At 53.3% G+C, this 69,826-nt stretch overlaps 2 protein-coding genes across 6 annotated transcripts; one reads left to right on the forward strand and one right to left on the reverse strand.

The window, feature by feature from the left end:
- Positions 1 to 10,755: 10,755 nt before the first annotated feature.
- FAM181A (family with sequence similarity 181 member A) lies at positions 10,756 to 12,978 on the forward strand. The gene is made up of 2 exons (XM_032624735.1): positions 10,756 to 10,861; positions 11,575 to 12,978. The coding sequence occupies exon 2, from the start codon at positions 11,661 to 11,663 to the stop codon at positions 12,537 to 12,539; it is 879 nt and encodes a 292-aa protein (XP_032480626.1). The 5' UTR covers positions 10,756 to 10,861; positions 11,575 to 11,660; the 3' UTR covers positions 12,540 to 12,978.
- Positions 12,979 to 17,264: 4,286 nt separating this feature from the next.
- Positions 17,265 to 60,399, reverse strand: ASB2 (ankyrin repeat and SOCS box containing 2). 5 transcript variants are annotated; one of them, XM_032624926.1, is made up of 10 exons: positions 60,288 to 60,399; positions 46,457 to 46,733; positions 39,409 to 39,507; positions 35,939 to 36,105; positions 34,931 to 35,086; positions 32,655 to 32,900; positions 29,482 to 29,653; positions 21,801 to 22,365; positions 20,702 to 20,855; positions 17,265 to 17,968 (listed from the first exon to the last, which is right to left on the reverse strand). In XM_032624926.1, exons 2-10 carry the CDS (start codon positions 46,660 to 46,662, stop codon positions 17,832 to 17,834), a joined length of 1,902 nt encoding a protein of 633 aa, XP_032480817.1. In that variant the 5' UTR covers positions 46,663 to 46,733; positions 60,288 to 60,399; the 3' UTR covers positions 17,265 to 17,831. The 5 variants fall into 5 exon arrangements, with proteins under 5 accessions (XP_032480817.1, XP_032480818.1, XP_032480820.1 ...); XM_032624927.1 differs by lacking the exon at positions 60,288 to 60,399 and adding an exon at positions 52,389 to 52,634 and having other exon boundaries at positions 17,294 to 17,968; XM_032624929.1 differs by lacking the exons at positions 46,457 to 46,733; positions 60,288 to 60,399 and adding an exon at positions 44,631 to 44,707 and having other exon boundaries at positions 17,294 to 17,968.
- Between the last annotated feature and the right edge of the window lie 9,427 nt (positions 60,400 to 69,826).

Raw genomic sequence — 69,826 nt, forward strand, 5'->3', positions numbered from 1 at the left:
TATAGACACAGACTGAGGTCAAACCCAGCTCTTCTGCTGCTCAGCTCAGTTATAAGAAATAGTTCTTCTACCTCCCCAAGCCTCAGTTTCCTAATCTGTTGAATGGGAAGGACAATGCCCACCTCAGAAAGTTTCATTCATTCATTCATTCACTCACTCATTCATTCATCGAGGATTAAACAAGATGGCAGATATAAAACTCTGAGCACACTGCAGTATTCAAGGGGAGTCAGACCCCTGCCCCACCATCTTTCTCTTGGGAAATCCCATTCCCAGGGAGCAAATGCTCCTCTTGGGAAATCCCATCCCTAGGGGGCAAGGGCTCCTCTCTGATGATGAGAGTGTGTTGTTCGTGCAAAGAGGCCGAGAGGGAGAGCTGTGGCTGGGAAGGCTGAGCACTGAAGAGGCACCTGCTGTTTACAGGTTGTTAGGTGACTATCTGTTGAGTTTCCAAGATGACTCAGAAACCAACCAATCATTTTGCTCCATGTTCAAGTTTGTTCATTAAATCATATACTCAGCACGCTTTATTATGTGCCTACTGTATGCAAATATACATGGAGGACAACTTTCCTTTCTAGCCTTTTCCTGCCCCACTCCCTGTGGCAACCTCTCCTCTCCATTGCACTAAACTTCTCACTGTCTTCATTCTCCAGCACGCCTAACACCCCAGTTTCAGTTTGGTGAACTCAACTGATGAACTCTGGCCTGGGAAGTGCGAGCACTTGAGTCCTCGGGGAGTCGCTTCCCTTCTCTGGGGCCCTGATCCCTTGATGAAAACCCCAGAGGCTGGGTTACCAGAATGCCAAGCTTCATACCCCTAGCTTTGCATCCTGTGATATCAGACAAGATTCAGGGACACCTAGCCCATCTTTATCCAGGCCCACAGAAGACACCACTAGCCAATCAGGGCATTCTAACTGCTGAGTCCTGCGGGGCCCTCAGAATCTTTCCAGAGGGCACCTGCCAGCCATTACCAATCAAATCCGAGTTGGCAGTTGAGATTAAACAGACTTTCATTCCCGGCTGGTGCCCTGGATGAGGTGAAGAGACACATCAGAAAGGCACCAGATACAGTCAAGGTGACGGGCATGTGGAAGGTGGCAGGGACCAGTATGGGGCAGTGGCGAGAATGTGGGGGCAGCGGTCCATTGGGGGCACCCAACAGGGGTACTAAGACACTACTTCTGTGTCATTCCTGTCACATCAGCCCCTTTATGTGTGAGACATGCCCAAGGTGGGCTTCACCTGCCAGTTTTGGACCCAGCTCAGAGGGGAGGAAAAAGTGAGGGGAGGGCATTAACTATGAGCCAGGCACCATGTTAGTCTTTTTCAAAGATGATCTTTCCTATTTCCCATCATCCACCCTGCCTGGGAACTACTGTTAGCTCCATTTAAAGATGAAGAACCTGAGTCTCAGAGCTTATTGAACAAGATGATTAACCATAAAACCGTAATAATCTGCTGGGGTTGGACTCCAGCTTCACCTCTTCTGGCTGTGGGCTCTTAGACAAGTCGCCTAGTCAGCCTGTGCCTCAGTCTCCTCATCTGTAGAGTGGGGACAATAGCAACAGCCAGCTCATTATGAAGGAGTTAATATAGATGACGTTTCGGGAACATCCTCTAGCATAGAGTAAGAGGTCTATTTGCTAGGCTGTTTGCCCGGGTGTCTTATTTAGTTTGTTATCTCCAGCACCTCACAGAATGCCTTGCACATAGTAGGTGCTCATTAAATGCTTTGGAACTGAGCCATTGAGCTCTGACTATCCTTAGAAGAGTCTCGCATAGCTCTCCTTGTCCCCGTTTCACAGAAAGAAAAACTGAAGCTTGGTGTGATAAGGTGACCTGCCCGAAGTCCCAAAGCTAAGAAATGGTGGAGCGAACTTCCACTCCAGCTGTGTGTGAGCCCAGAGTGCTTCCCTTGCCCCTGCCTCCCTCAGGGGCTTCGCCCTTCGCTTTTTCCTTAAAATGTTCCAAAGACTCACCTGCTGTTGAGCCCCTGAATGTAACCACGTGTCATAGGAAGACGTGAGTGGACAGTGATTCTGACCAGAAGGAATTCATTAACCAATGAAGTCCGAAAGCTAGATCTATAAAGTAACTGAGATATGTGATAAGTGTCTTCCGAGCTAACCTTGATTCGAGGCAGTGGAAGGTGAAGAATGAACATGATATAAAGTGAATTAAGAGAGTTCAAGGTGCCCATAAGCTGGGTAGGGATTGACCATGGATTTTAACTTATTTGGTGGAGGCTGCTGAAAGGTACAGAGCCACTGCAGGGGTCAGCAAGAAAGGGTGCTGACCTGCTGTGATGTCTGCCCAGGGATGGATGTGAACAGTCGGCATCTGTGAAGGAAATGATAAAAGGCTGGTTCTTTGGCTGGGAACTGGCCCCAGGAACGGTGGCGAAGGGATCCTGAGCCTTTCCCCAATCTCCTGACGCTCACTCAGTGACTCAGGCGTTTTGTGAATGGCCAGCCTCTAGAACAATTGGGAGCATTGACTTCTAGAGAAACTGAGCCTGGGCTAAGAGCAGAGCCCTCCTTGGTGAGATGGCCATGTGTCTGTCTCATTCCTACTAACTTCATCCACAGGTTTCCTTCGCTGTACTAAGTGACTTCTAGCCTTGGAATTATAGTGAAGTTTCAGACCTGGACACGTTTCCAGGCTCTGTGAGGACCTACACCTGCCCAAATTATCTGTCCTGGAAGGAGTCTCAGAGAGCATCCAGGCAGTGAACTTCCATCCTGGCTGCACATTAGAATCACCTGGGGGGCTTTTAAAAATACCGGGGTCTGCCTCACCTTCCCCCCCACTGCGCCAGTAAAAAAGATCCTGAATTTGCTGGTCTCAGGAGAAGCCTGGCATTGGATAGAGAAGCACTGATTTAGGACAACAGTAAAATGATGGCAACATGTTGAAACTAATAGACTGTAACAGTTATGTATGTACACTGAAATACGTAGAGCAACCACTAGAAAAACTATGCAGAGCGATATATCCAAAGAAACAGAAAACAAATGACCAAATGGCAGACTTAAGCCCTAACGTATCAACAGTTAATGTAACATAAATGGTGTAAAAATTAAAAGAGATTGGCAGAGTGGATTAAAAAATGACCCAATCACATATTGTCTACAAGAGATTCACTTCAAATATAACTATATAGGCAGGTTGAAAGTTAAGAGATGAGTAAAGATATATCGTGCAAACATTAATTTTTAAAAGCTGGAGTGGCTATATTAATATCAAGTAAAGTAGATTTTAGAGCAAAGAGAATTACCAGGGATAAAGAGAAGCATTACATAATGCTAAAAGCGTCAACCAACCAGGAAAACATAGCAATCTTAAATGTTTGCACATCAAACAATAGAACTGCAGAGTGTATGAAGCAAAACCTGATAAAGCTGAAAGGAGAAGTAGACAAATCCACAATTATAGTTGAATACTTTGACACCCCTCTCTCGGCAACTGACGGAACTACCAGACAGAAAAGCAGCAAAGATGTAGAAGAACTGAACAGCACCATCAGCCAGCAAGATCTAATTGACATTTATAGAACCCTCAAGCTGACAACAGCAGACCATACATTCTTTTCAAGTGCTCGTGGAATATTTGCTAGGATAGACCACACCCTGAGTGATTAAACAAACTTCAACAAATATAAAAGAATTCAAGTTATACTGTGTATGTTCTCTGACCATAATGAAATCAAAGTAGAACTCAATAGCAGAAAGATTACTCCCCAAATCTCTAGGCACCGGAAATTAAACAACGTACCTCTCATGCTTCTCAGTAATCAGTGGGTCTGTAATCATCTGTAATTAGTCAGAGTTCTCCAGAGAAACTATATCTATCTGTCTATCTAATCTATACACACACACACACACATATATACATATGGGAGAGAGAGATTTATTATGAGGAATTGACTCATGTGATTATGGAGGTTAAGAAGTCCTATGATCTGCCATATGCAAGCTAGAGACCTAGGAAGGCTGGTGGGTGTACTTCCAGTCTGAGTCCAAAGGTCTGAGAACCAAGTGAGCTGAATATGTAAATCCCAGTTCAGTTCAAGGGCAGGAGAAGACCAATGTCCCAGCTCAAGCAGGGAGGCAGGAAGAGAAGAAATCTTCCCTTCCTCTGTTTTTTGTTTTATTCAGACCCTCAGCAGATTGGATGATGCCCGCCCACACTGGGAAGGGCAATGCCTTCTTCTCAGTCCACTATTTCAAATGCTTATCTCTTCCAGAAACACCCTCACAGACACACACAGAACTAATGACTAACCAGACATCTGGGCACCTCATAATCCAGTCAAGTTGATACATAAAATTAACCATCACAGGGTCAAAGAGGATATATCAAGAGAAATACCAAAGACGTACTGAACCGATGGAAATTTAAGATAAAAGATGTCAAAATTTGTGAGATGCAGCTAAAATAGCACTGAGAGGAAATTTTATAGCACTAATTTCTTACATTAGAAAAGAAAATCTCAATTATCTAAGTTCATGAAAGTAGAAAAAGAAAAGTAAAACAAACCCAAAGAAGGGGGAAGAAAAGAAATAATAAAGAGTAGAAATCAATGAAATTGAAAACAGAAAGACAATACAGAAAATCAACAAAATGCTTGTTCTTTGAAAAGATCAATAAAATTGATAAACCTCTAGCAAAACTGACCAAAAAAAGAGACACAAATCACCAGTATCAGGAATGAAATGAGATAGCACTACAGATAACATCAGACATCAAGATGATAATAAAGGAATACTATGAACGACTCTTTGCACATAAATTCAACAACTTAGATGAAATGGATCAATTCCTCAAACACTACGAACTACTAAAGCTCATCCAATATGAAGTAGATAGTCTGAATAAGGACTATTCCTTATTACTATTAAGGAAATTGAGTTTGTAGTTGAAAACCTCCCCCAAAGAAACCCTCAGGCCCAGATGTTTTCATGGGAGAATCCTACCAAACATTTGAAGGATTAGCACCAATTTTATACTCTTCTAGGAAAAAAAATTGGAAACACTGCCAAATTCATTTTCTGAGGCCATTGTTACCATGAAGCCAAAACCAGACAAAACCAGTACAAAAAACAAAACTATAGACTAATACACACAATGAACATAGAGAAGAGAAAAAAGAAATCCCCAACGAAATATTAGCAAATTAAATTCGGCAATATATGAAAAGAATTATACACCCTAACTGAGTGGAGTGTTTTTCCCAGGAATGCAAGGCTGGTTCAATATCTGAAAATCTACCAGTATAATTCACCATATCTATAGGTTAAACAAGAAAAATCACATGATCATATAAATTGATGAAAAAAATCATTTGACAATATTCAACACTGATTCATGATTTAAAAAATACTCTCTGCATATTAGGAATAGAGGAGAACTTTCTCAACCAGATAAAGGGCATCTACAAAAATCCTATAGCTAACATCACACTTAATGGTAAAAGACTGAATGCTTTCCCCCAAGACCAAGAACAAGGCACGGATGTCTGCTCTCACCTCATTCAACATAAAATTCTTTCTCTGAACCCTGCCCTTCCTGAGAACCCATGTGATGAATGAAAATTTGAGGCTCTAGCCTCTCTTCTGGAGAGTTGGGTCCTCAGACTCATCTGCTCATTCATATAACTTTCCAGAAAGCACAAGAGAATGCAAAGGAGTTCACCTAATTTTATTACGCTGAATCTGCTCTAATTTATGTTAGGAAAAAGCAGACTTTCTAAGTTTGGAATGTTTGTAAATAACACTGACTTGTGACACACCAATGTCCATGTGTGCAACATGGAGGCTGAGAGCTGCTAATGTAATCCTGCCAGGAAACTGAGGCCCAGAGAGGGTGAGTGACTGGTCCAAGATCACACAGCCAGGTATGGGCAGAGTTCAGAGGTCTTATCTCCAAAGCCAGTCTCCCTTCTGGCTTCATAATAATGCAGTGAAATCACTTCCAATATGGGACTTGATCACATTGACATTTGTCTCTGTCACTGCAGTCGAGCTGTGGCCCAGGACACAGGGACTGTCTGAGCTGGGCTGTGACTTCTCCAGGGCATCGTGAGGTCTCTAGCTGCTCTGAGGGAACAGCCATACTGATGTTCAGCCTCAGTTGTGAGGCAAGGTCGCCAAGGCCAGAAGCCCTCGGCCCAGCAGCCAAATTTCAACCCGACACCTCCCGTTACAAGGAAACAGGAAGCCCGTCTGCCCTAATTACAGTTGACAGCAAGCCTCAGGCTGGTCTTTCATAGAAATACTCCCATTATGTAAGGAGGTTACATAAATCATCTTGTGATGTCCGCGTCATACATCCACAGAGGTGCTGGCTGGACCACTGTGCCCTTGCCCCCAGTGTAGCCTCTGTACGTTTCCTGAGCGGGGGTTGCTGGACAGTACAGCTGATGTCAGAATGTAATCTACAGGCCCTTATTTTCACATTCCCTGTCATCAAAACAGACTCCTTGCTCTAATCCACTGTTTGCAAAATAAGTAGAAAGTATGCATTTGTGTGTGCAAAATCAATCTGTACTCACCACACACTGCTGTCACTGTTTTACATGTTGGACTCCCACACACTATTTCTTAATGGGCTTCTCTGCATAAAAGCAGTTTGAAAGCGCACTGCCCCAGATCACCTCCCTAGGTTCCCTCTGGCTGGGCTGGCACAAGACATGGCCCACTGCCTCCTTTAGCTTTTCAGTTTCAGGCTGCACCGGTGTCAGCTAACTCTAGAAGAGGACCATGTCAGATGACATCCAGAGATTCTGGATGGGTGGTCCCTAGTAGTTTGTTTGGGAAACCAAGGAAAGTTAGGGTGTCGTTCGTTTCACCGCTGGATGGCCCCGAAGATGGATGCTTAATCATCAAGACAAAGTTGATCTCTCCCCGCCAGTAAGTTGCCTTGGGAACAGGGAAGCAAGCGAAATGCGCCCATCCTTGCACCCTCTGGTCCTGGCACATAGTAGGTACCGAATGGAGTCCCTCGTGATGAATAGCGTGGATAAACTTGAGGCGGGGTTAACACGACTGGGATGTAGGAGATCCATGGCAATGACAGCAGATGGTTGGGACGGGACCCTCAAGTTCAATTCAGCACAGCTCACTTGCTTTCAACAGAGCTTTCTAGAGCCCCTGCTGTGGCGCGGGGGGATGCAATTGTGAAAAAGAGCTTCCTGCTTTCAAGGCACACACAGTCGAGAAGGAAGGAGCACACAATTTCTCATCGAGTGCAACCATGGCAGCCACAAGGGTCAGTCATGAAGGCCTGCTCTGTGCCAAGGCCATTCTAGGCACCAGAGATACAGAAATGAACGGGCAGACAAGCTCCCTGCTCTCGTGGAGCTTGCCCAGGCAAGGCTGGGAGGGTGGGGCAAGCAATGAACAATAACACTAGACAGGAAGCAGTTGCTTCCAGTCCAAAGGATACATTCTATTCGGCAGGATGGCCAAAGTATTTAATTCATGAAACACTTAATGAGAAGCTACTCTGTGCTGGGCCCCAGTAGGGGTCAGATTCCAAAGGGCCTTTTGTGTTAAGCCAAGGAGGTTAGACTTCATCTTTGAATCTGTAAATGGAGGGATGGGAGACGGTGTCGTATACAACGCTGGCAGGTGGAAGTCTTCCTGGATGTTTGAGCTGGGCCTTGAAGAATGCTGAGGGGACAGGGTTGCCTGAGTTGGGCCCAAGAAGCAGAAGCCTGAGGCTTGTCTTTGGGTGTGTCACCAGCTGTAAACAGGGAGAACAATTCACTCCCTGCACAGGACCGGGACCAATGAGAGAATGACCGTGGAAGGACTCTCTAGAGGGAAGCACGATCATCATTAGTGATGTTTTTCCACCTGTCTTTACGGCCCGTTGGAAAATCACGGAGAAGCCTTCCCTGGCAGGGGTCACCGGCAGCGCCAGAGGCCTGGCCTGAGGCCTGGGGTGCGGCCGCGTCCACGTGGGGCCGTGGACCAGGTTTTCAGGCCACAGTTCAAGCCACAGCTGGCCCCGCTCCCCTCGCCTGGTCACCGATAGCCACGGCTCCCATGTTCCTGAGTCGGAAGTTGAAAGTCACATTCCAACGAAAGGATGCAAGAGCTGAACCCAGGACTTGATGTAGAAAATCTGGTCTGCGAGGCCTCCTGACAGCTCAGGGAATCAGCGAGGGCTGGTGGGACTGACACGGGCTTTGTACACAGACAGTCCTGGCTTCAAGTTCAAGTTCTGCCGGTTAGTAGCTGCGGGGCCTTGGGAAAGTAACTGCACCTCGTGCTCCTCCTCTGTGACGGCCACACGCACACCGTCGGAGCCGTCTCAGGGCCACGTGAGACGGTGCACGTGCATGCATCTCAGTGCGAACCAGATGCCCTACAAGTATCGATTGTCTTCACCCCATGTTTTTCTCCCTCCCTTCCCTCTTTCCTCAAAAAGCATTTGGTGGAAGAACAGCCAGTGTTGAGAGCTCTGGAGAGTTTCAAAGATGCAGACTCAACTCCCACGGAGCTCAGGGACCTGTTGGGGACGAGGGTCCATTACCGGCTGAAAAGCAAGGGGATGCTGTCACAGGCAGGCAGCATCAGGTGGGTTGGAGTGACCGCAGGTGCCCTGGAGTCTAAAAGGAAGCCGAGATCTGAGCAGAGTGGCCCGAGAGCATCTCAATGCTCTTAGAAGGGAGAAGGCGTTCCAGAGAGAGGGGCAGGCGGGAGCAGACACGGAGTGTGCGGGAGGCCAGGCAGGAATGGGGCCAGTGTCCCAGCAGAGAGTAATGGAGAAGGTGTCTCCTGGGCCGGCGCTGGTTCATGGAGGAACTGGAACGCACATCAGACTGGCTGACCCAGCCTCCACCGGGCAGCAGGCAGCGGGGAACCGTGATGAGAGCAGTTCCAGAGCCTAACCTGGTGACCTCAGGCATTAGAGTGTTTTCTCCAGCCGTGTGTGTGCAGGGCATTTTGGAGCAGAAAGGATGTTTCTTGCTTCTCCCAGTCAGGGTGGGCTGGGTTATGCTGCAGAAACAAGTAACCCCTAAATCTCAGGGGTTTACAATGACAGTGGTTTAGCCCTCAGCCACACAGACGCTGCTGCAGATACGGGCCAATAATCCAGGATGCTCCGGTCCAAGGTCACCTTCATCTCAGCAGCAGGGGAAGAGGGCATAGAGAACAGGGCACTGGCTCGTAAATGCCTAAACTGAATTCTCCTCCGAACCTGTCATTCTGCCTGTAGAGACTCTCAGGCCAGAGAGGAGGCGGCTTGGAGCCCAGTGCTGTGGGCAGGCGCCTCGTGCTGGCGGTGGCTGCCTATTGGCCAGCAGGAGGGGGTGGGACCACCACTCCCGGGTGAGTCCTCCTGCCCTGCCAGTGCTCCCAGTCTGGGGGAGTGGGAGCCTTGGAGAGGAGTCCTTGGCATTATAGTTTGTATGTCAAGGTGTGGGTTGGTGTCAGCTGGCTAGGGACAGGAGGAGAAGGTGGCAGAGGAAAGGGGGAAAAGAAAGGAAGAGGAAGGAAAGGAGGAGGGGAGAGAAGAGGCAGAATGTGGGATGGTGGGGGCCCACCCAGCTGGCTGGCATGGAGGCCTCGCCCATCAGCATTTCCCAGGCAGCTTCCCTCCGCCTGCGGCCTCACCTTCCCCCTGGGCCGTCAGTGGGCAGGGCCAGGGGCTGGCTGTAGGCTCCCTTGCCTGCTCAGAGCGGCCCTGCTTGCGGCCCCGCCAGCGTTGGCACGGTGACAGAAGCCAAGTGTGCAAACTTGTGCCATTGTCCCCAGGCCAGGGGGAGCCATGGAGACTGGCTAATATGACACAGGAAAATGTTTGCTGATGGCAATTCTATGGGCTTTGTCCACCTCTTTCTCCATCATGACGACTCGATTTAAGTCCCTAACTGTTTGACTACAAATGCTAGGGGACCGTGCAACGCCAACCTTTTGTCCGGCCGCACTGAATGGGCAATTCAGGCTTTGTGCAGCTCAATTGAGGAAGCAAACATAAAGACAAGATTCCTGAGAGCTCCAGCTCCCTTCCCATGGATATCCCAGCACCTCGTTAGAGAGTCCTGCCCTGGCTACCTCTCCAACATCAGCGTGCTGCCCGCCCTCGCAGGCCTGCCAGCGCCTGATGCCTTGGGAAGGGGGTGGGGAGACAGAGACGACAGAGGAGAGAGGGAAAGAGGGAGACAGAGAACAGAGAGAGCCACTCAACACTCAGGGACAGCGGGGAAAGCAGCCCGCCCCGGCTCACCCCATCCGATTGTCTGTCTGCACTGGAGCATGGCAGCTGTAGGCCTGGAGTCTGGGGGAGCTTTGCCAGCCCATCTCTTCTGGGCCCAGCCCCTCCTCAATCTTGGACTTTTTAAACGTGCGCGCGCGCGCGCGCACACACACACACACATACCCGCGCTCGTGCGCGCACGCGCGCGCGCGCGCACACACACACACACACACACACACACACACACACCGCCCCCTCGAGAAAACAGGGAACCGAGGTCAAGGGGAGGAGGGGCGTGGAGGCCGAGAAGGAGAGCGGGCTGAAGGGTAGAAATTTACCGGGAAATGATTGCATTTGGGAGCTGTCTTTTTTGTGATGGTCCCCATGGTGACAATTTGTGACGGCAAAGAATGTGGGAACGGGGCGCTGCCGCCTGATTGGGATGCTTTGTATCTGGAGAGGCGCTCCTGATTGGCCTGAGGGGCCCCCCAGCTCCGGGGACTCGTCCTCCATTCAGCCCGCTCGAGGGCTGCACAACTGCCTCCAGCCGGACCACGGAGCTCGCCGGCCGCGCCGGGCCTGGTCCAGGTCTGCGGCGGGGAACCTGCCGGGCCGCCTCGGCGGGGCCCGGGGCCCCGCACCCTCGGTCAGTGTGGAGGTGCAGGCGTCTCAGGCCCCACTGCGTGGGGACGTGGGGCAGGCTGGGGTCTGGGGGAGGGGCGAGGTGCTGCGGGCGGCGGCCGAGGAGGCATGAAATTGCTGCAGATGCTCCTACGGGGGAGTCCCTGCTGCCCACAGCCTGCGATCAGCCTGCCAGGCAGGCCTCGGCTTGAGTGCCAGACGGGGGTCCTGCCTGTCCTGCGTGAGAACTGTGGGTGGAGCGTGGGGACTGAGGAGGGGGGTGGATGCTAGCAGGGCTGGGGGCGGGGGTGGGAGGAGGAGGGCACCGCCGGGGAGACAGGGGGCTTGGCCTCGCCTTAAAGTGGAGCGGTTGCCTCGGCTCAGAGAATGAAAACCTTGCTGGCAGGTTGTGGATGCCGGCGGCGTGGTATGTGGGAGACACAGTGGGCTCCAGCCCCAGCAATGCCACTTGTGGCTGGGTCGCCTTGGGCAAGTCGCCCGACCTCTCTGAGCCTCGGCTGCGTGTGCAGGGCAACAGACCCAAGAAGACGAAACGTGTTTGTGCATCGCAGATGTGCTGGGAATGCTTAGAGGCCTGAATGAGCGTCCCACGACCCAGGACTCTGTCCAGGGCTGAGGGGTGTTGCGGTGAGCACCACTGTCTGCAAACATGTGGCCTCTGGGGAGGGCTGAGTATGGTTGCTCAGAGAGACTCCAATGGCTGCTGTGTCCCTCCAGGTCAGCTCCGTGCCCTTCCCTGGAGCCGCCAGCTGCCTGCAGAGCTGCCCTCTTCATGGAAAGCCCCGTGCAGCGGTCCCCTGGTGATGGCATCCGACAGCGACGTGAAGATGCTGCTGAACTTTGTGAACCTGGCATCCAGTGACATCAAGGCAGCCCTGGACAAGTCTGCACCCTGCCGCCGCTCGGTGGACCACCGCAAGTACCTGCAGAAGCAGCTCAAACGCTTCTCCCAGAAGTATTCCCGGCTCCCGCGGGGCCTCCCCGGCAGAGGGGCCGAGCCTCACCTGAAAAGGGGGTCCGAGGACCGGCCTGGGAGGCTGCCCCTCGATTCTGGCCACAGTTCCAGCCCCGGCGGGGGTGGGTGCTGCAAGGAGAAGGCGTTGGGGAACCCCTACAGGGAGGAATGTCTCTCTAAGGAGCAGACCTTACACGGGCCGGATCCAGAAGCTGCCAGGCCTGGCCAGGTGCCCATGAGGAAAAGACAGCTGCCGGCTTCCTTCTGGGAAGAGCCACGGCCCACCCAAAGCTACCCCGTGGGGTTGGAGGGGGGACTGGGCCCCAGGGAGGGACCTCCCTATGAGGGTAAGAAACACTGCAAGGGCTTGGAGCCCCTGGGGCCCGAGACAGCCCCAGTGCCCGCATCCCCAAGGGCACCCGCTGAAAAGGAGCCACTCAAGATGCCTGGGGTCTCCCTGGTGGGCCGTGTCAATGCCTGGAGCTGCTGCCCCTTCCAGTACCATGGACAGCCCATCTACCCAGGCCCTCCAGGGGCCTTGCCTCAGAGCCCACTCCCCAGCCTGGGCCTCTGGCGGAAAAGCTCGGCTGCCCCCGGCGAGCTGGCCCACTTCTGCAAGGATGTGGAAGGCCCCGGGCAGAAAGTGTACAGACCCGTGGTTCTGAAGCCTATTCCCACCAAGCCGGCCATGCCCCCGCCCATCTTCAACGTCTTTGGCTACCTCTAGCCGGGCTGGGAGGGCCTTGGTCCCCACCGCTGGCCTGCAGGGGTGTTGGAGACCCCGGGAGCTCTCCTGGTGAGCAGTGGGCTGGGCAGTGGTGTAGCCTCTTGAGAGCCTTCCCTTTGTGTGTGGGGGGGAGGGGGAGGGCAGGATCGGGGCAGGGGCTTCTCAGGCAGTTGCCCAGCCAGCCCTTGCAGCCTTGGGAGCGGTGGAGCCGGGCTCGGCCGGCCCCTCTCCACCCGGGCCAGAGCCCGACAGATCACCTGCAGGCCTGTGCAGACCTCAGTCGGCGGGGCGTCGCTCTGGCCTGCCAGCCGTTCCAAAAGCCAGAGTTACGCACCTGTGCATCTACCACCCACTGTGGAAGCCAATCTCAGTTCTGTTCTTCTTGTTCTTTGTAAATATTAAGACGGCTAAAAGAATAAAGACATTTCTTTTGCAGTTTTCACATCTTGGGTCCATGAAGTTGAATGGTCCCCAGGCCTAGGACATGCTAGCTGGCCCAGATGGAGGGCCACCTACAGAGGCTGTGGGGGAAGCCTGGAGTGGCCTAGAGACCTCTGTGATGTCTGGGGATGGGCACTGGGGCCCAACCGCTCAATTCCAAGGAAGGAGGGTGGAGACAGTTCACGGGAAAGGAGTCTCTGATTCCCCACGCCAGAGAACAGAGCGGGGAAGGTGTGGCTACCCAGAGGGTCCAAACTGCTCTAGAGAATAGGGAGGCTGGGACCAGGGCAGGGGGACCTGTGCTCCTGGCTCTGCCATGCGATGTGGGGCTGGAGCCTTCCTCTTGGGGCCTCTCTGCCCCACCTGCAGGATGAGGGGTGGGATGAGAATGGTTCCCTCTGCAGTACCTTCCACTCCAATCACAGCCTCAGGGCAGAGACTGGGCCAAGACCAAGCAGGAGCAGAGCCCCTTGTGGACAAAACAACTGGCTGTTTGACCAAATTGCTCCTTTTTTCAACATAGTCTTTGGTTCTATGTGCATGGGCAAAACCATCACCATCATGATGTCTAGCTCATTCAAATTCCTAGGTTACCTGCCAATGGCTCTCTTCCCGGGCCCGATGCAGTCCCTGGCACACCCTAGGTGTCCTGCCAATGGAATGATGAGGGCCTCTGCCTGTGACAATGCACAGAGGCGGGCACTGGTGGCGGGGAGTGGCCCTTGGTTTGGCCCCAATAGTGCCCAAACCAGCAGCCTTGGGAGGTGGGGGGCCGGCAGAGCCAGAGCCCGAGGGATCACCCACATGCCTGTGCAGACCTCAGTCGGTGGGGCAGTGCTCTGGCCCGCACCTCACACTGGCCCAGGATCTGTGCTGCTGTGTGTGGCGTGGCTCCGTGGCTGAGAGCGTAGGGGCTGCCATGGGCGCTAAGCGGCTCATTTCATCAAAACACAGTTCTCACGACCGGGACAGGTGCAGGGGACCAGCCTGGTTGGGGACTACGGCTCCCAAATCAACAGCATACTGTTGAACAAGCTAATGCCCGCTCCGTGCCTCAGTTTCCTCCTCTGTAAAGCAGGGACTAGATCAAAGATAGAAAACAGATACACCCACCACTTCTGAGTCCGAGGCAAGTATCATCAACTGGTCACATACTCTCTCTGTTGGGGCCCGGATATGGCCTCAGAATCCTTCCTAACACAAGGTCCCAGGATTAGTGATTGCTAAGGGCCCTTGCTACCCTGCCTGTTTTTACTCCAGGATTCCCCTGGAGAGGGGCGTCCACATGGAGGGGCAGCTTCACCGGGAAGCCGGTGGGTTTCTGGCGGTTTCTGCCTGATGGTCTCAGAGGACGTCAGAGCCATGAGGCCACGTGATGCCGGCAGGGTTGTCCTGAGTTATTCTCTGGCTCATGCGGTGGGGAGTCCTCAGCCAGAGCCCTTGCCTCAGGCCACTCTGGTTTTAAAGAACAGAGAGGGGGCCTGGAGGAGGCATGTCCCCTTCTCTCCCCACCTGCACATCATTACAGAGGCCCTGCAGGACCCACTGTGATGAGGCTCGGCCCCTCCACCTTGTACAGCAGGGTGTTAAAAGCTCTAATCTGGGCCCTGCCACCAGCTAGCTGTGTGACCTTGGGCAAGTTACTTACCCTCTCTGTGCCAGAAGTCCTCATCCAAAAACTGTGATTGAAAATAGACCTGCCACGTGGGTAGCTGTGGGGATGCTGTGAGTGCCGGGCACTCTAGTACTTCACAAAGGATGGAAAGCTGCACCAACCCAAAGTCACCTCTCCTAGTTATCTGACGGTGTCTGTAGGTCCTTCCACACCGACATTTCAGTGTTGTTTATAGAGTGGGCAACCCACGGGGACGGGTGCCCGGGTCATCCAGCCGCCCGCACTCCTTCGGAGAAGGAGCTCAGCTCTGGGAGGCATGTTTTCTTGGGGTGCTGCTCGAGTACACCGGGCCTGGGTCCCCACAGCTCCTCTGGGGCTCAACCTTTCCCAGGAGATACCTGGAAGTGCCTTAATTCAAATTCTGAAAGCCTTGTCTGGAAGCAGAAACCTTTACTAAGGTGCCACTCAACAGAAGCGCCCGACACCGTGATTTTCCACGTCGAAGCAAGTTGGGGAAAAACACAACTTGGAAAACTTCAGTATTAAAAACAAAGAAACAAAAAACAGCCGCTGTAGCAGGAGCAGCTGCTTCCCTAACCAAGAAGTGAATGGTGTTGTCTCAACATGAAACCCAGGAACTCATCTCCTGCTCACAGGCTCAGATCTCCAGCACTGGGTCAAATGTGCCCCTGCTCATGAAATGAAGACACTTGTCAGGACGTTTACTGTTTGGTGATGCTGGCTAGACACCTCTGAGGCTGACGTCTTCCCAGGAGCTGGATAAGCACAGGAGTGGTGTCTGTACAGTCCTCTTGACAGCAGAGATGGTCAAAAAACGGAACCACTGGCTCAGTGTGAGCACTGACCACTCAGAACCGACCCCCCAGGGGGAAGCAGGGCATTTACGCTTTAGCTGCTGGGTGATTCGGAGGTGCGGGGCTGGGCAAGGCACTGGAGTGGAGGGGCTCTGACCAGTGGCTGCGACTGACTGGTATGGACATACATCAATATTCTAAGAACCCAAGGCGACTCCTGTGCCTCCCAAGCCGGGCTCCACATCCTACAAATAAACGGTGCTGATGCTGAATCCAGGGGCTGAGCTCTCCCTTCCCACATCTCCCACCACCTCCTCAAGACTCACCTCCTCCAGGGGAGACCTCCCTCAGACCAGCGTCCCCATCCTGCCCAATGCCTGTGGCCCCTGCCTGTTAGGACCCTCTAGGACATAAGGCGACCTGAGAAGTGCTGTAGGTTTGAGAGTTTTGCCTGATACCCAGCCCCACCCCAAATGCCCCCAAACAGCACCTTTCTTCTCTGTCCCATCATTGACTGCCACCCCCTCTGGCTCCCAGGTCAGCAAAGGCATTCTTCAGTCAGGGCTTTCCGCTGGCTATGCACTGAGCCCGCCTTGGCCCCTTCCCCTGGGACCCTGGGGTTGAACATCCCCAGTCTGGGAGGACGCAGGTTTCCTTCGATATTTCCTCAGGATCTCTGAAGCAAGACAGCATGGGACTCTAGCCAAGCACTGCTGGGCTGGAATCCCGGGGATTTGCTGTGTGTACCCAGGCAAGTCCCTTCCCCTCTCTGGGCCTGTTTTCCCTCCTGTACCAGGAGGGAGTGGGCAAGATGTGGCCTAGTCCCCTCTGACTCCTGGCTGGGAGGTGTCATTTGTCAGACTCATCCTCTTCAGGAAGACACTGGGACTTACTGGTTCCATGGCAAGCCAGCGTGTCAGAGCCAGCAAGGCCACCAGGGGCCACAAGGATGGCAACCTGAGGCCCCAGAGGAGTGAGCCGACAGCAGAGCCAGCCTGGGACCAGTGCTCCCAGAACCTGCCCAGCTGCTTGTTTGCCAAAAGCCAGAAACTCCGTCTGACCTCGCTGAAGCCTCTCCTGGGGCGGGGGCCGGAGCAGACTCTGAGGAAGGTCACCTGCTCTGGTGTCACCTGAGTGGCTTTAACCAGTCAGGGAAGGCAGCGCCTATGAGTCACTGGGACTTCCATGGAAACAAGGCAATCTCCGCGAGCCGAGCGGGACACAGACGGCGAGAAAGCACTATAGCCGGGCCAGACCTCAGCTCTCTCACCTGCACCATCCCAAATGGGCTCGCAGCTCCTGCCGGACTCCTCCCGCACCCACGTGAGGACAGAAGGATGCAATGGGGGGCACGAGGCTTCCTGTCTCTCAAGTGTGGTGCCTTTGCAAGGGCTGACGATGTCCATCCCTCCAGCGTTTGCTCACAGGAGCCGGTATTTGAATGGTTTTTCCCAGTATCTCAGCTTTTGTAGCAAAACGGGTAAGACGTGAAGACAGTGCCAGGGGACACGTGTATAGGACAAGCCCAGGTGTCAGGAGACTTGTAGGATCTGAGACCCTGTTTGTGATGAAGCTCCAGGTTCCGTGACAACTGAACCGGGAGAGAAAAGCCAACCTTGGCTACTCCAACCACAGGGCAGGAAGCTGCCCCCTCTCCTGGGGCTGTCAGGTCTCTTCTGGTGAATGAAGGACACATTCCCTTGGGCCTTTCAGAAGCCCAAACCAAAGTGACATTATCAGGGGTCCATGTGCCCTGTCCCAGCACCTGCTCCTCCCCTACTCCTGCCAGGAGCTGGGCTAAGGACCTGAGGCCCCGGAGGGGTCTGGCAAAAGGGACTTCACCAGGCAGGGCACCATCTGTGCAACATTTATTGTACCTAAGGAAGCCCTCTGGGACCGAGGTCTCCCCGCCCCACTCCCCTGGGCCACACCTTTGGGGAGAGAGCTCAGAGTCAAGTGGAGAGTTTCCCAGAGCAAAGGGGGAGGGGCACAGGGACACTCTGCCGCAAGGCTGTCTGGGAAAGACAGACTCACCCCCGAAAGCTCTCCAGCCACAGCCCAGAGGTGGCGCCAGGGCTTCCCTGCTGGCCCCTGCCTTCCCCAGACCACCCCAAGTTCTGCCCTGGTCCCATCTCCTGGCCCCAGGAATGGAGCCTTCTGCCATCCCTGATGGCAGAGAAGGTCGGGGATCTCCTCGTCCATTTGAAAACAAACATGGTTCTTCTCCTACTTGACACATTCTGTCCTCTGCCCTGGGCAAAGCTCTGGCCCAGAGACCGGTGAGATCACGGCACTACCCCCGCTGAAACGGAGGCAGCCCACAGCCTCGTCTGTCACCAGGTCCCCTCGGATTTGGGGCCACTGCTGTCCTGACACTCAGTGAAGCAGTCTGAGGAACCACTCCTCCTCCACGTGCCCCGGTTACTGGGTGTTCTCATATTTCAGGTATCTAATCAGCCTGCCTGGGAGTGGCAACGTGTCCAAGAGTTTTATACGGTATTTCCCAATGGCTTTTCGAACTTGCAGCCGGCAAAGGTGAGCCAGGGGTCTTGGAGGTTCTGGAAAAAGGAGAGAGAGATGCTGATTCGCCATTTGCAACCGGCAGAGGGTTTGCATCTGTGACCCCTGGTTTGTGGGAAGTAGCCAACCCACGTAGCTGGCTAAGAGAGCGGGTGTCTGGACTACCCCCATGCTCCATAACCCCAACCCCTGCCAACTGAAAAGACGTCACCCCGCATTCGTCTGCACAGCCTAGGGAAGTAGTAGGGCAGGTACCAAACCCATTTTACAGGTGAGGGCTTAGCGGGGATCACACCTGGGACTAGAACTGGCATTTCCTTTGTCCTGTGCCCCCTCCTCTACACACCAGCCCAGAGCCCGCCCCTCCCCACAGCCTTAGCAAATATGACCTCTTAAGTGCCTCCATGCATGGAATTCAGCTCTGGGCTCTGGGGGGTGCAGAGAAGTCAGGGTCAAGGGGCAGGGACTGGGCAGCTTCCAGCAGGTCCCAGAATCCTACCGTGCTACCTCCTCCAGGAGGCCCCCGGGATACCTCATTCAGTGGAGTTTTCTCACCTCGGGGGCAGGGGGAGCGGGAGAGAGAGGTAAGAGCAGGGCCTGATGCATCTAGTAATTCATTTCAGCCCTGGGAACAGGGTAGGTATTTGCTGAATCAAAGAATGCCATTCATTCATTCAACAAACACATGCTGACCCCTTCACTGTGGCTGGCCCCGTGCTCGGGCCAGAGATGCAGGGGTACCCACTCAGGAGCTTTGGGGAAAGGCTTCCGCACCAGATGGCGCAACTGAGCAGGGTCCTGATGGGTGGGTAGGAATCTGCATGGTGAGGGAGGGAGGCAGGGCATTCCAGGCAGGGGAAGTAGCAGTGCCAAGCCAAAGAGGCCACCGCCACTCAGGGAAGATCAGGGTGCAGCAGGAATGAGGGGGGAGTGGGGGGAGGCCAGCCAGCTGCAGGGCTGTCTCACTAGCTGCCCCATCACGGCCCTGCTGACACTTCCGCTGCCCTCTGATCTCAGGACAGAGGCTGCCCTCTGGGGTGCTCAGCCCTGCTCTCGGCTGAATGAAGTCTGAGCTTGTGGGGAGGCAAAAGGCCACTGGGTAGGCAAAGGACACAGGGCCACCAGGGCTGGTATCCTGGCTGGCTTTGGAGTCTCTGATGTCAATGTCACAGCATTAAATGAAAACGCACGTGGGAAAGTGTTTCGCAGATGGAGGGTGGGCTTTAAAGTAACCGGAAGAAGTATTGGTTAAGAACTATTTGTTCTTCCTGTTAATAAATGTTTGTAGCACACTAAAGGGTTCAGCATATTTTTTTCCCATGGACACAGTTTAGTTGGAAATTACCCTTCCCAGGCAGGGCTTGAGGAGGGGACAGTGAGAGGTGGGACGACATCTAAGCAAGGACCGCTCTATTCTCTAGTGGCCTCTAGTGGCCAGTCACGGTGATGGCAACCAATTATTCATTAATTCAAGGAACGTTTGTTTATTGAGCATCTAGAGTTCCCAGTGAGTGGGCAAGTCCATCCCACCCTCCCCCCGTCCTCCGCCCCCTCCTCCTCCCCACTTTCGCCAGCCCAGTAACTTTATTAAGGGCCTCAATTCAAGAGCTCCCAGGCATTTGTGCAAATGGAAAATCCTACGGCAAGTGTGGGTTCAAAGGGGCACAGGGATCAAGGAGAACCTGGCAAGTCAGAGTTGGGGCACTGGGCTGTGGGACAACTGGACAGGTAACGAGGCAGCGTCTGCACCTGGGGACAGCAGCAGCAATGGTGGGATAATAATAACTTTCTGTGGGTCAGCCTCTGTCCTACGTGATTGACAAGCACTTGGGTCAGAGACAGGACTGTGCCCCCTAGCGCCAGAGAAAGCCCTGGGGCAGCTGGATTGCCTCGGGGCAGGCATCTCCTCAGCATCGGCTGCAGCACCCAGTTCAACTGGCTCTGACGCCTCACCTGCCCATAATTTCTGACAGGAATTCTTGGCCTGACTCAGCTAGGCTGCTCCATCTACACTGCAAACAGCTGCTGGACCGTGGCCAAAGCCCACCTCACCGTGCCAGGTACACACCCGGCCCTGCAGACACCCCAAGCTGGCAGAGCTGGATGGGGCTGGACATTGAGCCTGCCAACCTGCTCTGTTCAGACAGGGATACCGAGGTCCAGAGGGAAGTCCTGCCCACGGTCACCCAGCAAGCCCCTGGTTCCAGAGCTCCGGGGGCCTGGCCCCTAGACCGGTGACCTGACAGCACTGGCACCACCCGGGAGCATGCTGAAATGAAGACTTTTAGGCCCCTTCCCAGACCTGCTGAGTCAGACTCTGCATCTTTAAACAAGATGCTCAGGTGCTTCGTGTGCACTTTGCAGTTTGAGATGCCCTAGCCCATAACTCCCTCCTCCACCCCACCACCCTGCTTCCCAGTGGCCCATAATCCTGGGCGACTTACTCTAAAGGTCCTGATACCCCGCGGGGAGCCGGAGTTTTTGTTTAAAGCATCCTAGAGAGATTTAGTGGCGGGATGTTGGGGTCGATCAAACCTGGGTTTGAAGCCCAGCTCTGCCACTAACTAGTGGTGAGACGCTCGCCAAGTGACAGTGTGAGGGTCAGGCTCCTCACTTACAAAACGAGGAATCACGGAGCCACTGGATGTGACACGCAGCACAGAGGCTGGCACGAGAAGGTGCTCATCAAATGTCAGTAACAGTCACAGGCCCCGAGTCCCGGCCTCAGTCAGGCAGGGTGAGCTGCCGGCCGCAGCAGTGACAGCCCCTACCTGCTTTCTCCTTGATGACAGCCCAGTCCTCGAAGCTGTCAATGTGCTCCTTCAGCCGGGAGCAGAGCTGCACGTTGCCCACGTAGTCCAGGAGGACGTCGATGATGGGCCCTGCCCAGCGGCTCACCTCCGGGGCAGACAGGATCTCGCAGAACTGAAAGGGAGCACACACCAGTGCTGGGACACCCAGGACCAAGGGCACTGCCTCGGCAAGCTCATCCTACAGGTGGGAAACTGCGGCCAGTGAGGGCAGGGGACACGTCTGAGGACAGACACTGGGCACGCCCAGGGTAGAATCCAGTTCTCCACATCCACACCCTTCTCTCAACACAGGCCTACTGCTGCCAAAAGCGGGAGGTGGGCAACTTGGGCAAGTCACGTCACCTCCCTAAGCCTCAACGTCCTTGTCTAGAAAATGGGTATATGACACCAACTTCAAGGGTTTTTTTAATGAGAATTAAGGTAATATAAACATAAACTTCTCTGCACACAGAGGATAGCCCATAAGTGATGGCCATTAGCCATTGTTAATATCTCCAAGAGGAGGGTGTTTCTAATTTCCTTTTCATTTTACATTCTGGCTTATTTAAGTCATCACCATGGACAGGTCTTGCCGCTGGGGTCACTGACTTTCTGCACCTCACCTGACCTTGTACCAGCCTGCTCTCACCTCCACCCGGATCCTGGTCAATCAACCTCATATTCCAGGTGTAGGTTTGCTGGGGGCGATGAACCCCTCAGTTTTGCAGTGTTCCTCACCAATCCCCTGCTCCATTGTTCCTTCCCCAAAAACTGCAGACCAAAGAAAGGCCTTAATCGCTCACGTGAACCACTAAGTTCTGCTGCCTCTAAAGCATGCTAACACCGGGTTCTGCTGCCTCCGAAGAGCGCTAAATACTAGCTTACACTCCCTCCAAAGCGCACTGACCGTGAGTTCACGCTGCCTCCAAATCCTGCTGACCATCATCTTCTGCTGCCTCCCTAGTGTACTGCACCCCGCCTCCGGTGCACACAGCCTCGGGAGCGAGTGAACCACTAGTCCCCCCAGCCTCCGGAGCGCACTGGCCCTGGCCGCACTCCCCCACACGCGCCTTCCTACCTGGACCACGCCTGGCGCCTTGTTCGAGCCGGGCGCGTTGTTGAACCTGTTGGAGGACGACGGGGCGGGCGGGTGCGGGCCGTTGCCGTACAGGCACGAGAAGCAGGGCTCGCCGTTGCAGCCGAGGTCCATGAGGAACTTGAGCAGCGACAGGCACTTCATGGAGAACATGATGGTGGCGGGGAAGGCGGTGGGATGCGTGGCGATGTAGGCGTCGATGTTGGCGCCGTGGTCCAGCAGCAGCTGCATGGTGCGCAGGCAGCCGTGGCGGATGGCCACCAGCAGGGGATTGATGACGTCGCGGTTGGGGTCGGCGCCGGCGAGCAGCAGCAGCTCGGTGGCGTACACGTTGTTGTTGACCACCGCGAAGTACAGCGCTGAGCTCCGCCGGTCCTCGTAGAGGCGCGCGCGCTCGGGCGCCAGGGGCGCGTTCACGTCGAAGCGCGCGCTCAGCAGAGCTTCGAGCACCTCGTCGTTGTTGCGCTCGGCGGCCAGGTGCAGCGGGCTGATGCCGCTACGGCGCACGCGCGTGCGGCTGGTCACCGGCAGCAACATCTGCACGATCCTGCGGGCGGGGCGGGCACGCGCGGGTCACGGGGCGGCCCGCACCTCTGGGCCGGACCCGCGCCCGGGGGGAGCGGAGGGGCCAGGCTCGGCCACTCGCAACCACTGAGTGAGGAGGCACGGACCCACCAGCAGGGGGCGCCGCGGAGACAGCCGTTCTCACAATTACCACTTGGGGGAGACTGGGTCTGCTTTACAGATAAGGAAACTTGAGGCTCAGAGAGCTTCCACCACCTTATCAGAATCACAGAGCCAGTAATGAGTGGAGCTGGGCTTCAAACCCACAACCCTTAGCCTCCAAAGCCCGAGTCCTTAAAAACCTCAGCCAGACTGGCCTGTGGTTTGAAGAATCTCTTGCCGACTTATTTCAGGCGAAGGAGTGTTGCCCATTCCCAGCTCAGTTATCTGAAGGAATCCATTAGAAGGCCCCCAAACCTAATGACTGTCTGGGCTACTATCTTCAGGAGGCAGTAGAGCCACATCGTGAAGCATGGAGCTAGACCCTGCCCTGCCTAGGTAGGCTGGGGGTGTGGGTAGGCGTGGGCGGGCAGGGACAGCCATATCCAAGGGCTCACTATGTGCCAGGAGACATCCAAAGGCTTTACAAACACTATTCGGTTTAATCTTTACAACACCCCATAAAGTATGTCTTGTCATTCCCTTTTATCCAGATGAGAAAACTCAATGCTCAGAGCGGTTAGGGGGCTTGCCCAGGCCATACATCGGGAGACACAAACCAGGATTTATACCCTCCTCTGACTCCAGGGCTGAGCTGTCCTGCATCTCTGTCTTGCTGCCCTGAGGCCTTGGTGGAGCCACCAGGTCCTGGGGGACAGGAGGGGACAAGTCTGTCTGGCCCCAGCCTCTCCTGCCCCAGACCCCAGTTAGTCCTCAGTGACCATGAGGTCGCCTCCCTGGTCCTGGGAGTCTCAAAGCCTCTTCCCCTGAAGGCTGACTCTAGCCTCTCCCAGGCTCTCTGCCCTGCCTGTGGCTTGGAGAGGGTTGACCAGCTGTGGCTGAGGCTGGAGATTGCTGCCAGCCCTGACTCTGCTCTCTTCTGGTGAATCAGGGACTATTCTCAGCCCTTAACCTACGCTAATCTGTTACATCCTCCCAACAGCCCTATGAGATGTGTACTAGCATTAACCTCATTTACAGATGAGGAAAGAGAAGCCCAGGGACACACAGCCAGTAGGTGATGGAGCCAGGATTTGAACCCAGCTAGTCTGATTCCCCCTAGAGTGAGGAGCGCACTCTTAACCGCTCCTCTGCTTCTTGTGTGGCAGTCAGGAGACAGCTGCTATGTCACAGGGTTTTACATTCTTCACAACACATTACTTGCCTGCCCCATTTTATCTTCACTGCAGGCTGTGGAGGTAGCCAGAGTGGATCTGTGGCCTTCTTTGTAATAGGCGGGGCTCAGAGGGATGAAGTGACTGATCAAGGGCCATAAAGCAGTTCTAGGGCTTGACCGCAGGAATCCTGACCCCTTGTACTTGCTGTCTTCCCCTAGATCCCTGCCACCTGCCAAGCTCTTGCCACTGATGTGATTACAGACCCTAACCCACACATTCCCGGCTGACAGGTGACCTTGTGTGGGCTCCAAGGAAGTGGCCATGGCAGGGCAAGCAGGTGCCACCAGGCCCATTCCCGCACCTCTTTGCCTCCTGGCTCTTGGGCTCCTGGGGCTTCTGCCTTCTTAGAAATGTGATGCCAGGGACCTCCCGTTAGGATCTCAGTGGAAAGTATTATTATGGTTAGTGACGCTGTGTTTGCTTAAAATCTGCCTCTCAAACCTCAAAAGGAAATTCACACACCCGGGGGGGCTAATTGCCTCCTAATTTCTATTTGTGCAGGCTCAGGAGGCCTGACCTCGCTCTGTTGAGGTGCTGGTCAAAGGCGGGGGCCGGGGCCTCAGCCTGGACCACAGCCATGGCCAACAAATGCTCCCTAACAGCCGTAACATGCCCAAGCACGGGAAAAACAGTGAAAGGGACTGCCTGGGGCCACTGGCCAGATGGGCTGGTATCTCTGGCAGGTCACAGCTGGTCTCCACTGGTCCTTTGCCGAACCAAGGGGAAATGGCAGAAATGTGGGAACGTGACTGGACGTTGCCTAGAGTCCCAGAAAATAACACAGTGAAATTATCTAATTGTCGTGCGCTTCTGGAGGACTTGGCCAAGCTAAGAGTAAAGGTAATGCCGGGCGGGGTCTGGAGATCAGTGTGTCCAGCCTCCCATTTTACAGAGGGTGAAACTGAGACCCGGGTGTGGGGTGGGAGGTGGAGGTTGGACTGGAGGTGGATGGCAAAGCCAGGGCAGAATGCAGGCGTCAGAATGCCCAAAGCCAGGCCTTTCCATGATGCCCCAGTCCCCCTAGGCCTGGGGAGTGTTGGTCGCCCCACTGCATGTCATCACTTCTCTCCCACAGCCCAGCTGGTGGGAGGAGGGCAGGAGGACGAGGGGGAGACCCCACAGGACAGACTGGGACGTTCCCATTTCCCCCACGGGCAGGTCCTGGGACCACAGGTACTCAAAATGCACCTTAAGAAGAGAACAAATGTACCCATTGCCTGGCAGAAACTTTGGTGTCTGGGAGGCCTAGTTCCCTGTCCCTCTCTTCTCCTTTCCCCAGCACGGAGGCTGCACCCACCAGCTCAGCCTCCTGGGTCACCGGGTCACGGTGGAGTGACCTCTGCCAGCATTCAGTATAAATTTGACCATGGACTTGACTTTCACGAGAGAACCAGCTGCCCACAAATGGCTCTGCTCCCAATACCACTGGTAGCATTGTGTCAACCTGGCAGTGTGTGTGTGTGTGTGTGTGTGTGTGTGTGTGTGTGTGTGTGTGTGTGTTGAGGGAGGATTACCTCTTTTCTGAGCCCTTATGGCTCCACCAGTGGAGAATCTGCCTGAGGGTGTTCCCGAGGGCACAGTGGGACTCCTGCCCACGGGGGATCCCTCTGGGGGAAAGTCTGCAGCTCTTCCCCTGGGAGCTGGAGCAGAGGAGCAGGTCCTCCACGAAGGAGGAAAGCAGGCCCACTGCCACTCTGTGCCACCTGCTGGATGAAGCAAGCCTGGGGTCTCTGGGTCCTCGGAGAGAGAGTGGAGCTTGCTGAGGACGCAAACTGCGTGCTCTCAATCCCTGTGCAACTCAGAATCCCTGAGGGAATGATGAAAGTGCAGGTTCCTGGGCCCTGTCATTCAGGGCCCAATTCAGCAGGTCTGGGGAGGGGCCCCGGAATCTGACGTGGGTGATCTATGCATCACGCCTTGAGAAACTTTGCTGCAAACCTTCAGTTTCCTCCAGAAGGTACAAGCAGTAAACCGGTTTCTGGAGGGGATGGGGTTAGAGAAAGGGGCCTGTCCTCTTATTTTCTGGGAGGACTTGAGCGCTGAGCCTCAGTTTCCCTTTTAATTAACAGGCATGCTAACTTGCTTATGAATGTGTTGAAAAATGCATTTTAATTTAATGTATTAAATGTTCTCTATTCTGCCTTTCCCAGAAAGAGTTTTAAGTGGCTTGCAAAGGTAATATAAATTAGAAGTAAAAGAGAAAGGATATTTAAAAACTAGGGAAGGGCCAAAATACAAGTCAGTATTATATGTCAGCCACAAACTACACATTGGTTCTCCCCTGGGATGCCTGGTAAAAGCACCTGAGAGCTTTTAGAAATCCTGCAGCCCTAGCCCCAACCCAGATTGCTTACAGCGATATCTCTAAGAGTGGCGCCCAAGCCTCAGGGTTTTAAGAGTTCCCCAGGGTTCCAGTGTGTAGCCGAGGTTGAGAACCAGTGGTTTCAGTGCTATTCTAAATTCAGTTTAAAGGGATCCTGCGCCATCTGCTCTTGTCTAATACTACTTCTTAATAAGTCTATCTTTGGGGCTGAGTTTTAATCTCATAAGGTGTCTTTGCTAAACTGGAAATGAAAAATAAGAAAAAGTGTGTCTTGGGGCTTCCCTGGTGGCGCAGTGGCTAAGAATCCGCCTGCCAATGCAGGGGACACAGGTTCGAGCCCTGGTCCGGGAAGATCCCACATGCCGCGGAGTAACTAAGCCCATGCGCCACAACTACTGAGCCTGTGTGCCACAACTACTGACCACGTGCGCCTGGAGCCCGTGCTCCGCAACAAGAGAAGCCACCGCAACAAAGAGTGACCCCTACTCGCCACAACTAGAGAAAGCCCGTGTGCAGCAATGAAGACCCAATGCAGCCAAAAATAGAAAAAGATAAATAAATTTATAAAAAAAGAAAGAAAGAAGAAGTGTGTCTTGGAGGTGCCTAAGACTTTGGGGTCTTGGGGTCTCCTTTCTCAGCCACGCCCAAATGTCACGCCCTCCAGTTAAAATTGCTGAAGGCACCATCTGGCGAGCACCGAACTCAGATGCTGGAGCCACTTTCCATGCTACGGACAGGCAGGGCGTCCTGGCAGGTGGTGAGTGCGGAATGCCTAGGGAAATTCACATCAGATCCCCAAGCAGCCGAGGGAGGACAGCGTGAGAGGGCCACATGCCACGTGCCCAGAGAGTGAGTGCAGCACTTGGGGCTTGCCTGGCCGCGGGCCCTGCCAGGTGGCAGGAGCTGCTGGGAGTCGGCTTTACTCCTTTGTAGGGCAGCCGTCAAAAGGTGGCCTGGCCCCCTCAGTCTTGGAGTCGAGAGGGAACTGAGGTCTGAGAATGGAGGGTGAATAACCAGGGAAATGGCTTTGGGAGTCAGCACGAGTCCAAAGCGGGAGACTCCAGGAGAGCATAAGCCATTCACATTGGTGGTTCCAGAGAGGCCCAGCCTTTCTCCCTGGCCATCCTTAGCCACGCCCAGTGCTCTCTCAAACTCCCCACCAGCTGGGGCCAGACTGCTGAACTCTAGTTCCACCTGAAGGCACTGGGCGTGACTGGAGGATGCCAAGTGACAGTCCCAGCTCGGCCACTCTCTGGCAAGCCACTTCCCATCTCTGTCCTCTGGTCTCTCCTCTGCAAAATCAGGCTTGGATTAGATCAATGGTCCCCCCCCAGAGGTCTGGCTGGGCTGTATCTGGTTGACTCAGAGCTTTTCAGTGATAGAGACTTGGGCTCCTTCTCTCCTGGAGATTCTGGTTCCGTGTGTCTGGGATGTGCCATTTAAAAAATAGCCCAGAGTGACTGTGCTGTACAGGCAAGTATGGGGAGCCAGTGTACCAGGAGATTTCAAGGGTCAGTCCTTCTGTCTCTTTCCCTCGGGATCTCTCTGGAGTCAGGTTAAGATAACCCATGTTTGTGGACTGATGCTGGATCTTTCTGGAGCTGAAGAGCAAGATGCTATCTTGCCCACCACCTCTGCCTGACTTAAGTTGCTTTCATCCCTTCATTGGCTTCACTGAAAAATTATGGAATGTACCCTCCCTACGTAAGAGAGAATGCAGACCCAGTGAGCACCTACTGTGTGCCAGGTGCTCTGCTGAGGGCTTTATTTCCATTCTGTAGCCGCGTATATCCATTTCCCTAGTCCCCGCAACAGCCCCTAAGGCAGTGCCACCTACCTCCCATCTTACACAAGAGGGAATTGAGGCTCAGAAATGTTAAGCAAGCTCCCCAGGGCCTCAGGAGGCATTCAAACCCAGATATGTCTGCCTCACGGCCGGCTACTTGGTCCAGAGAAGGCGGGGTCTACCCTGTGCATGTATGGGGCATGGAGCGGGGAGGGCATCCTTGGTTGGTCATTTGTGCGGGTACCTACAGAGCAGGGCCTGGGGCCCCTGAGGGTCAGCTCTGTCTCCTTGTGTCTCCACTCCATTCTCCAGGATGTCACTCTCACCCCCATTTCCCTCTGCCTTAGCGGAGACCACCCACACTCTCCAGCACGCAGGATCTTCTCCCTGCTGAGGACAGGGCTGCATTTCCCAAAGTGTGTCATCTGGAGTACACGAGATGGGATTTTAGGTGAGAAGGTTTTTTTATTAATTGTAACTTGATAATTTTAACAATTTAATAGTGTGATAAATGTTCCCTTTCGAAAATAGATTCATTTAAAATAATAACGTCTTGAAAGGAAAATACTAAGAAGTGAGGGTACGGATATCTAAAATCAGGAAGAATGTCTGTGAATGCTCAAAGTTTGGGGAACACTGGTCGAATGGAAATTACTGGGCCCTGTGCATCCTCCATGGGCAGCTAGAGTTCCACCTCCTAGGCGAGTCTTCCCTGACCCTCCAGCTAGTGGTGGTGCAGGTGGAGGTTTAACAACTTGCTCTCTGGGGGGAGGAGGGGCCTCTGATTTCTAACAATCATTAATTTCCATGGTGTAAGTACTCTTACCATGGCCATTTTCAGACTACCAATGTGATCAATCAGCTCACAGGAGCTGTACAAGCCAGCTCTAGCACTCCTCTGCTTCCAGCCCATGCTAGTCTCTAGGACCACCACGGACCTCAGCTCTTCATGCTCTTTCATTTGTCATGAATGTGTGTGTGTGTGTGTGTGTGTGTGTGTGTGTGCACCTTCCATCCCACCAGATTGCTCCCTGAAAACTTAAGCTTCTCTCATCTCACTCAAAGTACCTAGCACATAGCAAGTGCTTAAGAAAAACTAGCTAGTATCAGTGGTACTATTTGTATTATTGTAGGTATCTCCTGTATGCCTGCTAACTGCCTAAGTGGTTATCTTTGCATCCCCAACAGAAATATCCACTAGTCCAGACTCATATCTGGCTTTCCGTGTGGAATCCAGTAGACGTGACGTTTGGAACAGGTGAGTTCCTGTCATTTGCAAGCTGAGTGACCTTGGGCAAGTCGCTCAACCTCTCTGTCTTAGCTTCCTCATTTGAGAAAAAATGAAGATAATCGTATCTACCTCAGTAGATCTGTTAAAAGAATTATGAAAAGTACAATTGTTAAAAGAATTAAACACATTTCTAATGTAAAGTGCTGGAAAGTGCCATGTAGGTGTTGGCTATTATTATTGTTCCTGGTCTTGTAAGCATTCACTCTAGCTTGCTGACTGCTGAGGGGTCTTCCTCTTTTCCACCTAAAGTGTGGCCTGGGCTCTGACCTCTCCTGGGCCTCCCTACCCCCGTGGGCGGGGCATTCAGAGGAATGGGTGGGGTGGGGGAGGAGCCTCGGGGCGGGGGCGGGGCCTGGGCTGACCTGTAGTTGCCCTTCTTGGAAGCGATGTGCAGCGGGAGTATGCCATCCTTGTTGGCCTTGTTGGCGTCAGCACCCTGCGACAGCAGGAACTCCACCACCTTCTCGTGCTCGTTCTTGCAGGCCTCGTAGAGGGCAGATGCGTGGTCGCTGGCCTGTGTGTTGATCTCAGCACCTGGCAAAGGAGAGGCGGATGGGTGAGTGATCAGGGCGGTCACTGTCCTTGATGTAACGCCCACCTCGGGCTGGCTGCTGCTGCCCTAACCACTGTGATACATTGGATCACCCAGAGGACCTCCAGCTCCTTTCTGCTACATTGAGACCCGCTGTCTGCCATCGTGAGCTGCAACAACGATGCCGGGATTTACTGAGCGCTTGCTCTGTGCCAGACGCTGTGCCTTACCTATGCTATCTCTTTGAGTCCACAACATATTGTAACCCCATGCAATCAGTAACAACTCGATCTCCATGTCACAGACAAGGACGATGAAGCACAGAGAACCTCTGCAACTGGCCCCAGAACCCCCAGCCCATAAGGGAAGAGCCAAAACTTGAACCCCGATGATCCGATGGCAGAAGCCTTGACAGATGGTCAGATGGCAGAGACCATGCTCTCAACACTCATTCCACCTAAAAGGATCCAGATCCTGCCCTGAGGAAGGTCCTCACAGCTCTAGGAGGGCACAGAGCCTCCTCGTAAAGAAAACCCTAATAATTTTATTCATTGGGATTTGCTCTTCCCTGCCTTCCATTTCAAGGAATAAGAGAGGAATTACTTCTTGTCTCCTCTGAAGGAAACACTACACCGTGCTGCAGGAGGGAGGAGTCCAGCCTGGTGACAGTCTCCCGTGAGCCCAGTCCCCTACGCCTTCTCCGTCTCTTGGTGGTGATGGAGAGAATGCAGGGGTTTCTCTGCAAAGAGCGGTGCAGCCTGTTCCCAGTCCCTCCCTATTCCGGAAGGAAATAGAACTGAGACGGCAGTGAAATGTCAGTAAAGGCTGAAATCAAGAGCATCTGTTAACCACAGATCCCCTCTCTCTGGGCATCCAGCTTATCACAAGCTTTCTTGTAATTTAAAATTTTTGATGACTGATTTCTGGTCTAGCGGAAAGAGCACAGGCTTTCATGCCAGACAAGAACCAGTTGAAGTTTCTGTTTCATGCTTTACAAGCTCTGTGGCCTTGGGCAGCCTTTAGGAGCCTCAGTTTTCTCATCTGTTGACCAGGAATAATAGTACCTACTCAACTGCAAGGAGTAAATAAGGCAACGTAAGCAAATATCCGCTATAGACTGAAACACTCATGTCCCCTGAAAACTCTTACGAAACGTAATCCCCGGTGTGATGCTATTAGAAGGCGGAGCCTTTGGGGGGTGATTAGGTTATGAGGGTGGAGCCCTCATGAATGGGATTAGTGCCGTAATAAAAGAGACCACAGAGAACTCCCTCACCCCTCCACCATGTGAGGACACAGAGAGAAGATGGCTGCCTAGGAAGTTGGGACAGGCTCTCATGGGACACTGAATCCACCTTGATCTTGGACTTCCCAGACTCCAAAACTGTGAGAAATAAACCTTGGTTGTCCGTAAGCCACCCAGTCTGTGGTATTCTGTGAACTAAGACAACCTCCCCACCAGGTGGCTGGCACAGAGGGGCTGCTCAGCAAATGCGAGTTCTCCAGGATGGAGGGGCCGGGGCGCTGAGGCTGGTTCTGCCTCCACCCTGAGGGAGACTTAGCCAGCGGCTCTGACACTGCCAAGCTCTCAGTCAGGCTCCCTGGAAGCCTGGACCCCGCCGGCCTCCGGCAAAGCTGCCTGCTCACACAAGAAAAATATTTGCATTTGCAAATGGACTCAGCCCACAACCGGAACAGACCCTGACTCAGGGCTTCAGCGGGAGAGCTGGGCAGAAGTTTAGCGTTAGCCAGTTCCCCTCGCCTGTCCGCTGAGCACCCTGCCCTTTGCCCAGCCTCCTTTCCTGGCTCCCAGGACCCTCCCTGTGCCCGTTTGTCCTCAGGCTGGTCAGCCCAGATACGTCCCCGGCGGCAAGGAACTGCCCTGGGTCTGTTTTCCCAACTGCTCGGGTGCGTGCTGCGTAGGTGGTTGCTTATCCAGGCCAAGCCCCAGGATGGAAATTCTCGAGGCCTGGGGCGGGGTGGCGGGGTGTGAAGCGCATGCAGTTTGGAGTCAGATGGACGCAGTCGGAGTCCAGGCTCTGACTGTGACCAATCATTTAACCTCTGCGAGCCTCGGTCTCCTCATCTACAAAACGGCGTGAGGACACTCCCTACCTCTTAGGGCTGTGGAGGGAACCCCACTGGCTTCTTGTGCTCATGCTTTAGTGCAGTGCCCGGCACACAGTGGGTCCTCAACAAATGATTCCAGCTCAGCCCCAGCGTCTGGCTTACCTCTGGGTTCTCTGTTGCTCAAGTGGAAGGGTCACTTCCCATGGAGAGAGAAAGGAAATCAAAAGTGTTCTTGGGGTAGGTCAGAATATAATACTCTTTAACCAAAAGAATGTCTGCCAAAGTCTTGGAGTCTTCTGTTACTGGGACGTGATATTTCAGGCAATATTATTTTATTTTGTCCCATTAAGTGAACAAAGATTTTTCAGAGGCAAGGAGTGCAGAGACCAGGGTTCAAATCCCAGTTCTAATTTTCCGTGAGACCTTGGACAAATCATTTTCCTATTCTGGTCCTTGGTTTCATCACCTATAAAGTGAGGAGGTGACCTAAATGTTGTCTGAAGTTCCTTCTGGCCATGATAGAAGAGAAGTGGTTAGGGTGTCGGGAGACTAAGATTCTGGCTAGTTCTATCACTAATTTGCTACGTGATTATAGATAGATAAGTCCCTTCCTCTTTCTGGGCCTCAGATTCTTCATTTGTAAAATGAGGTTGTTGGGCTAGGTTAGAGATGGCTAATATGCAGCACGTGTGCCACCCCACTCCAAGTTTGTGCCTAATTGCAGGGATCACTTGTGGAGCTCAACATTTCCGTCTGAGCCTAGACACAGCCTCAGAATCCTTCTCAACACAGTACTCCCGGAAGATAGCATCACTCAGTCAGAGTATATCCATAGAGGACCCCTAAACTTGCCTTTCCCTTAGAGTTTGTCTCTGAGGTCCTTCCCAGCTGTGCCCCTTGGGAACTCCATGACCCAGGGACCCTAGCACTCACCGTGTTTGGTCAGGAACCTCAGTGCCTCCAGCTGCCCACTCTGGGCGGCCACGAACAAGGGGGTGATGCCATAGGCATTCTTGGCTTCCACCTTAGCACCTCTGCTCACCAGGATCTCCATGACCTCCAGGTCATTGCGAGCAACAGACTCGTGCAGAGCCGTCCAGCCTCGGTTACAGCGGTGGTTCGTGTCTGCGTTGTACTGCACCAGAATCCTCACCGCCTCCACGTTCTTGCGCTCACAGGCTGTGCCCAGGGAGAAGCAAGATGGTCAGCAGGGCCCCGGCAGGAGCTGGCCAGCCAAGACTTCATTCATTCGTTTGTCCATCTACCCATTCACTCATCAGCCATAAGTGGATTCACTCAACAAATATCTACTGGATCTGCACTAAGTTTCAGTCTCTGCATAAACCACTAAAAGTAATGGTAATACGAATCAGAATTAATATTTGCTGATATGTATCTGACACTGGTTATGTGCCAGGCACTCTATTCTAAGCACTTCTCACAATTAACTAATTTAGTTCTCCCAACCACCCTTAAAGGATGTAGTGTTTTTCCCTTTCACAGATGAGAGAAGTGAGGCACAGAGAAGTTAAGTGACTTGCCCAAGGTCACACAGATAGTAAGTGGCAGAACTGGGATTCAAATCCAGGTAGTCCGTTCTGGAGTCTCTGTCCCCTGGAAGGTTCCGGAATGCCCCTACCTCATCTCCCTTTCCAGTGTTACCTGCTTCGGTCCTCCACGAGCCAGAAGGGGAGGAGGAGGGCAGTGCCATCGTCCTGATCAAAACACTTCCTCAAAAGCTACTCACTTAATTTGGGCTAAAATCTATCTTCTGAGTCTGCTCAAACGTCCCGTATAAGCCTCACCTTGCAGTAGGCCCTAAATGCAGCCTTAGCACTGGCAGAGCTATTACCAGGGAGGCTGGGCACTTGTCCAAATTAACCATCTCTAGAAGCTTCTCTGAGTCAGTCAGAGGGGGTGGTGAGAAGGAAGGGGGGCTGCCTGTGTAGTGTTTCAAACAGGACCCCAGGCTTGGTTTCCTCACCTGTAAAGCACAGATAATGGAACCTTCCCGAGAGGATGCCGTGGGAGGGTGGAGTGAGGTAGCACACAAAGGCTCTAGGGTGGAGCTTGGCACATAGTGGAGCTCACGCGGGACCAGGGCCCAGGCTTCAGCTGTGAGTCACCCAGCATATTGGGCGCTCTCTCTGGGTCAGCTGAGGCTCCAGGTGATGGCTCCAGTGCCGGGGGGACATGAGTTCTAGGGAAGACACTTCCATCACAGGTCTGCAGTGGACCTGGTTCCTGCTGCCTATGGAATGTTCCAGGTGCTGGATACCAGACACAGGGAAAGTTGGAGATTTCTGTAGTTTTTCAACATGTAAAGGTCCTATCATTTTTGCAAGCCCCAAAGCTGATTGCTTAAGCGTATAGGCATGAACTGAACACTTGATCGTGGAGTAGTTCAGAGTGCGGTGCTGGCATCCAGCTCGCGGAGTTTAGATCCCAGATCTGCCCTTGCTGGCTGTGTGATCCTGGCTGCCTCATGTCAGTTCTCTGTGCCTTAGGGCTTCATCTGTAAAATGGGATACTAGCATCGCCTACCTCGTACGTGGATGGATATGAGGGTTAGAAAAAAGAACAGAGCCTGGTACTTAGTAAGCACTCAGTAAATACCAACCGTCATGAGTATTCGGATTTTGACCCTGGGTACTGCCAGGGCAGCCAGTGAATGTCCTTGGATGATGTATTGGGTAAGCCAGGAGTGTTTCCTTTTCTCGAACATCCTGGAGGTACAAATTCCCTCTCACGCCTCTTTGCTTTTGCCTATGCTGTTCCCCTTGCTTGTCCAGCTGGTAAATCCCTCCTATTCAGGCTCAGCTCTGGGACCCCCTCCTGCGGATGCCCTCTTCCACATCAGGGCCCCTCCCCAATGTTCCCAGGTGCCTTGTGCCAAGCTCTTCAATGCCAGTAGCTAACTATTACATCATCTGCGAATCGACGCCCGCCAGATGGGGAGAGCACATGGACACGGACCGTATCTTTTCATCTCAGGGCTCTCAGCATGCCTGGCCCATGGGAGGACTTGGGAAATGTTGACTGAATATGTACATGAATGGATGGTTCAACTATGTAAGTTATACATCTAAACGAGGCTGTACCATCAAAGTAGACCCCCTTGGGGAGTTGTACAATTTGCAAGCAATCCTCCCCATTGCCCACCTAGTTTCTGGACCCTCCCTCCGGGAAGCCCATCCCAGTGGGCTCACCTTTGTAGAGTGGTGTCTCTCGGGCCTTGTTGGAGATGTCGGGCTCAGCCCCAGCCTGGAGCAGGGATTGGAGGCAGTCCAGGTGTCCCCTGCATGTCGCCAGGTAAAGGGCCGTTTCCTCCTGCAGAGTGCGCTGGTCAATGATTGCCGGGTATGCTGGGGAGGATAGAACAGGAAATTCAAAAGGAGGAAGATACCCACCTCCCCCTCCAACACGGGGGTGGTCCCAATTTCCTCCCAGTTCCAGGGACAGATGGGAGCGGCGTCCACCTGAATTTACCATCCACACTGCCACACTGCCCTGGCCTTGGATTCAGTCACTTTCACAGGGCTGTTTCAGCTTCCCGGTCATATTAATCCAGCTCAGATGCCACCTCCTCTGGGAAGCCTCCCCTGGTTGAACCCCCTCCTTCTCCGAATGACCCTGTCTTTCCCTTACACTCCCACCAGCCACTGCCAGAAGTCTGTCTCATGTAGTCGCTCCTGCCCTGGAGTGTGGTGGGCTGCCTGGGGTCCGTGCTTCTTGAGAGCAGAGGTAACTCCTGCCTGCGGGTGTTACCCATCCACATCTGGCCTGGGGGAGAGCCGAGGCTCAGAGAGGAGACATGATTTGCCCAGAGTGTCACAGCTGCTGGAGACGGCCTTGGCAGGGCACAGGCACAGCTGCGGTATTTTCCACACCAAATCAGCCCCTGGAACATTCTCGAACAAACTGGCAGTGGCTCTCCCACAAGTCAGCCTTCCCTCATTCCTTTTCTAGGAATTAGGCCCTCCTGTCCTGGGAGGCCTGGAGAGGTGGCGGGATGGGCGGGGCAGCGCTGGAGGGATGGCTTGCTTCCCCAAGCACTTCCTTGCTTCCAGCTTGATGACTTTAACTCTGCACGCGGGGTGGTAACTTTGCCTTGCCCCTTTCACTATGGTTGTGGTGAGGCAAAGCTCCGCAAGGAAAGTGCCCTTGTCCGTGCATCCGTCCCTACCCGTGGCTGCGCACAGAGCCCAGCGCCTCACCTTGATGCAGCGCCTTCAGGCAGCTCAGCTGGCCGTAGTAGGCCGCCTCGTGCAGCGGCAGCCAGCCCTCCTTGTTGGGCTCTGCGAGGTTCTTCCCCGCCTTGATCATCGCCTTCAAGGCCTCTTCATCGCCTTCCTTGATGGCCTTTAGCACAGGGTCCACGGGCCTGTGAGAGCAAGGGGCAGGTCATTCCTCTGGACTGGGGCAGGCAGAGGCAGGGCCAGGTGGCCTTTCTCCCAGAAGGAAAGCAGGGCCTGCTGGTGACCAGGAGTGGGGCTGGCTGTGGGATCGCACAGTCCTGCTTGGCCCTGCTGCTCTGGGACAGGTGCTCAGCCCCTGCAGCCGTGTCCTCTCAATAAGGAGAATAATTTTTCCTAACCCACATGGGCGTGCCCTGGGAACTCGGCCCTGACCTCGGCCCTGACCTTGGCCTCTCTGACTCTCAGCCCCGTCACGGCTTCCTCAGCCTGCCTGTGACCGGGTCAGCCTCTCCCTGCCTCCAGTCCTAAGCCCTCAGCTAACCACTGGCTTTTACATGTCTTTGATTGTTTGCCCACTGTCTGTCTCCCCCACTGGACTCTGAGCTCCAAGACCACAGGGCCCGTGTCTTTCTTCTATCCCTTATGATTTGGTTCCCACGGCCCAGCTCAGTGGCTGGTCCATAATAGGTACTTAATAAATACTTGCGGCTTGAAAGAAAGAGAGAGAGAGAAAATATGAAAGGAAGGGAGGGAGAGAGGAAGGATTCAGAATTTAAGAACCCTGACAATTATTTCACTCCTTCATCCCTTCTATTTCCAAAAAGACAGCCTCTTCCCTGTTAGAGGTTTGCTTGCGTCTTTGGGGATTGTATTTATATCTCTTTCAACACAGTCTTTGCAATGGCCTCCTCTGAGCGTTTGGAGGACGCACTGGCCTAAGAAGATAAAGGTGAGGGCTCTGGATCGGGCTTTGCCAGTGTTCCGTCCCCCTGTGAGCATCCCTGGGCCTGGAGTATTCCCATGCCTTTATCTCCAAGTTGGGCACCACATTGGGAAACTCCACTAGAAACGTGGCCGGCTCATTCACTTCCACAGATGGAAACCAAGGGTCCCTTTTTTTTTTTTTTTTTTGTGGTACGCGGGCCTCTCACTGTTGTGGCCTCTCCCGTTGCGGAGCACAGGCTCCGGACGCGCAGGCTCAGTGGCCATGGCTCACGGGCCCAGCCGCTCCGCGACATGTGGGATCTTCCCGGTCCGGGGCACGAACCCGTGTCCCCTGCATCGGCAGGCGGACTCTCAACCACTGCGCCACCAGGGAAGCCCCAAGGGTCCCTTTTAAACAGAGCTCCTTGGTGGCCAAAAGAGAATCAGGGGAACCCTCTGTCCCTGCAGCTTTCAGTGGCTGCATCTGCTATGCCAAGACCATTTCTACCAGGAGGATTCGGGCTTCCAGTGTCGGCCCCCCAAAGGGATGGATAACTGACCCCACTGGAGGTTTTAGTGATAATTAAACTCCGTCCCTGAGCATAGCACTCCAGAGTTTACCAAGCACCTCCACCTTCGGGGCCTGTTTGCACTGAGACAAAGGCGCAGACCCTTCAGAGGGGGAGTCCGTACAGTGAGCACCTCTCTGGGGTCTTCCCAACCCCTTTCCTTTCTCTGGACCCTCCTCCTCACCTCTAGAACTTTAAGCTGCTGAAAGATTTAAGTACCTGAAGGATTAATATGTTTGACACCTTCACGATTTAAAACTTCTGAATATCAAAAAGATTTCGGGGCTAATATGAAAGATAACTTCTTAGCTTGGCTCATCCAAGCCACGTCGTTCGTTCGTTCATTGATTCATTCAGTCATGCACTGAGCTGGCTTCCCCCATCCTTGGAGAGTCAGTGAGGACAACAGACTGCTGTGGGTCCACTCTTGGGGAAAGAGCTGCGTAAGTGGTCCCATTTCCCTGATGGAGGAGGTGAGACCGGAGGCAGGTCTTGTCCCAGGGCCGTCAGCCCTGTCAGTGGCCACGATAGGCCCAGAGTGTCTCCAGGGCCAGCCCCTTTACCCTCCCAGCTGCTCCCCCCTCCAGCATGAGCGGCACTTCCTCCTGACTCTCAGCCTCTCTGGTTATTAATAGCTTCAGAGCACAGATGCCGGTTAAGGACAGACCCAGCAAGGACGATGGGTAACTGACCAGATAAGCCCTGAAGTCCCCATCAACGCCATCACTGCCACCTTGATGAGTTCCGCTTACGAGCGGCCCAGAGCAGCCCCGGTTGGTGTCAGGAAAAGCCCCAGTGGGGTAGGTGTCCTGTCTCTCCCGGAAGGTCTCCTGTGGGACCCGTCTGAAGTGGAAGGGAGGAGGGCTGGCTGTTCTTGTGGCTTTGGCGGGTGTGCGGCGTCATGAGAACATTCTTAGGACGACGCACCGCTCAGCTTGGGCCTCGTCCAGCTGTGGTGCAAGGACCCTGGAGCGCTCAGACACACACACCGCCAGCTTCTGTATGAGCTCGGCCAAAGTGCCCGCCCCAGGGCTGGGGGGAACTGCTGCGGGTATCAGACCATCAGAGACCGAGGAGCTGGACAGGCCACTCTGTCCTCTCCAACCTTCTCTACGGAGAACGGAGACTAAGTGAGGGTCAGCGACTCACAGGCAGTCTCACAGGAAGTGGCAACAGCTCTGAGACCAGAACCTGGTTTCGCTTTTCCAGACTGTCAAAATCCTACCTGCAGCGCCAAGGAAGAGAAGGGTGGCAGGGCTTGAAAAGGGCTGGGAAGAAGAAACAAAACATAGGCCAATTGTCTCCTCCCCACAATGTAACCGATCAAGGAAATAGGGGCTCCAGCGATGAGACTGCTTTTTTGTTTTCAGCTGCTTCTGGGGTCGAGCAGAGAAGGAAACAGCACAGAGCTATTTTCTAAGGACTCACCTAGCCCAGCACCCTGGTGCCAGGCAAACAGAGCCTTTCCTGCATCTCGGATTATCTTTTGGTTTTAGCACCTGGCACTTAATAAATAAAGGCAACAAAGCAAACCAAAACTTGTGGGTGTGGGCGTCGTGGGTGTGCTAAGATAGACCCACGGTGATGACATGCGGGAAAGTGAGGCAGAATGGGGGGCTGGCTCATCGGCCTCAGCTCTGAGCCCCTGGAGTACTAGAGCCGTCTCCCCAGTCCCCCTCTCGCTGGGTCCCCAGGTTCAGAGCCCTACGGGGCTACTCCAGCACGCAGGGCCCATTCTGGGGGAACTGAGGGGTTCATCACAAGCTCGGCCTGGCTGGCAGCTCCTAGAGGATGGAGCCTGCGACCACCAAGCCCAGCTCCGCAGGAGCTGCTGGGTCTCAGGGGGACACACCTGGGAGGGTTGTTCCTTGGAGTCCCTCCAGAGTACCCCTCTTCCTGGGGGCTGTGGGACTGCTTCCCATCCCTGCACCCCAACCCCAGTTTAGAGGAGAATGGGCTTGGATGGTCTGGGGGCCGCGGGGTGGGGGCACTTACGCCAGCTGGAAGGACTTGCTGTGGTTGTATTTCTGCATAACCTCCTGGAACAGGCCCTTGGGGGCTGCGGTCGTGGCGCTCTCAGGAGACACAGCGGACCTGGAGGGTGCAGGGCAGGAGTGAAAGAGGGAAAAATACTCTGCATATGAGAAGCGGGTCATGGCCGGAGGCAGGAACGAGGATGGAGGGAGAGCGAGGGGGAGAGACTGACAGACAGACACAGGGCTCTGAACCAAAGCAGATGGCCGGGTCCTCCCTGTGCGCTGGACACAGCTGCTGTGTCTCCAGATTATTTTTGGCCCTTGGAGGAAGCCCTGGGAGATTTAAATGACCATATAAGACAACAGTGAGGTTAACCTCACCCCACCCCCGAAGGTCCCCCTCCCCAGCCAACCACGCAGGAGGCAGATATGAAGCAAGGTGACATTCTTCACCCAGGAGGATGTGAGGACTAGTCAGCAGCAGATCCCAGGATGAAAGGGGCTCAGTCCCAGGGCGGGCCAGGCTGGGTCCCCACAGGGATGGACAAGAGATTCACCGGGGTGGGGGGCTAGGAGAGCAAAGCTGGGGCGCCAAGCCAGGTCTGTGCTCTCACCCTCACCTCACTGGCTCCTCGTTAGAGGGTCCTGCTGTCCCAGGGTCAGGAACAAGCAGTACAAAGGGTAGAGCAAAAAGACGCATGAAGAATTTCATCGGAGTCAGGGCTTGGAGTCAGAGTGACACGGGTTCAAATCCAGGCTCTGGCACTCCCTGGCTGTGTGACCTCGAACAGGTGCATCTTCTCTGGGACTTAGTCTGGTGAGGCCTGAGTGTGTGAATGGTGTAAAGTGCTTACCAGAGGGCCAGGCACAGGGCTCCACATGTGTCCACCATTCATTGCATCATTATTTCGTCTCTCCGAGTCTCAGTTTTCCCACCCCACTGGGCTGTTGTGAGGACAGGAGGGGTGAAAGGAGGGGAGGTGGCCACTGCACAGATCTGGATTGGTTGGAGCTGGAATGGGAACAGGGCATGCTGGCCCATCTTCCAGCGGGTTGGGGATCCTGGTGCAACAGACACTCCAGCGGACCCGGCCTGGTCTCCTGCGCCCCTCTGCGGAGTCCCCTGAGGGATTGGGAAGGATGCTGCGACAGGTGACCAGCATCCCGTGGGCCACGGAGGTGCTGGAACTGTGACCCTGAGGCCCTGCAGATTTTGTGGACACCCTCAGCCACGCCGGGGCACAGGGAAAGGGAGGGAGCAGAGAGAGACGGGAAGGATGCCAGCCCCCTTCACCTGCTGCACCACGGTCATCACCTCCCACCTTCCTTCTCCCCCACCTGCTCCTGAGCAGCGAGCCCGAGTGTGATGCCATGAATGCTAGAGCGGGTGCCAATGCCACTGCCTTTCCTAGACTCAGAGACTGAGGCTCCTAGAGGCAGGAAACGGCCCCAGGGTCACAGGCAACTGCAGAGTCGACTCCCGTCTGCCGCGGAGCCCCGACACGTGCTCCCTCCTCCAGAGGCTTGGTGTCTCCCGCCCCTTTGTCCCTTCTTTGGCTCTCAGGCCACCACGCTGACAGGCCCTGAAACTGGGAACGAGCCTCCACCCCTCTCTGTGCCTCAGTTTCCTCCTTTGCAAAATGAGGAGGCAGGACCAGACCAGGGGTTTCCTCGCTGCTGTGGTTGCCGTGGAGACTTCACTGCAATGAACTCACATGGAAACTCAGGATGCCATACAGATCTCACACCACATCCTGGGGACAGGGGTGCAGAGACTGGCCCTGCCAGGGCCCCTTTTCCCCAGCCCTGAGAGCTGCTGTTTCAGTGTCATTATCTGCACTTGCTCCCGGCCCTGAGAAGCGGAGGATGCTGGGCAAGACGGAAGCAGCCTGAGGCCAGGCCCACCTGAGCAGTCCCCAGCCCTGTGGTCATGACAACGCCCTGGGCTTCTAGCTCTACATGGCCCTGGGGAGCCGGTCACTCTCATCATTGATCCGTGTGTGGCCTCCCATCACTTTTTGATATTAGAATGCTTTTAGCCAGGTAAAACTCATTGATGAAAACCTACCCACCACCCTAAAATTAGGACACCTCTCTGATGGTATAATAATAACAGCAACAATGGAACGGTGAGGCTGGTGGGGATGGCAGCGAGATGGCGACGGTGACATTCCCTCACGATGGGGCGTGGCTTCGCCTCCTTTCTATGCTTGCACAGCCTGTGCTAGGGCCTGGGGGTGCAGATCGATGGCATATTTCTTTTTGTTGATCCTCAGGTGTTCAGAGGCTCATGGGATCGGGTGGGGTGGGGGGGCGGGGGGCGGGTAGGCGAGGACACATACCACCACAGAGCCGCAAGGGAGGGGCTGGGAGAGAGGCAGGAGGACCCGCTCTGGGTGCTTTGAAACTGAGCGTGCTAACTAGGCTTTAGGGGCAGGACGCATGAGTGCTCAGAGCTGGAAGGGGAGCCAGGCCGCCGACCGGGTTCCGTGATCTTTCTGATCAAGGCGACAGGCCCCATTTCACCTCGAGTCCAGAGCAGGGAAATTCCCAGCAGAGAAAACCACTAGGGCTGAGTCATCAGAAGTGAGAGGAACATGGCAGGATGTGGGCAAAGATCATGACCTGGAAGGGGCCCAGGTAGGGCCCCACGTCCTTTGTGTGGGCGGGCAGGTCGGGGTCGGTAGTATGTCACCATCACCAGCTGCCAACAGCCCTGTCCTGGAGTCCAGCTGGTCCCGGCTTCAGACACAGGTCAGGCTCGGTGAGGGTGGGGACCAGGGCTGTGATGACAAGGCCCCCTGACTTCTGAGTGGGCCCTGTCTGAGTTAGTGAGAAGCCCAGGCCAGCCCCAGGAAGGGTGTTACATTGGCCTGGACCTGGCTGAATGCGGGTGGCAAGCAGGCGTCTTAATAGCAGAGGGAGCTGACAAATACAAGAGTCTTCCCATGCCTGCCACCGAGCAGCATCCCATACCTGTTGTCCTCCCATCTGGTCCTCACACGAACACAGGTGTCATGAGTACAGAGCCTGGCACCACAGGCGCTTGATAAATTTAAATGAATGAAACAAAACAAGCAAACAAAAGCCTTTGTAGGGATAGTGTCCCATATGGTAATCTCGGTGCTGTGTGGTTGTATGCCAAGACCTCAAATTCCTGGAGAACCAGCCCCCTGCCCTGTTGGCTGGAGAGAGGAAGAGCTCACACAGGATTGCCCCCTCCACGCCCATTCCCCCCATGAGAGTTCTGTTTCCCCCGCACCCACTGGCCAATGCATCCTTTCTGGGCTGGCCAGAGAGGACTCGCGTGTAGAGAACATGGATTCCAAGCTGCAGCAACTTCTGCCTTCCCATCCATGGCTAAGATTCATTGAGAGCTTGCTTTGTACCAAGTCTTATGATAGGCACATGGCACAAGTCATCTCATTTCATCCTCTAGTCCACTTTGTGAAGGAGATGAAATTGGCTCCCTTTTGCAGATGAGGAAACTGAGGCTCAAAGAGGTTTGCTTCCTCTAGCCTGTTTGGCAAACTCCTATTAATCCTGCAAAGCCCACCTCCTTGACTAAGAAGTAGATCAACCCTTCCTGTGTCCCTCTGACACCGAAGCAAGCCTCTTTGCTGCATCCATCCTGTTGGATGATTATGTACCTCTGGGCCTTTGCCCTCATTAGACTGAAAGCTTAAGGAGAACAGGAACCAGGCCTGATACACATCCAGGTGCAGGGAAGTCACCTGGCACATCGTAAGTGTACGGTAAGTGTAGGTGGCTTATTTGAATTGTTTGCAGCTGTGCACACGTCAGCCCAAGCAAGTTCCTGCTTCATGCTTTCTTCCTTTTTCTTCTTAGAAATTTAACCTTAAATAAAATGCAGAAGTTTAAAGACTGGAAGACTCAGCTTCCTGGAGCCACTCGGACTGCTATTTTCGTACCCTTGGGCTCCCTGTCCCATGAGTGCATGAACCCTACTTCTCCACTGGATGGGACGTTGGTCTGCCTTTCAGGGGGCCCTCAGCGGGCCAAGCCTTGGAAAATGATCCTCATACATGTTCAACCTTCACCCCTTACCTCGTGGTGGGAGAGGAACAAATTGGAAGATGACTTTAAAAGGGAATATTATATTTTCTCTGGGATGCTGAGCTGACTTTCATTTCTAGGATCCCAAAGACCCGCTTGACCTTTACGTCCACGTTTGCCATTTTGGTCACAATCTGATGACAATAAATTATATTTCTAGAGAATTTTATTGGATTCAAAATGCAGGGACTTCCCTGGTGGTCCAGCAGTTAAGACTCCGCGCTCCCAACGCAGGGGGCCCCGGGCTCGATCCCTGGTCAGGGAACTAGATCCCGCCTGCCGCACCTAAGAGCCGGCACAGCCAAATAAATATTTTTTAAAAATGCATTGATTTGCCAAAAAACATTCATTGGGCATCTACAATGATCCAGGCTCTTTGCCAGGTACTGAGGATACAAAAGTGAGTAATATCTCTTCCCTGTCCCCAAGGAGGTCACACAGTGTCCCTGGGGACACGCTCAGGAGGCCGGGCAATGCCTTCCTAGGGTGACACAAAAGCTTGTCCATGATACAGAGGCAGCCTTGAGATGGGCACTCAGGGTCCTCAGGGAGGAAGCGGAGCGAAGTTGTTCAGGCTGCAGGATGTGGGAGAGCACCCACCTCATCTGATTAGCTTTTCATAAGAATACTGCACAGTAGGCCTGGGCAAGTTTTTGTTATTGCCATTTTATAAGGCTGCTGGGGCTCAGAAAGGTCAAGTAACTTGCCTAAGGACACACAGCCAGTAGGTGACAGAAGGAGCCGAACCTCCCAACCCACTCCTGTTTCCACTCTAGTCTGCCACCTCCTCACTCATTCACCCATTCATCCGTTCACCAAGAGCTATGCGGTGTTGCCACGGGTCAGGCCCTGTGTGCTAGATACGAGGCCTCACCGGAAGGAAGACGGCTGAGGCCCCTGCCTTCAAGGAGTTCACAGGTTAATGGCAGAAAGAAATACATAGAGGCTGTTGTAGTCAGGGCAGTGAAAGAAACAGTCAGGAAAGTAAGAGAGCAACGTGCCTGACCTGGGAGGCTGGTCAGAAATGAGGCGGAGCTGGCCAAGTGGAGCCTCTGGGGACATAAGTGATGTCCGCTTTCTAAACCTGCTGTGGGTCTACTTAGACGAACACTATGATATTTGGGGGAAAAAGTGGACAAGGACCCTACTGGGCCCCATACTTACTGTGACACCATGTCTGAATGTGAGCACAAATCCGCGTGTCTCTTGTTTGGGGGACCCTGAATCTCTGTGGGGAGAAGTGTCTTCAAAGTGAAGGAGGGACAGGAAATAGAGAGAGGCTTTTGCAGAATCAACAGAGCTGGTCAAATGTCTGAACTTCAGGGTGGGACAGACCTTGGTTCAGTTCCTGGCCCTGCCGGGCGCGTGTTTTGTCATACGTAAAATGGGCACAGAAACGTCCACCTTGCGTGGCTTTTGTCGGGATCAGGTGAACGCCTGTGGGCTGGGCATGTGGAGGAAGAGAATGTGATTAACAATCCCATGAAAAGGATTTGCTTCCCTAGCAGGGCCCAACCCAGCCTCCTTTCGGAGATGAAAGGGCAGAACAGAGCCTAGGAGGTTTCAGGTCACATCAAGAGTGAGGAGATGCAGGCTGAATCCTGCCCTGCCTGACTGTGCCTGGATCTTGGGTGAGGGCCGCATGGCCTTGGATAAGTCCTTTCCCTGCTGCGTGAGAGCTTTCTTTCTCAGGATAAATGTTTACACCCCACGTGGGGCCTCCACTTCCTTACCACTAGAGGAAGGAGGAGGTCAGGGCACAGTTCTAATGTTTTCAAGTGTCTACAGCACTCCTGGAGGGGGTTCCCACGCTGGGGAGAAGGCTGCGGAGGCCCCAGGACGTATGGCTTGTGCTGCAGGCCGGGTTGGAGGGAACTTGCTCTTCTCTCTATCTGATCCCTCTGAGAAAGAGGAACCTGTGGTCTGACTTAGGCTGAACTGGCCAAAACAGGAACCAGGGTCTCTAGAGCATAAGCCACCACGAGTCCTTGGCCCTGGGCTTCTGTTTTTCAGATTGGGTCTCAGGATGGGATGTCCTTGTGGTCAGCTCAGTAACCTGGAGCCTTCATATTCCTTCCAGCTGCCCAAGGAGGTTGCCTGCCTTCCCCTTTATGGAGGGGGCTCCTGAGTGATGGGCAACCCAGGCCTTTGCCCAGCCTTCCTGGCAGAGGTGTCCAGCCTTGGAAGGGCCAGAGTCACTTGGGGAACACCCTGGTAGGTTTCATCAGGGCACAGGGCCAAAATGTACTGTCACCCACCTTCATCCGTGTCGACTGGCTCTGGACATCGGAAAAAGTCTGTTTATTGTTGCTGCTGTTATTACCATTATTGTTTGAGGTTCAGAGAGGTTAAATGACTTGCCCAAGGTCACACAATTCAAAATTGCATTGTGGAACTGCAGTTGTGGCCCGTATCATATTTCTACTGGTGCGACATGGAACTGCTGTAGATGGTCCTGCTAATGGGAGGATGAGGTCGTGCTGAGATGGGGAGCCAGAACAGGAGGCAGGATGGTTTTCTGGGCAGATGTCATTGCTTCTCAGACATGTTTTGCCAGGGAGATGGCATAGAAAGGGTTGGAAGCCCTGGCCAGATTCAGAACATCAGTTCCTTTGCATCCAGACATAAAGCCAGTGGTACAAGGCCGAGCCCTGGGCTCTGGAATCAGATAGTTCCAATCTCTGCACCACTGCCTGCTAGCTGTGTGACCTTGGACTAGTTACTCAGCCCTGAGCTTCAGTTTCCTCATCTGTAAAATGGGAATATAGCATAGAGCCTCCTAGAAGGTCCTTAAGAGGATAAAATGAGGCCAAGTGTGTACAGCACCCAAGGTGGCACTTGGCACCTTCAGAGCTCAGTAAGTTTAGATAACAAATGTAAGTCATTACAGTGTGAAAATGCATCTTAGAGACCAGGATAACTTGGTCTTGGATTAACAGTGTTTGGGATCTGTGCCTGATGGACGCGCCATCTGGCCTCCCCTTGCTCACCTGGTCCATGGGTAGAAATGCGCAGGTTCGCGGTTGACACGTGTGGACACAGCGGCCTCAGAGGTGGCTGGGCCCCGAGTCTTGTCAGCCAGGCTCTGCTCAATGGCCATCTGGACCAGCTCATCCTCGCTCAGGCTGCTATACAGGTTGTACTCCTCTTGCCCAATGGCACGCTGTCTGCCCCGAGCACTGATCTCCGTGGCCATCCTCTTCCACCTCTCACCTTGGCCTCCAGAAGACACTCAGTGGGGAGGAGCAAGCATCAAATCAGAAAAGTCTGTGAGGAGATCAAAGCCACCCTGGTCACTAAGAGTTATGCAAGGTAGCTATGTCTACACACAGGGAAGCCTGTGCTTTCTTGTGGCAATCACACAATCATTTTTCATCCATTCATTTTGTCATATGATCCACCCAACCACCCATTCATCTACACATCCATCCACCCACTCATCTATTCATCACTCCACCAGCCTATCTAACTATCCGTCCAACCAGCCACCCATCTAACCAATTATTCATCGTCCCACACATCCAGCTGTCCACCCACCCACTCATTTATCCACTCACCCTCCCATCTGTTCACTTAGCCATCCATCTGTCCAACCATCTAATCATCCATCCAACATCCATGCTCCTATCCATCCACTCATCTGTCTAGCCAATCATCACCATCCACCTATCTCTCCATTATTCACCCTCAGATGTATCTGCCTATCCACCACCCATCCATTTATCCATCCATCCATCTATACATCTATATATTCAACCAACCATCCACTCATCCACCATTCATTTTTCCGTTCCAGACAGCCTATCTATACACGTGTGCATGCATCGTTAACTGAGAGATTATTTACTGAGCACCTCTTCTATGTCTGACACTCTTCTAAGCACTGGTGATACAACAACACGATCCCAAGAGACAGAATCCCTGCCCTCAAGGAGATTACACAACCGTGCCCACATTCCTTCCTTCCAATCATCCAACAACACCCTATCCACGCATTTCTCTGCCTTGTGCTAGAGTTGAGATTATTAGAGATGAATCACATGATCTAGTTAAAACCGATGGTTAAAATCATTTGCCGTGTAATTCCAGGGACTGTCTTCTTAAAAAAAATTGCCTTAAGGAGAAATGGACTTTGGTTGAGTCAACTGCTCTTAGGAAATGAAGTAAAATCAGCTTAGCCTGATTTTCATTTTGACCAGCTGACATGCCGTGTGGCTGTAGGTCAGTGATTCTGAGCCCTGACTGAAGATTAGAGTCACATGAGATCTTTTCAAAAAATACCAGTGCTGTAATTCGGCAAATGTTTGTTTGCTCGGCAAATATTCACCCTCCCCTTTCCCCTGGAGGCAGAATGTTGCCCCTTCCTTCCCCACTGAGATTGGGCTTGGCCGTGTAACTTGCTCTGGCCAATGAATGTTAGTGGACGTGATAAAGCAGCCACTTGACATGCGCGTGTGCGGTGGCACTCGCTCTTCTGCCATCGCCAGGACTCCCCCTTGGAGCCATTGCCCTTTAGCTGGGTTCCAGAGTGAACCCACCTGGGGCTGCCACAGCTCAACCAGCACAGAGGAGCTCTGTCCAGTGGGCCTGCAGCCTGAAGCTGAGTAGCCCAAGCTGAGTAACCCAGCCTGGCCTGGCCTAGATCAGCCTATGGACCCTCAGTGCCAGAGCACGAGAATCAATGCTTGTTGAGGGTGCTTTGTCATATAGAGTTCTCGTGGCTCTAGCTAACCAATACCCAGAAGACTAGGCCAGGCACTTCACAGAGAGGACATCTAAAAGGCCAACCACCAAACATAAGGGGGCTTAACTTCCTAAGTGTTTGGGAAGAACTCAGATTAAGACCCCAATGCAATACCATTATACACCCACCAGAATGGCTCAAGTGAAAAAGATGGGAAATGGCAAGTGTTGGAGAGGAAGTGGAGCAACCGGAATGCTCCCCGCTCGTGGCAGAAGTGTCAAAATGGGACGGCATTTGCTAATGCTGAGCATATACATGTCACGTGACCCCCAAATCCCACTCCAGTCTCTATGCCCAAGACAGGTGTACATATGTTCACCAAAAGACAAGTTTGAGAATAATTCATAGCAGCGTTATTCAAAATAAACCCCAATGGGGCTTCCCTGGTGGCGCAGTGGTTGAGAGTCCGCCTGCCGATGCAGGGGACACGGGTTCGTGCCCCGGTCCGGGAGGATCCCACGTGCTGTGGAGCGGCTGGGCCCGTGAGCCATGGCCGCTGAGCCTGCGCATCCGGCAAGTGTCTATCAGCATTTGAATGGATTACCGCACTGCGGTATATCCCTGGGATGGATAGTATGCGCCATTGAAATAGTCAAACTGCCGCTACACACAGTCACAGAATGCATCTCACAAACCTGAGTGAGCAAATTAAGTCAGATAATAAAGAACATACATACACGGTTCGGTCTGTATAAAGTTCAAGGACAGGCATAACTAACTTATGGTGATAGAAGTCGGGAGAGTGGTTACCTTTGGGGGTTACTAAGTGGGAGGGAACATGAGGGGGGCCAGTCACGCTGTATTTCTTGATCTAAGTTGTTACGCGGTTGGTTGGTTCCCTTTGTAAGAATCCCTGGAGCCGTTCAGGCATGATCTGTACATTTCTGTACATTATACCACAGTAACACATCTACTTAAAAGAATATAAAACTGGTTCTAGAAAGGACTGGTGTTTGGGCCCCGTCTCAGACCCATTAAGTCAGAATCTCTGGGAGTGTGGCCTGAGCATCCCACTTCTTCGAAGGGCTCCACGGGTGACTGGGAACCACCACTTGGCAGGAGGACCAGCCATAAAGCACAAGGGGGGGGTCACCCATCTGGGGTGGGAGCGGGGCGAAGGGTGGGATCTGATGTGGGCTGAACCCTTGGTAAATATTCTTCCATCTAATTCCTGTCACAGCCCTAAGAGTAACACCTACTGCTCTGTAAGGCACTAGCAAATGAGAGTTGTTATTATCACACAAATGTGGGTTTTCCAAACACAGCTAGACGAGGCTGCAGCTCCGAAGGCAGCACACAAGGGCATCTGGGGACGGCGGTCCTACGCCCTGCCTCAGCCTTCCTGGGGTCATTCCCCTCCACCCGCTTCTCCCCACCAATTCTGCCTGGTTCGGTCGTTGATTTCCTCCTGCTTGGCCTCAGCAGTGGCTTTCATGGTGGTCTCCCAGCCCCACACCCCAGACCTCACCAAGTCCTTCCTCTGCCTAACAGAATAAAGCCTGCACGCCTGGCCTTGGCCTTCCACCTCTTCAAAATCCAGTTCCCATTCTCCCTTCACCCTCTTCCTCTGCATCCCTGACTTTCCAGGTAAGGCGAGGGCACACCTCTCCCCCAACCCAGCCGTGGTTCCTACCCCAGTGCCCTTGCTTGAGCTGTGCTGGACACATCTCCCTCCTTCCTGCATTTTAAGAACTCCTTCTCATTCCTCAAGGTCCAGAGCAAGTGCCTCCTCTTCCAGGAAGCCTACCCAGTTTCTTCCAAGGAGCATTCTGCTGCTAGAACTTCTCCCTCCAGGCTGTGGTCAGTAGTTCATGTGTGGACTTGACCCTGGGTGGTCTTCCCAAGACCAATGCCTTATGAGGGGAGAATGCCTGGTTTAAGTTTACTGTGTGGGTGGCTGTAATCTCTCCACTATCGTAGGGTACAGCAGACCCTCTTGATTGCCCACCCAACAGCCATTTCCCCCAATTTCTCTGATAGCAGAACCTGGCTTTGTTCAGGCAGGCAGTGTGCCCTCTTCCATGGATGAAGCATGACTGTTCCAAGACAATTGGGACAATCTCACCCCCTTGGCCAGTGACTAATTTAGGGGTAGGCATGTAGCCTGGTTTTGTCCAAAGAGACATAAAGGAAATTCTGCCGGGGTCTCCCAGGAAGGACTTTCCTTTTCCTAATAAAAGAGAAAGCAGTGAAGAAAATGACTCCTCGCCCACACCCCTGCTTTGTGTTGGAGGACTTGCTGTTTGGAGTGGTGGCAGCTATCTTGTAACCCTGAGAGGGACAGTGTCGCAACAGTGAGTTTGACGGAGTGAATGACAGGTCTTCTGAGTCCTTCATTATATCGTTGGGCCGCTGAACCAGTGCTGGGTCTGCCCATCCTGGCCTGCTTATTAGGTAAAGACTGAAGATCCTTATGGTTTAAGCCAACGTTAGGTGGATTTTTTGTTATATGCAGTCAAAAATCATCTTAAAACATGGTTCTTAGGCCTGACCGAGAGTCTTGAAAACACGCCAAGGCTCTAGTTCCACCCGAGACCATGAGCTCAAAGCCTCCAGGGCTGGCGGCCAAGCATTGCAATGTTCAAGGCTTCCTTGACAATTTTAGTAGGTAGCCGGTGCTGAGAACCACAGCTCCACATCAAGTGTCAGGTAGCTGCTCTGTGCTCCACCCTAGGGGAGGGAAAGGGGCATTCTGACCTCAAAATCACTTTGTGCTTAACGTTTGGGACACTATTATTATTACCATTATTATTATTTTGCCGCACCGACAACCTCAGTTTTGTTTATTGTGTAAAGAACCCAAGACTGGCAATCAAGAGACTTGGGGGTTTACGTCCCAGCTCAGCCACGAGCATCTCTCTATCTCTCTCAGGCTCTCAGTTTTTCCATCTGTTAAATGGTGGGATGGGCTAGAACCTGCCTTCCATCCCTTCCCTCCTGGAAGGGGGCACTGTGCAGCCAGGTGGTCCCACCCCCAGCTGACCCAGGCCCTGCTTCCCACCCCTTCTTCGCTTCCCTGTGCCTGAGGTCCCTGCCTTGGCTTTTCCAGAGCTGGAGTTTGGCTCTACCCCCACCTGGCACAAGGCAGAGGCTCAGTTCACGTGGTGCTACCCTGACCGGAAGTGCCGATGTCCAGTGCCTGCCCAGCGTCGTGGTGCCCTGGCCTGAGGGCATCTGCTCCAGACCAGGAGCGAGGGGGAAGAGCACAGGACTAAGAGTCAGGGACCTGGGTTATAGTCTCCAAGTTGATGCTAAAGTGCTGTGTGACCTCAGCCACATCCCTGTCCCTCTCTGGGCCTCAGTTTTCTCATTGCAAAAAGAGGATTTTGGCTAGAAGGTTTCCAAGGGTTCTTCCAGTTCTAAAGCTTCTACAACTCGTTGAGATGCTTGGTTAGCTCTGTGCTAGTGAACACCAAACTCTCTGTCCCTGGGAGTCCCTTATGGTCACTTCAACAGGTCCACCGTATGTATAGAGCTTAGCATCAGTCATGGGGGAATAGGGAACCAAGCAGGAATGGAAGGATCTCAGATCTGAGTGTCAGGAACCCTAGGTCTAGTTTCAATTCTGCAACTTACTAGCTATGTGACCTTGGTCAAGTCACTTCCCCTTCTGGGTCTCCGTTCCTTTATCAGTAAAAATGGGAATGAGACAACCCACTTCACCATGCTGAAGGGGCCATATACACGTGCTGGTCAAGTGCAGGCAGCTGGGAGGGGACCCCTCCAGCCCCTCACCCTAAGGCAGCATTGGCCCTGCAGCCTGGTATGGGTAGCTCAGAGACCCGGACAGCACCCGGCTCCAGCAAGCACCCCTTCCTTGACCAGATTCCTAGGGAGGCGAGGACAGTCAGGTGATGGTTACCTGGAACTGCCATCTCCCGCAGCTAATTCCAGACTCCCAGGCCCTCCCCCGTGGATCAGACAGCGTCCAGAGACTTTCCCTTTTGTCACTTATTCCATGGCATTGCCCCAACAACAGCCCTAGAAACTAAGAACGTCTTTTGTTGAATTAACTTATTAATTCTTATGCATCCTCTCTCTTTTCAAAAAGACTTGATGCCCCTACATGATTGAACCCATTTGATAGACGAGGCAATTAAGATTCAGAAAGGGGAAGGGAAAGGTTTGCATGAGGACAGGCAGCTGGAAAGTATGGATTTGGAGCCCAAGCTTCCTACCTCAAATCCAATGCTCCTTCTGGGAATTCCAGGGACACCAATCCAAGTAAGTGGCACTCACAAGGGTTCTGAGCAGGCAGGGGTAATATAGCCATCCTCACCCAACCCGGCACCTGCGCGGTGGGGACCATGGTGGGTTCCCACAGATGGGGGTTGACCTTGAAGGGACCTTGAGGGAGAAGAACTTCCCTACCCTCACTCTTGATTTTCCCACTGAGATCCTTAGTCTTTGAGGGGCTTTGAGTAAGTCCCCATCTTTAGAATCCTCCTGTTTAAAACGGAGACCCTGGTAAGTACTGTTGTTAAGGAGGTGGTGGTAGAATTAAGAGGTTCAAGCACGGACAGGCCTAGCGCTGGGCCTGGCCGTTGGTAAGGAAGTGTGTGATACCGGGCTACTTCCCCATCATTGGGCCTGTGCAATTACAGGCTAGGGCTGCTGCCAGGGACACTGGCAGGTGGAACTGCTCAGCCTTAGCATGAGGGGGCAATTAGGAAGCAGCCTATGGGGGACTTCCCTGGCAGTCCAGTGGTTGAGACTCCACGTGTCTACTGCAGGGGGCACAGGTTTGACCCCTGGTCGGGGAACTAAGTTCCCGCGGGCCACGCTGCATGGCCAAAAAATGAAAAAAGAAAAAAGAAAAGAAGCAGCAGATGGGGTCAGCTTGGCCGGGTTCAAATCACAACTTTGCTGGTTGGTAGCTCTGTGACCTCTTAGAAGCTCACTTTCTTCACCTGCAAAATGTACCTAAAAGAGTACCTATGTCATGGCAGAGTGAGGGCAGGGGTGACGAGGTGAGATCCTGGGTGATGCCCTGCCCCTCTCTTGCCCTCAGTTTCTCATCACCTTCGTGCTGTCCAGCTTGATTTCTGAGGCCTCAGCCTGGGGGCTAGGCTACCTTCTGGGCCTGAGTCCTGGAGAGAGGCCAGCGGTCTCAAGGGACCCTCTGGGAGGCTGATTGGGGTTAAAAAATAGCCCTTTCCCAGGGAAAGGGAGAGTGTAGTGGGCCCTGCCAGTCGAGCCAGGGGCCTGCAGAGGGAGCGGTGGTCGAGAGTAGCTGATCCAAGGCCAGCTTGGAACAGGAGAGACTGGAGCCACCCCTGAAGCTTCCAGGGGCTCCTCCTTTGCCTCCTTTGTGGGGCCCCAAATTCTGGCTCCAGGGGAGCCCCCACCTCTCCCAGGGCAGCTATAAAATGGGGATAACAGTGGCTGTGACGGGGCTCCTTGAGTTAACACAGTAAAGCACTCAGAACAGTGCCTGGTCCATCCACAGCCAGTGCTCTTCTAAGTTGGGCCTCAGTTTTTACATCTGTGAAATGGGCATAGAAACATGGACGCTTGCAGGACTGGAGTGAGGACTAAATAATAGCGTTTGAAAAGTGGCCCTTCTTCCCCCCAGTTCCTTCCCCTCTCCGCAAGTCCAGGCTCTCTGACAGCCAGGGTCTGCCTGGGAGCTGCGGTGGGCTCTCTGTAGCCGTTTGGGGGCCTGCGGCGGGAAGAGTGGCTTCCTGGATGTTTTATCAGAAACTGGGGGTGCGAGGTGTGGCTGGAAGGGTTGGGGGCAGAAAAGGGACTGGCAGTCATCCTCCAGGGCATCAAGTTCCCCCTCAGCCGGGGACTTGAGTCAGGAGTGAGAGCCCAGACAAGAGGCTTCCTGTCCTCTGCTCATCTACCTTCCCTTCCCTCCCCTCCCGGCCTCGTTCCCTGGCTAGTCACCCTTCCAGACGCAGTTCATGCAGCTCCTCCACCAGGAAGCCTCCCTGATCTGACGGCTGAGGCATCCAGAGCGGCCCCCAAGGGCACCCCTGACGTTCTAGTGCTCTGACTGCCCACTGTGGGCCTGGCTCCCTAGAGAGTCTGGAAACTTCCACAGAGCAAGCCTGTATCACATTTGTGCCATAACCCCAGGACATACCCAAGGCCAGGTACACAGTAGGTACTTAATAAATGTTGGATGGGCAGGCAAATGAATGATTAGGTCAAACCTGGGAAGCACAGCTATTATGAGAAGACACTGTGCGTGGTAGAGGGCGTGACCACAGGTGTCTGACTGCCTGAGTTCAAAGCCCGCTCTGCCACCAGCTGGCCGTATGATGGGGAGCAGATTACTCCACTCCCTCTGCCTCGTTTTGCCCCTCTGTAAAATGGAGATAATGATAGCATCCGGCCTACAGAGGTGCTGTCAGACAAAACGAGGTAACGTATAGAAATGGGGGACAGGGCGCTTGGCATGTGGCCAGTGGCCCAGGAAAATCCACTAACATTAGTCCGTGGCTCCCAGGATGCTGCGGTTCTCTGCTCTGACCCATTCCTGCTGAGATGCTGTCACCTGGAACTCGTTCCCAGTTGGCAGTTTCCATGCAAACTGTTTTCCCCTGACAGCGGTGGTCAGGAGGGTCGGCTGTAGCTGTTGGCCCCCCGGGCTGTCTCGGGTAGCCCCGAGGGACGCTGCAGAGACCCGCTGGATGGGTCCAGGGGTCAGTAACGGGCTCAGAGCTTGGGAAGGAGGGAGATCTCCACGCTTTCCCTAAACCCAGCCTGGGTGCAGGATGGCTTCTCCCCACCACTTCCAAATCCACTGCTCCCCAGGGCCCCTCCCTCTGCCGCCTCCCTTCCTGCCGGCACGACCCGCTGTCCTAGGAACTTCAGAAGGACCCACAGCCCAACCCACTCCTCTTCATCCTGGGTTTGAAGTCATGTATGAGGTGACCACCTACAAATGACAATAGTGGGTTTCTGGTGAGCACTTAGTTCTTGGATCAGGGCCGCACGTAGTAAGGGCGGGATGAGTACATCAGGCAGGGTCCACCTGGGTGTTTTAGGTGTGAGTGTGGACTGTGCGATTCAGCTCTTACACAAAGCACTGTGGTTCAGACACTGCAACAAGCACTGGGAGAACCACAGCCCTAATGCCTCCGTTTGCAGTTAATTTACACTCTTACGTATGTTGTTAGCTTGAGCTGTGTGATACATTTGTGATGAGGGTACGGTTCCCATAGATTTGTGATGAGGGTACTGTTCCCATTCTACAGATGAGGAAACTGAGGCACAGCAGGAAGAAACTGATGAGGAAGAGACCAGAGGCCACATCTTCTGACTTCACACCTCGCCCTCATCCTATGTAACCCACAGCTTCCAGTTCTTTTTTAAGTTTTGAGTAAAGGCCTGGGTTAAACTAAATTAATTATCTATCTATCTACCTATCTATCTATCCAGGGCTTCACATCACATGACCTTAGCCCAAGACAGTCCTAAATACCTGCCGCTGGCCGAGCCTGGGGCCGTATGAGGAAGTGAGGAATTGACCTGGGCTGTTCCTTGGCCCCCAGGGTCCTCAAACCCCTCTCCTTGCAATGCCCAGTATGTTTACGTCAAAGCTTATCTTTCTGATCTGCTGTTCCTCCAGGATCCAGAGAGGTCCTAGGAAATCTGGGGAAACACTTCCAGGTGGAGAGCTCGTGAGTGTAAAACATTAAAGCATTCTCTCCCCTTCCTGGGTCCTATGGCTTTAAAACCTAAACCGTAAAAAACGCTGGTGCTCACACTACTATATATAAAATAGATAAACAACAGGGAACCATATTCAATATCTTGTAATAACCTATAATGGAAAAGAATCTGAAAAAGAATATGTATGACTGAATCACTTTGCTGTACACCTGAAAAAAATAGCCCTTTCCCAGGGAAAGCGAGAGTGTAGTGTACCCTACCAGTCAAGCCAGGGGTCTGTGGAGGGAGCGGTGGTCGAGATCCAAGGCCCGCTTGGAACAGGGGAGACTGGCGCCACCCCTGAGGCTTCCAGGAGTTCCTCTTTTGCCTCCTTTGCGGGGCCCCAAACGCTGGCTCCGGTATATCAACTATACTTCAATAAAATTTTGAAAATAAAAATAAAAAGGCTGGTGCTGTGGGTCCCTGCAATGTTTCCTGGCCAATTTCATGTATTACACCATTTGACTTCTCAAAACCTCCAGAGTCAGGGGAGGATTCTTCCCATTGCCCAGATGAGGAGACTGAGGCCCAGATTGTAAGTGGCAGAGAGCCTGCCTGCCCCTCTTTTCATCAGACCTTCTGACACCGAATATTTAGGGCAGTGGCCAGCGGTTTTAGTTACTCTGGAAGTCTCTGCTCTGGCTAAGGGGCGAACCGGCCTTGCGGGGGAGGGAGAGTGGAATCCAGGCCACCTTCATTGGCCCCCAGAGGGGCCCAGGTCAAAGCCCCAGGGTGGGCCTTTGTAACAGGCAGTGCTGACAAGCCTTTGGCTGCCGGCGTCCAGGGCCTGGCAGCTAATGGGATTGGAGCCTTTTGTCCAGACTCTAAAGCTCAAAAGCCCCTCCCAGCTCTGCTAATCCCAGAAACTTTGGTGCTGGTTACACACTCCTGGCTTCTCTCGGGAGTTAGGACTTTAGGTTTCTGAAGCTGGGCCAGGGTTGCTGGAGGTTACCAAGGGGATCTTATCACAGCTGATCCCATAGCCCAGGAGGGAAAGCTGAGCCCCAGGAACGGGGCATGACAGGCCCAAATGACCCAGGTAGGGGGTGACGGCCAGGGATTTGAACCTGTCCAAAGCTGCTTCCGCTCCCACGCCACCACACCGCCAGACCCTCTGTGCCCACTGTATGTTTGGGAGACCAAAACTCCATCTGAAATGGGCTGAGCGCCCCTTGCTAACCTGAATCAGGGCGAATCACTCACAAGTGGTCTAGGACCCTGATGACAAGTTTTAGAAGATTATTTACTTATTGTTGTACATTGAGGAAGCTACCACAAAACAGAGGGTGAGAGGGAGAGAAGGAAGAAGAAAGAACAAGAGGAAAAAACCTCTTTCCTGTTTTTGGTGGAAAATATTCCATTTTCCGAGGAGAAGCATAAATTCCACACAGGCCCAAAGGCCCACAATCTGAGGTGGTGCCATGAGCACCAGCTAAGAAAAGCATCAGTGAATGCCAAGTGTTTTTTTTTGTTGTTGTTGTTTTTTTGGGTTCGCGGGCCTCTCACAGCTGTGGCCTCTCCCGTTGCGGAGCACAGGCTCTGGACGCGCAGGCTCAGCGGCCATGGCTCACGGGTCCAGCCGCTCCGGGGCATGTGGGATCTTCCCGGACCGGGGCACGAACCCGTGTCCCCTGCATCGGCAGGCGGACTCTCAACCACTGCGCCACCAGGGAAGCCCGTGAATGCCAAGTTTTATCTCTTTGGGCCCCATGCTGTTGAGTCCCCGGGCTCGTGGGTTACCTTCAGCTCAGCCTCCCAAGTGGAGGACACGTCTCTCACCCCCTGGCCCTGCAGTGGCTGGAGGTGAGCCCTAGCTATGCTGACCCTGGCACAGCTAGGCGCCTTCCCAAGGTCCCCCTTGTCCAGCTCCCTGTCTTTTCCTGTTGCAGTCAGCCTGGCTCGCTTGGCACATACAGTCTGGACGCAGGACTCCAGGCCCCTGCCCCAGCCTCTGTCCAGGGCTCAGCGAATGCCTTGCTTTGCCATCTGTGCCAGCACCCCACACGGTGTGGGGCTGAGCCTCTGACAGCTGCTGCTCCGCCCCTCTGCAGCCCAAGTATGGCCTTGCCTAGCCCTTATCCTGGGTACCTGGAGCACAGGGACTCTCCCTCATCTTGGCCCCTGGGTGGCAGAAGGTTCTGGAAGCTCTAACTCCAGGCTTCAGAGGGGGAAGTCTCAGACGGGGCAGGGGTGTCCTCCCAGAGCCCCCTCCTCACCCAGCCTAACCGCACGCAGGACTGACTGGAAATTGTTTTCTTCGAGATCACACCAAAATCAGCTAGGTTTGTTCTCCTTTCTGTTTGTTTTGTTTGCTTTTTGCTCTCCTGCCTTGATTTAAATATTTTTCTTCTCTCTCTCTACTTCTCCTCTCTTTTTCCACCCCTCTCTTCTGTGCGCTTTTCTTTAAAAACTTCAGGCAGGTTAGGAATCACCTGACTTTTACCTTACCACCATCTGCCCGAAACATTTCCCTCAACCGCAAAGCTCTTAATGACTTCATTGATACCCCCAGGCATTAATGAGTCCAGAAGAAAGTGCTAAGGATGAGAAGTAAAGATATAAACAAGTCCTGTGACAGCCGCCCACTCCGGGCCGCCTGACCCTCTACAGCTCAGCAGTGGAAGGACAGTGGGTGGGTCCGGAGGTATTTTTGTGCCTCCTTTGGGAAGACTCTCTTGGATCCAGCCTGTCCACAATATACAGCACCTTATGATCCTTCGAAGGTGCCAGGACGTGTCTGTTTACCTCAGTGCCACTCCCCTGGGAGGCTGCAGAGACCACGGCTTAGACTGTGGGCACTGGAGGCCCATCGGCCAAGAGGCCAGGATTTGAGTTCCAGCTCCAACTCCTCCTAGCTGTCTGGCTTTAGGCGAGACCCTAACCTCTCGGGACTTCAGGTTCCACATCCGGGAAATGGGAGTAACCATCACCTTTAACTTATACCCATGAGAAGAGTCATTGGGAACAACCACCGCAAGCCCTGGACTCAGTGCCTGGCTCACGGTAAATGCTCAGTGAACACTCACAGATACTGATTACTCTTATTAATTGTAAGGTCACCAGGGGTGGGTCATACTGGGTCCCCACCCCAAGGAGGAGGAAGAGGGCATCATGGGCTGGCCTGTTTGTGCAAGAATGGGTGATGCAAACTAGAAGGGTGCCAGGTGGAGGCGGCTGCCAGCCCCTGGAGGAGGTTGTGTTGTAAACAGACCTGCCACCAGCTGTCGGGACCCGTCCAACTGTTCCAGAAGTGACTGGAGCATCTGCCCCTGGCTGCCTCACTGCGCTCTGCTCCAGGCTCCGACAGCAGAGATCAGGGCCTGTGGCTGGTGGGCTGGTCCCTCAGGATCTGTCTGGGCCCCTGTGAACTCCCTCAGTCCCTATCTCACACATAAGCTCTTCCATCCTGGGCAGGGGGCTTGGCCTCTGCCCCGACTCAGGTCTTCATCACTTACCTAAGGGTCACTGCCTCCCTGCCTCTTCATTCCGGGCCATCCCCCTGGCTTCCTGGGGAGCTGCCTGAAGTCAGATTCCACCCACGCCTCCTCTGCTCAAAAATGATCAGAAAATGTTCCATCTTCCTGCCTCACCTGGTGGGACCTGCATCCCCCATCCCCACTCCCCCGCTTCCCCTCCCAGCATCACCCCCACTTCTCACCTCCTGACCCTTTGCTATAGCCACACTGCACTTCCCACCATCAGCCCAGACCCACCCCGGCTTGTCTGTCTTTGCGTGAGCCGCCCCTCCACCTGGAGGTCCCTCTCCCACACACCCTCCACCCACCTGAGGACATCCACCCATCCTTTCAAAGGCCATCACCTCCTTGAATATGTCCTCATGTTTACACACACACGCTTCTCATTCTTTATGTGGTGTCATAGTTTTTGTTTGCAGATCCTATTCCCTCTCCTAAACCCCACGTCATTGCAGGTACAGCCCTTGGCATCCAGTGTTGCTATCACCTGCCCCCCCCCACAATACTGCACACACATAGATGCTCCATAAATGGCACATGAAACTGACATCCCCACGCATGAAAATATCTTTCATTCAACCTAAAAGCATTTCTGAAATTCATTTGTCTGACATAGACCTTGACCAAGGCCTACGGAACCAACAATAGCATCATTGATAACTCCTTTTGCATTTCCATTTTTAGAAGCACACAGCAGAGTGATATTCTGAGCCAGAAACCTCCAGAAGATCGGACAAGTACGTGCAAACAGCCGATTCTTGTCCCCCAAATCCAAAATGAAAATCACCAGCTTGCTTTATAACTCAAGAGAATAAGAGAAAGAGGTTGACGCAAGAGCATACTTGGACTTTAAGAGGTTACAGATAGGCACCGCAGCGGTAAGCCCCAGCCAGACGAGCAATCTCGCTGTATAAGAAAGTTGAAAGCATGCATTACCTGTTAGGCTCTGAAACAAGGGTACAATTCAGGGGTAATAAAAAAGATTTTTCTTGAGAGTGCCTTAATTCAGAACATGCTCCCTGAGTTTGCCTTCTGCCCTGGCCCTGGGCTCCTGGCTGCTGTGCCAGGCAGTTCTGAAACACTCTCCTTTGAAGCAGGGAGTTTATTTTGGGCCCACCGCATGACCAATGATGGCAAGCCAAGCTATAAGTTGTTATGAATCTCAGATTTCCTGTTTAAAGATTGCACTGGGGAAGCCGCGATCCTGGTTCCTCCAGGGCGCGTCAATTACGGACTTCACTTCGGAGAGCATCTCGGAGCTTTGGCCCTCCCGTGATGTCATCACTTGTGATCCCTGACATGGAGGCCATATATGGATATGTTTCTGGAACTCCCCAGGAGGGAGCGAGAGAGGAGAGAGATGCAGAGGGTAAGAGACACGGAGCTGGGAGATAAAGACACAAGAGCAAGGAAGGAAGTGTAGGAGCGATGAGAAGGGAAGAGAATGGGGAGAAAAGAAGAAAAGTGGGAAGAGAGGATGGAGAGAAGAGACGTGAAAGGAAGGAGAGGAGACAGGGAGGCTGGGAAAGAGGAGAGGAAGGAGGGAGATGGAGAGCAGGCAGGAAGGCAGGGAGGAGGATGGGCTGAATGAGAGGGAAGGGAAGATGAGAGCGTTCAGTGGAAGGGCCTTTGCAGAAATCACTGCGTGCATAGCAGGTGGCACAGCCCGATATTTGGAGGTACCAGGATCTAGCTGCTGGAGGCCATGGGGTGGGGCTGGAGCTACAAAGGGCAAATAAGCATGTGAGCAAGCCTTGAGCGGAGGCACACAGCAGAAGGGAGCCCTTCCTCCAGGGCCAGGGAAGAATACCCCGTTTCTGGAATCGACGGAGTGCCACAAAATGTCAGCCTCGGGTGTTAAAGAACAACACACATAGAGGCAGACGCACTGGGCACACGGGATGCCAGGCACCCATATGCCTGCATCTGTGTTCAGATCTCAGGTGTCAGAGTCAGGGGGCTGGAAGTGTCACTTGGTCTATTCCTCTAAGTGGAAAATAATTTCAATTTCAAAGACCCCTTCCCCCTTTCCGGATATTGGATTTATGACCCCCCGGCGTGGCTCACTTTGCGTAGTTCATCTGGAAATAAATCTCAGTGAGTTCAGGGTGCCCTGTAGTCGGGTCAGTGTTCTGGAGGGCTGACCCGGGGCTGAGGACGGGGGGACATGATTAGTCTCCGGCTGACTCCCAGCTACTTACATCACTCCCGCTGGGACAGTCCCCCCAGACCGCTGTGGCTGGCGGGTCACACACAAGGACAGCTCACACTCAGCCCCTCCCAGACTGTGTGCCATGGTGGCGGGGTGCAAGAGAAGGTGGCGGCTGTCTAGGGCTCTTTAATGTCTGGGAATTTTTCTCAGTAGGAAGGAGTTCTAGTGGACTCCATGGAATGCATCCCTAGGGTTCTGCTGCTTCCTTGGCATCCCTGCCAGACACGGGGCAGAGATTCCTCTCCTGTTGATGTGTCACAGACCTCAGATTTGGCCTGGGAGGGCTGGGCCATGGGCAGACACAGGGCCCCTTCTCAGGTGACCCTCTGCCTTGCCTCTCCCTGCCAGTCCAGACAAACCGCTTATAGTCAAGAAACCTGGAGAAACTCAGTCTCCAAATCCTGTTGCCTGTGCCCGCACTCATCTTTTGAAAATTAAGAGCCCAAACGGTAGGTGAAGCATCACGGGGAACAGAAAGCGCCTTGGGGGTGGACAGCAGGGGGAGGGGACTGGCCAGATACACTTTGACTTGTATATGATAACGTCTTTTGGCTGTACTCACACAACCTTTCCAGCAAGTGCTACTGTCACCCCGTTTCACTGATGAGAAAACTGAGGCTCGGAGAGGCTGGGGAGTTTGTCCATAATCCCAGAATCTATAAGTGACGGTTTAGCAGTTTGAACCACATCTGCCAATGCAAAAGCCAGTGCTTTTAGTCAGTGCAGCTCTATCCCCCAGGTAATGGGAATCCAAACGTTGGGGCAGAACAAGGAGCCCTGCAAGGCTACGACTATAAATTGGTGAATACTTGCTGTTCCCCTGGTCCTTCACTCATCCCACTTGGGAGACTCGATGCTGCAGATAAAGGCCCACAGACCCTGAGATAAACACCGGTTGGCCTGTCTGTTGACATCACAGGTCACTCAACTCCAAAATGAACAGGTTGGGCTAACCTGGTGATTCCCCACCTTAGCTGTACGTTAGAATCCTATTAAACTTAGCCACGCCTGCCTCTACCCCAGAGATTCTGATTTCATTCATCCGAGACAAGGCCTGAACAGCACCAATCTTTAAAAACTTTTCATTAAATAATAATATGCCCACAGAAAACACACCTATCATAAGTGTACAGGTCAATCAACTCCCAGACACCCCAGCATCTACGTCAAAGAGAGAATATTACCAGCACCCCAGAAGACCCCTTTTGCTCCCTGCACCCATCTCAGTACCACCACCCACCACCTCCTGCCAAGGGTGACCACTCTCCTAACAGCTAGTGGTTCAAGTTGTTTGAACTTCATATGAATGGAGTCACGCCTGTGTCTTCCTCCACTGAACTGTAGAGTGTGAAGTCCGTCTCTATTGTTTCATGTAGTTATGGATTGTTCTTCCCTGTTGCTGGGTAGCTTGCCATGCTATGAATGTATCACAGTTAATTCACTCTACTGCTGATGGACCTTTGGGTGGTACCTAGTTTTCGGCTATCATGAACGGCACAGCTGTGAACTTTCTAGACTATCTTTTGGTGAATATCCATACCCTTTTCCGTCGGGTCAACACCTAAAACAGGATCGCTGGATCAGAAAATCAGCATAGGCTCAGTTTCAGGAACACCACCGGTTTTCCAAAGTCGTTGTACCAACTTACCGTCCCATCTGCCGTGTGTGAGAATTCCAGTTCCTCCACAGCCTCACCAGCACTTGACAGTTTCCACCTTTTCTCACATTATCCATTCTGACGGGCAATAGTGGTAGCTCACTGCAGTTTTAATTTATGTGTCCCTGATAACAAATTACACAAGCGTCTGAGAAGTCCTGGCCCCAGTGATCTTTGGAGCCTTTGTGCAAGGCCCCAGAGGTGGTCCTGTGGAACAGTCCTCCAGGGAATGTTTTTATGGGGACAGAAAGGGCTAAATGGGGCAGAGATGCAGAGGCAGAAACCAAACAACTGGTCAACCAGCAGGGCAGCAGAAAGAAGGCTGGGCCGCCAAGAGAAAGCCCCCAGGGCTCACGCATGGCGCCAGGAGGGTTCTACTCTCCCGATCCTACATAGAGCCTCCCCTCCCTCCCTCTCTATCTCCTTACCCTGCTTCATTTTTCTCCATAGCGCTTATCACCCCCCCTTAACTATTATATATTTATTTGTCACTTGTTTATTGCCTGTCTGTGCCATCTGGAATAGTCTTTCTGTTCACTGCTGAGTATCAGTACCTACAACAGTTCCTGGCACATAGTAGGTGCTCATTAAATGGCTGTTGCTATATATGCTTACATGCAAGCCACACAGCTCCTGGATCTAAACTGGGAAGGGCTGTGGCACGTCCACCAGACTCTTCCTGGTTCTTGGCGGTACATATTCTCACACATAGACACACATAGACACACAGACACACAGACAGACAGACAGACACACACACACACACACACACACACACACACACACCAGACCTCTCCCTTTCAGGCTTCCCTCCATGTTTATTTTAATCTGAATTCAATGAGTAAAGTTTTGGGGAGGGAGGCAGTTCATAGAGCCCCAAACCTAGTAGGCACCAGAGAGGGAGCCAAGCCCAGCATGTTTTCCATATGACAGCGATACCTCTTTCAGGAAGGAGAGAAAGAGAGAGAGGGGAGAGGAAGAGCCAGAGAAGGAGAAAAACGGAGTGGGAGCTGGGATGTGGTTCAGTGCTGAGTCCTGGGACAGTTCTGACCCAGTGATGGAACATCATCTGCTAAAATAAGCACCCCTGCAGCCTTGGCGTCCTGGCCCCCAGCTCTGGCTGCCTCTTAATATCAGTTTATTTTGGTTTCAAGAGATGAAGAGGGACAGGAAAGAGTCAGATCCACACCCTGGGCAGAGTTCTGGGAGGGAGAGCACAGAGGGCAGCCTGCAGGGGTGGGGAGGGCAGACGAAGGCCCCAAGTCCTGGGAGGGAGGGAGGTGCATCGTGGAAAGGAAGGAGGGGGCGAGGAGAAGGCAGAGAGAAGTCCCCCACCCCTCTTCCTTTCTTTACAATGAACGCTGTGCCCTCTGGGGTGCGGCCAACTGATGGTATATTTCCTCTGGAGCAGTCTGGACCCCCAGCAACATCCCAGCTCTGGGGGCCAAGGGGAACTCCTGGGAGAGAAGACAGTCTGCCCATTCATAGAAAGCAGAGGGAGGGTGTAACCCCGCCCCTCAGATGGGAGAGAAGGGCAGGTCAGCCTCACACCCCATCGACACCCTAGATGTGCAGGTGACACCCCAAGGATGAGGGAGCCCCTGGAGACTGGCGAAGGGGCAGCCTGACCCCGGCCCTGCTCCCTCCAGCAGCCCCCATGCATGTCAAGGGAGGAACGATGGCGTCTTGTAAGGGTTTGCATCACAGTTAGCGGATTTGAGGCACAGATCCATTGTGCGACACGAGCTCTTTGCAGCCGGCTGGGGCCTTCCTGAGCCATGACCATCCACGACTGACCCTTCAGACGAGAGCGGCCAGGACAGAGCAGCAGGACAGAAAGAAATGGCAGAGCCATGGCCTCAGCCAGCCTCACGGTTCCCTGCTCTACACCTCATCCCCCGTCACGCAGATCACCAGCCATCCTCGGCTGGCAGCGCCGAGATATCCCTGCCCAGAGACACAGAGTAAGGCCGTCTACCCCGCCTCCTGGGCTTCAGCCCTCGGATGCGGAGCATCTGCAACGGGAGCACTGCAGCCCCAGCACCAGCTGTCTGTAGGCTCTTTCTCCGAGGAGTGTCTTGCCCTTGGAGGAGGTCCCAGTAGGGGGTGGTCCTGGGCCTGGTGGGGACACGCGCGGTCAGCCCTGCGCAGACGACGTCTTCCTTTTGCGGAGACACCACCCACATGCAATCCCAGTTAGCACCGCCCTGTCCTGTTCCCAGCACGGGCATTAGTGCCGGCCAATCCCAGCCCAAGCCTCGCTTGCTGTGGGACCTGGCTACAGCCCTGCACCCCTCTGAATCTCAGTTTCATCGTCTGAGAATAGGAGACTGATGAGTCTTCTCTCCCATGGCTGTTAAGGGGTTAAATGAGGTCCCAGGGCTCAAACAGCCCACCCCGGGCCCAGCACTCAGGAGACGCTCATCCATGGTACTTCTTCCTTCCCGCCTGCCACCTGCAGCGGGAAGGTGTGTGCAGGAGGGGAGGGCATCTCCCATGGGTCAGGCAGGCTCAGGTGACCAGCGAGTGGGCCTTGGACTGAGCCATCCTGGAGGCTGCTGACCCTGTGGGCCAACCTGAGTCACCATGCCCAAGTCACCGTTGGGAACTCGAGTTAGCTCTGTTAGCTGCTGGGAACAGATTATCCACGAACATAAACGTTTCAAGCAGGTCTGGGAACTCTCTATTGCCCTTCAGCAAGAGGGAAAGGCATCTCATCTCCCAACCAAGACTAGCATGGAGCAGGCCCTCCCTCCTGCCCCGGGATGAGCCAGGCTGTGTCAGACGCTGCATTTCCTGCTGGATCCAGCAGCTCCTTGCCGGCCCAGCGCCATCCCTCCATAACTGCAGTGGAGGAGTGAGGGCAGGAGCCTATTGTCTTCAGCCCTGGCCAGCCTCTCTGGAGGCAGAGCTTGCGGGGAGAAAAGTGACAGCTCCAGAAATGCAGCTCTCACCCGTCTGGCATCTCTGCAGGGCAGCCAGCTGAAAGGCGGCTGACTGCTTCACCTTGGCCTTACTCCTCGGGGAATCCAAAGTGGCCACGTGACACTGCAGAGACGTCAGCCAGATCTGGCACTCCTGGGCTTGCTGCAACAAGGAGGGCCTGTGTTCTGGGTGGGAGGCAGGGCTGAGGAAGAGGCAGGCAGTGGACCAGGCGCCCTGACATCCTGGGGGTGGGAAGGGATGCAGATGCCCCCATTTAGCAGCCCCTGCAGGGGTCCAGGCACCTGCATGGCCATCCCGGGAGGGAGGTGTTATCATCCTGAAGGAGGAACCAAGGCCCTCCTGGGACTCACCTGCACTTGGTGATGGTGACACCTCTGCCCACATAGCCTCGGTCCCAGAGAACTGAAAGATCAGAAGATGAAGAAATGTCAGAACCAGAAGGTCCTGGGTCCTGCTCCATTGTCCTTTTTCTGAGAAAAGGGAATTTGAGGCTGGAGGGTGAGAGGGGCTCACCAAGGCAGAAGCCACAGCTTCCAGAAATCCATTCTGCTTTCCGCAGCTCCCTCCCAAGCTTACGGTGTGATCATAGAGGTTGATAATCACATCATGCCCTGGACCCTAAAACCCCAGTTGCTGGGCAAATTGGCGGGAATCCCACCACGTCAGAGGGGGATGGGCCCAGAAAGTAGGCCAGACATCCTCATGGGCACATTTACGATGCCTGTTACCCTCTGGAGACTCCCAGAGATGCTTCGAGGCAGGGAGGTTGTGGTTTGCAATAGACCACAAGCCCCAGTGACCAGCTGGAGGCTTAAGCACAGGCAATTTGGGTGTCAATGTCATTGTGCTTCCTTGTTCCCACTCCAGGGGGTCAGGCAGGGGCCACTCCCAGCACAGAATTGCTTGTAAGTTGACTGCCCCAGATCTCCCTTGCAGAGCCAAGTGGCTAAGAACCAAGACTCGAGTCATCTACCGGCTCCACTACTTGCTAGCTGTGTGACCTTGGACAACTTACTTAACCTCTCTGAGCTTTGGCTTTCTGATCTATAAAGTGGGGAAAAAATGATAGTACCTATGCCTCATAGGAAGGTTGCAAGGATTAAATTTTATATATAGTAGTCGCCCCCACCTTACCCTCGGTTTCACTTTCCATGGTTTCAGTTACCCTCGGTCAACCGCAGTCTGAAAATATTAAAAGGAAAATTCCAGAAATAAACAATTCATACGTTTTAAATTGCAAGCGGTTCTGAGTAGCATGACAAAATCTCACACCTCCTGCTCCATCCTGCCTGGGACATGAATCATCCATTTGTCCAGCGTATCCCGGCATTAGTCACTTAGTGGCCCTCTCAGTTATCAGATCGACCGTTGCAGTACCACGGTGCTTGTGCTCAAGTAACCATTTCACTTAATAATGGGTCTAAAGCGCAAGAGCACTGATGCTGACAATTCGGATGTGCCAAAGGGAAGCCGTGAAGTGCTTCTTTTAAGTGAAAAGGTGGGAGCTCACAAATTAATAAGAAAAGGAAAAAATCGTATGCTCAGGTTGATAAGATCTAGGGTGAGAATAAATCTTCTATCTGTGAAATTGTGAAGAAGGAAAGAAATTTGTGCCTGTTTTGCTGTTGAACTTTAAACTGCAAAAGTTACAGTTAAGATGGAAAAGGCATTGAACTTGTACAATAGGTATTTTGAGAGAGAAAGAGAGAGGGATCACACTCATATCTTTTATAATTGTTCAGTTTTATTGTTAGTTATTGTTGGTAATCTCTTACTGTTCCTAATTTATAAATTAAACTTTATCATAGGTATGTATGTATAGGAAAAAACAGTATATATAAGGTTTGGTGCTATCCATCATTTCAGGCATCCACTGAGGGCCTTGGAACGTATCGTCCATGGATAAGGGAGAACTACTGTGTATATACATTCTTTAGAATAAAAACTTACGTCAATAAATGTTAGGTGTTGTTATTAGTTTAAACTTCCTGATAGAGACAGAGGGGATGGTGGTTGGTTGAAAACAGTGGTTCTTAGCTGGGGACAGTTTCCCCCCAGGGGACATTTGACAATTCCTGGAAACGTTTTTGGTAGCCACAACAGAGGGAGGTGGGTTTCCTACTAGATGCTACTGCATCTAGTGGGTAGAGGTCAGGGACGCTGCTAAACATCCTACAGTTCACAGGACAGTTTCCCCAACATAGAATTAATGGTCAAAATGTGCACGGTGAGGTGGTGCAGTGAGAAGAGGGCGTGCGAAGGGAGGAAGAGGTCTTCTAGGAGGGAGAGAGGCTCCCCAAGGATGGCTTTGGATTTCAGGAAGAGCTGCCATCAGGACGGCCAGGTGTTTGGATTTCAAATACCTTGTGATTAGTATTGGGATGGCTCACTGAAAGGGGCTCATAAACAGCCCTGAAGGTCACCAGCAGAGGGAAATGCAGCCATAGTTCAAGCAAAGCAGAACCAAGAGCTTCAGGGATCACCATAAAGCTTGGGGTTCTCCATTAAGCAGGAAAGGGGGGGACTCAGCCCTGCTAGTGCCGGGCGTCCCCGCTGGTAGCTGGTGCATTCAGACAGACAGACACACAGAACAGACACAGGCGCACACACACACACACACACACGTGCTGTTGATGCTTAGATCACACACACACTACACACACAACTTACCTTCTTTCAGTGAAGAAAAGAGGTGAATTTAATCTACAAGTTGGCAGGGCAGTTAGCAAATGAACTAGTCTTATAAATACATTAAGTAACTGTTGATGTCTCTTGTTTCCTAAAAATATAGATCTGGGGCTTCCCTGGTGGCGCAGTGGATGAGAGTCCGCCTGCCGACGCAGGGGACACGGGTTCGTGCCCCGGTCCGGGAAGATCCCACATGCCACGGAGCGGCTGGGCCCGTGAGCCATGGCCCCTGAGTCTGTGCATCCGGAGCCTGTGCTACGCAACGGGAGAGGCCACAACAGTGAGAGACCCGCGTACCGCAAAAATAATATATATAGATATAGATATAGATATAGATCTGTCTCTCTTTCTTGGTGCATGTGTGTGGTGAGAGGCACCTGGCACCTTGGGAAGAGCTCAGGCCTGGCCTCTAGGGTGCTGGTCTTGGCCCTTCTGGAAAGTTCTGTGTGACCCTATGCAAGTCTTCCCCCTCTCTGGAGCCCTGAGAAAAGAAGGAAAGCACGGCCCTGAGAGCTGTTAAGAACACCGGCTCCTCCAGACTCTGAGCGCCTCTGAAACCAGAGTGAGCAGCTGTAAGTTGGGGTACCCACATCTCTTTGCTCTCTGAGAATAAAAATTCTAATTGTAAGTCAGCTGAATTCAAATGAAGCCTATGTAATTATTTCAAAATCAGAAATTAAAAATGGGACAACGATGGCTTTGGACAAGTATCTGAATCCTGGGATTCAACCTCCCATTACACATAACTGCAAAGTAACTAGCTGTTGGGCAGAATTCAGTCAATACATGTGTTTGCACAGGTCACTCTCTCCCACACCCAAGCACACACGGGCTTGTACACGCCCCAGTGAGGCTGACCCTCCAGGAGGCCCTGGGGTGAGCGGACACTGGAATGCAGTGGCCGAGAGCTTGAAAAGCATGGGCACTTGTGGTCAGCCTCACGCTGTCCTGAGGGGCGGATGTGGCAGTCAC

The sequence above is a fragment of the Phocoena sinus genome, chromosome 2 (genome assembly GCF_008692025.1).
Source record: "Phocoena sinus isolate mPhoSin1 chromosome 2, mPhoSin1.pri, whole genome shotgun sequence".
In the NCBI taxonomy this organism is placed as follows: domain Eukaryota; kingdom Metazoa; phylum Chordata; class Mammalia; order Artiodactyla; family Phocoenidae; genus Phocoena; species Phocoena sinus.

Bases quoted from the DNA above. Each gene is read 5' to 3' on its own strand.
- FAM181A (XM_032624735.1), top strand. From the start codon at position 11,661: ATGGCATCCGACAGCGACGTGAAGATGCTGCTGAACTTTGTGAACCTG.
- ASB2 (XM_032624926.1), bottom strand. From the start codon at position 46,662: ATGGCCACGGAGATCAGTGCTCGGGGCAGACAGCGTGCCATTGGGCAA. The intron at 35,087-35,938 runs GTGAGGCGCTGG...TATCCTCCCCAG, and splicing joins CCTGAAGGCGCTGCATCAAG to CATACCCGGCAATCATTGAC. The intron at 20,856-21,800 runs GTAGGAAGGCGC...GCTCCCTTTCAG, and splicing joins AGGCGCCAGGCGTGGTCCAG to TTCTGCGAGATCCTGTCTGC.